Genomic DNA, 71,641 nt, shown 5'->3' on the forward strand with positions numbered 1-71,641 from the left:
CTCCTGCCTCAGCCTCCGGAGTAGCTAGGATTACAGGCGCCCACCACCATGCCCAGATGATTTTTATAATTTTAGTAGAGATGGAGTTTCATCATGTTGGCCAGGCTGGTCTCGAACTCCTGACTTCAGGTAACCCACCCGCCTCTGCCTCCTCCCAAAGTTCTCGGATTGCTAGCGTGAGCCGCTGCCTCCCGGCTACAGTTTGACTTCTCGCTTTGCCCAATTCTTCCTACCCCGGGCCTTAATGTACAGTGTTGATTCCTAAAAATCATCTTGCACCCCAATTTTGTTTCAGTGTCTGCTTTCAAGGAAACCAACCCACAGAGGCACCAAGCAAAAAAGACCTAAATATAGGTGTAAGTATAGGTCTGCCAGTATTAGCAGTTTCCCAACAAAATGCACAAAGCAGCACTTCCAACACTACTGAAGCCCACAGTCATGGGGCCCAATGTATGCACTCAGGGCTCTAATCATCTTTGGAGAACCACACACTTAATTATGAGACACCCAAGTATCGCCCAGCATCAGAAGTTAAGTCTTTTTTGTTTGTTTGTTTGTTTGTTTGAGACAGAGTCTTGCTCTGTCGCCCAGGCTGGAGTGTAGTGGCCGGATCTCAGCTCACTGCAAGCTCCGCCTCCCAGCTTCACGCCATTCTCCTGCCTCAGCCTCCCTAGTAGCTGGGACTACAGGCGCCCGCCACCTCGCCCGGCTAGTTTTTTGTATTTTTTAGTAGAGACGGGGTTTCACCGTGTTAGCCAGGATGGTCTCCATCTCCTGACCTCGTGATCCGCCTGTCTCGGCCTCCCAAAGTGCTGGGATTACAGGCTTGAGCCACCGCGCCCGGCCAGAAGTTAAGTCTTTAACATGAAAAATAAAAGGCAAAACAAAGAAGCTGCACAAAACATTGTATTTATCAAGATAAGATTTTTTTATTTATGTATCAAAAGAGGAAAAATATCAGAGAAACATAAAAACTTGGAAATCAAAATGATGAGACCAGTAATAGTTACTATCAAGAATCTTAACCAGAGAGTTTGAAGATGCAGTTGGGTCAATTTCCTAGTATGTGGAGCAAGAAAGGAAAAAAACAGATAAAATCAGAGAAAGACAAAACAAACAAACCAAAACATTTTGATTTCAGTCCTGAAGATCCAGCATGCTAATGATAGCACCTCCATAAAGAGAGAATTCAGAAAATGAGGGTAACAATATCAATTACATAATTCAAGAAACCTTCTCAGAATGGAAGGCATATGTTTCCAGAGTAAAAAGGCTGTCTAATTAATTAATCACTCATTAATATTTTGTAAATGGGGTTTTTTTTAAATGTGCAAACCACCCAAATAAAGAAAAAGAAAATAAAAGAAAAAAGATGCCACAAATTTCCTGAGAGGGTGAAAAGCAGTTTCTCCGTAAAAGATCAAGAGGCAAAATGGCTTTGGACAATTTAACAAGACAGACTAGAAGGAATGCCCTCAAAATTCTGAGAAAATGAAATTATTCCGGCCGGGCGCGGTGGCTCAAGCCTGTAATCCCAGCACTTTGGGAGGCCGAGACAGGCGGATCACGAGGTCAGGAGATGGAGACCATCCTGGCTAACATGGTGAAACCCCGTCTCTACCAAAAAATACAAAAAACTAGCCGGGCGAGGTGGCTGGCGCCTGTAGTCCCAGCTACTAGGGAGGCTGAGGCAGGAGAATGGCGTGAAGCTGGGAGGCGGAGCTTGCAGTGAGCTGAGATCCGGCCACTACACTCCAGCGGGCGACAGAGCGAGACTCTGCCTCAAAAAAAAAAAAAAAAAGAAAAGAAAATGATTCTTAGTGTTTTCTACACTGTTTAAGTCTAATTTAGAGTGGATGTATGCCTTAGTCTATTGGGGTTATAACAAAATACCATAAACTGGGTATCTTATTAACAACAGAAATTTATTTCTCACAGATCTGATGCTGGGAAGTCCAAGATCAAGGTACTAGCAAATTCAGTGTCTGGTGAGCACCCATTTTCCGGTCCAGAAATGGCACCTTCTAGCTGTGTTCTCCCAAGGCAGCTTTCTGGGGTCTCTTTTTTTTGAGACCCCATCTCACTCCATCACCCAGGCTGAAGTGTAGTGGCCTGATCTTGGCTCACTGCAGCCTCTGCCCTTGGGCTCAAGTGATCCTCCCACATCTGCCTCCTGTGTAGCTGGGACTATGGGCAAGCACCACCACTCCCAGCTATTTTTTTGTATTTTTAGTACAGACAGAGTCTCACCGTGTTGCCCAGCCTGGTCTCAAACTCCTGAGCTCAAGTGATCTGTCTGCCTCAGGCTCTCAAACTGCTGAGATTACAGGCTTGAGCCACTGTGCACAGCCCTGGGGTCTCTTTTCTAAGGGCACTAATCCCACTTATGAGGGCTGCATCCTCATGACCTAATCACCTCCCAAAGGTCCCACCTGCTAACCCCATCACATTAGGGATTCTATTATAACATACAAATTTTGGGGGAACACAAACACTTAGACCAAAACAATGCACAGCAAAGATGTTTTCAGACAAACAGTATCTCAAAAATGTTAACTCTCATGCACCCTTTTATTTGAAATTTAATTGAGGATGAGTTCTGTAAAAATAAAGGCAAAAAACAAGGAAGAGATTTAAGAGTTGCAACAGACTAAGGGATCTAATATCAGAGCATGTGAGGATCCAGGAAGAAGGTGAAAAGTAGGAAGAAGGATGACTGTATCCTGGAATAAAGAAGGCCCTGAGATGGTCTTCTTAAAGAAGATGAAATTAAGAGACCCCTTCATGTGTCAGAATAAGATGAGAAGCCACATGGACAAGCGGAGAGACTTTGGAGATTACTTAGTGAGATGTACAGCAAAGGAAATAAACAATGAAAGGCAATTATTAACTTCAGCAAAAATGAAAATCTGTGCAAGAAAGGAAACGCAATACTAATGAACTACATGATTTACCTGTAAATACGCATATTTAAAATGATCTATCTGTAAATATGTAAATATATGTATATCAATAAACATTTATATATTTTGAATAATGTAAACACTGAATATTTATCTCACCATAATTATATAAAACCTGTTGGGGACAGGAATGGAAAAACTGTACATGTGTAGTGTTGTTGGAAGAGAGTGAAAATAAATCATCATTTTCTATGGTGGATAGCAAAAGTAGTATTTAGGGACATGAAAGATATACATATATATGTATATCTTTTTATATATATGTGTATCTTTATATATATATATATGTCTACAAAGCTTTAAATGGTCTCCGGGGGCTTAGGGAATGAGACAATGGAAGACAGCCTTTTGACTTTGTTTTGATAAGCCTTATAGAACTACTTGACTACTTTAAAACATGTTCGTGGATTACTTTAATAAAAATTAAAACTACCAGGCTCAATGGCTCATGCCTGTAATCCCAACACTTTGAGAGGCCAAGGCAGGAGGATCATTTGAGGCCAGGAGTTCCAGACCAGCCTGGGCAACATAGCCAGATACCATCTCTACAAAAATAAGTAAAAATTAAAATGACCGGGTATGGTGGTGCATGCCTGTAAGGCTCAGCTACTCAGGAGGCTGCGGCAGGAGGATCGCTTGAGTCTGGGAGTTTGAAGCTGCAGTGTACTACGATGGTGCCACTGCACTCCAGCCTGGGTAACAGGGCAAGACCCTTGTCTCTAAAGAATAATAATAATAATAATAACTAAATTTTAGAGAGTGGAGCCAACCCGACTTTGCTTTCTGTGACCATCCCATTAAGGTGAATTAGGGTCGGCTTCCCACGTCCCCTCTCCCGAGTAGAGCACTTGACTGCTGGGCTCCTTAAAACCTGCTGAATCTGAAGGACGGTGATAGATGACTCAGGTCCTTCCAGTGAAATGATGGTCTCAAAAAATGGAGAGGATGCGCTGGGGATTTAGAAGGCAGGGTAGCCGGAAAGAAGTATAAATTACCCACACCATAAGCTTCACAGAAATGCTGACGCTAACGGCCATGGGTGAGATTTTTGCAGTAAGTGTCAGCCTGATGACAGATACCACAGACAGTTGCAAAAATGTCCGAGTTTCTCCTGAAGTTTTCTGGCAGGGCAGTGGGTTCCATCCTTAGGAGTGAATCAGCCTTCGTGAGTGTCATGATGGGACAGAGCCTTAACACCAGGGGCCCCTGACTCTGCACTCCTCGTATTTGCAGGGAGCTGGAGGAGGTAAGCAGGACACAGGGAGGCCGGCATTTACTGACCTCCAGCAATCCAGCACCATGCTCTTTATCCGAAATAGAAAAAAATAGAAACACTAAAAGGCCTTGGTCTCTAGAGTTTTCTCTGGACGGCAGAGAATAAATTCTTTTCATCATCTTCCTAACCCTTTTATTAGCAGATGCTGCAAATAGAGAGAATTCCATTTTGAACCTTTTTTAAGACTAGGAGAATTTAAAATTTTTTTTCAAGGTTTCTGCCTTTCTAAAAGTGAGTATATATGATGAATCGTTCATAAATTTAGGAAAACATTCCAATGCCCTTTTTGGTTAAGAAAGACAAACCTCAGTGGTGATCTGCGCAGGGAGGGGCGGCTGTGGGGGGTGGAAGTTGAAACACAGGGGAGAGAAAGTGCCCTGAAAAATAAAGGGGCTTTTTTTTCATGTTGACTTCTTAAAAATTTTTTATTTCCATAGGTTTTTGGGGAACAGATGATGTTTGGTTACATGAGTAAGTTCTTTAGTGGTGATTTGTGTGATTTTGGTGCACCCGTCACCCAAGCAGTGTACACTGTACTCAACGTAGAGTCTTTTATCTCTCGTCCGCATCCCACCCTTTTCCCCAAGTTCCCAAAGTCCATTGTGTCAGTGTTATGGCTTTGAATCCTCATAGCTTAGCTCCCAATTATGAATGAGAAAGTATGATGCTTGGTTTTCTATTCATGAGTTACTTCAAATCAAATAATAGTCTTCAATTCCATTCAGGTTGTTGCGAATGCCATTACTTAATTCCTTTTTATGGCCAAGTAGTATTCCATGGTGTGTGTGTATATTGTATGTGTGTGTATGTACATATATATATGTAACATTTTCTTTATCCACTCAATTGATGGGCATGTGGGCTGGTTTCATGTTTTTGCAATTGTAAATTGTGCTGCTATAAATATGCATGAGCAAGTATCGTTTTTGTATAATGACTTCTTTTCCTCTGGGTAGATACTTAGTAGTGGGATTGCTGGATCAAATGATAGATCTACTTTTAGTTTTTTAACGAGTTTTCACACTGTTTTCCATAGTGGTTATACTAGTTTACATTCATACCAACAGTGTAAAAGTGTTGCCTTTTCATGCCAACATCTATTTTTTTTTTTTTTTTTTTTTTCCCGAGACGGAGTCTCGCTCCGTCTCCCAGGCTGGAGTGCAGTGGCAAAATCTCGGCTCACTGCAAGCTCAGTTGCCTGTCGGGTTCACACCATTCTCCTGCCTCAGCCTCCCGAGAAGCTGGGACTACAGGCACCCGCCACCACGCCTGGCTAATTTTTTTTGTATTTTTGGTAGAGACGGGGTTTCACCGTGTTCGCCAGGATGGTCTCGATCTCCTGACCTCATGTTCCGCCCGCCTTGGCCTCCCAAAGTGCTGGGATTACAGGTGTGAGCCACCGCACCCAGCCCAACATCTATTATTTTTTGATGTTTTGATTATGGGCATTTTTGCAGAAGTGAGGAGGTGTGCATTGTGATTTTAATTTGCATTTCCCCAATAATTAGTGATGTTGAGCATTTTTTCATATGTTTGTTCACCATTTTGTATCTTCTTTGGAGAATTGTCTATTCATATCCTTAGCCTACTTTTTGATGGGATTTTTGTTGTTGTTTTGTTTTGTTTTCTTTCTTGCTGATTTGTTTGGGTTCTTTGTAGATTCTGGATATTAGTCCTTTATTGGATGTATATATTGTGACGATTTTCTCCCACTCTGTGAGTTGTCTACAATTTTTATGGTTTCAGGTCTTAGAATTAAGTCTTTGATCCATCTTGAGTTGATTTTTGTATAAGGAGAGAGATGAAGCTCCAGTTCCATTCTTCTACCTGTGGCTAGCCAATTATCCCCACACTATTTGTTGAATAGGGTGGCCTTTCTCCACTTTATGTTTTTATTTGCTTTGTTGAGGATTAGCTGGCTAAGTATTTGGGTTATTTCTGGGTTTTATGTTCTGTTCCATTGGTCTATGTGCCTATTTTATACCAGTACCATACTGTTTTGGTGACTATGGCCTTATAGTTTGAAGTCAGATGATGTGATGCCTCCAGATTTGTTCTTTTTGTTTAGTCTTGCTTTGACTATGCAGGCTCTTTTTTTGGTTCCATGTGAATTTTAGGATTTTCTTTATTTTTTTCCTAGTTCTGTTATGCAAAAATCCTCAACAAAATACTAGTTAACCAAATCCAACAGCGTATCCAAAAGATAATCCACCATGATCAAGTTGGTTTTATACCAGGGATGAAACCCTGTTCATCAGGGATATTGGTCTGTAGTTCTGTTTTTTTGATATGTCCTTCCCTGGTTTTGGTGTTAGGGTGATACTGGCTTCAGAGAATGATTTAGGGAGACTCCCTTTTTTCTATCCTGTGGAATAGTGTCAATAGGATTCATGCCAATTCTTCTTTGAATGTCTGATAGAATTCAGCTATGAATTGGTCTGGTCCTGCACTTTTTTTTGTTGGCAATTTTTTTTATTGCTATTTCAATCTCACTGCCTGTTATTGGTCTGTTCAGAGTTTCTGTATATTCCTGATTTAATCTAGGAGGGTTGTATATTTCCAGAAATTTATCCAACTCCTCTACGTTTCCTAGTTTATGTTCATAAAGGTGTTCACAATAGCCTTGAATAATCTTTCGTATTTGTGTGGTATCAGTAGTAATATTTCCCACTTTGTTACTAATTGAGCTTATTTGGGTCTTCTCTCTTCTTTTCTTGGTTAATCTCGCTAATGACCTATCAATTTTATTTATGTTTCAAAGCACCAACTTTTTGTTTCATTTATCTTTTGTAATTTTGTGTGTTTCAGTTTCATTTAGTTCTGCTCTGATCTTCAGTATTTCTTTTCTTCTGTTGGGTTTGGGCTTGGATTCTTTTTGTTTCTCCAGTTCTGTGAGGTGTGACCTTAGATTGTCTGTGCCCTTTCAGACTATTTGATGTAGGCATTTGAGGCTCTGAACTTTCCTCCTAGCACTGCCTTTTCTATATCCCAGAAGTTTTGATAGGTGGTGTCACTATTGTTGTTCAGTTAAAAGCTTTTTTTTTTTTTTTTTTTTGAGACGGAGTCTCGCACTGTTGCCCAAGTTGGAGTACAGTGATGCCATCTCAGCTCACTGCAACCTCTGCCTCCCAGGTTCAAGTAATTCTCCTGTCTTAGCTTCCTGAGAAGCTGGGATTACAGGCATGTGCCACCACGCCCAGCTAATTTTTTTGTATTTTTAGTAGAGACAGGGTTTCAGTATGTTGGCCACGCTGGTCTCGAACACCTGACCTTGTGATTCACCCGACTCAGCCTCCCAAAGTGCTGGGATTACAGGCATAAGCCACTGCGCTTAGCTGTATTTTTTAATTTCTATCTTGTTTACATTGTTGACCCAATGATCATTCAGGAGTAGGTTATTTAATTTCCATGTAATTTCATGGTTTTGAGGATTCCTTTTGGAGTTGATTTCCAATTTTATTCCACTGTGATCTGAGAGAGTACTCAATAAAATCCCCATCTTCTTAAATTTGCTGAGATTGGTTTTGTGGCCTATCATATGCGGCCTATCACATGTGGCCTATCATATGACCATATGAGAATGTTCCAGGTGCTGATGAATAGAATGTATATTCGGCAGTTGTTGGGTAGAATGTTCCCTTAATATCTGTTAAGTCCATTTGTTGTAGGGTATAGTTTAAGTCCATTGTTGTTTTGTTGACTTTCTGTCTTGATGACCTGTCTAGTGCTGTCAGTAGAGTATTAAAATCTCCCACTATTATAGTGTTGCCATCTATCTCATTTCTGAGGTCAGGTAGTAATTATTTTATAAATTTGGGCGCTCCAGTGTTAAGTGCACATATATTTAGGACTGTGATATTTTCCTGTTGGACTAATCCTTTTATTATTATATAATATCCCACTTTGTCTTTTTTAACTGTTTTTGCTTTAAAGTCTGTTTTATCTGATATAAGAATAGCTATTCCTGCTCACTTTTGGTATCCATTTACATGGAATATTTTTTTCCATCCCTTTACCTTCAGTTTATGTGAGTCTTTATGTATTAGATGGGTCTCCTGAAGACAGCTGAAACTTGGTTGGTGAATTCTTATCCATTCTGCCATTCTGTATCTTTTAAGTGGAGCATTTAGGCCATTCATCGTGCTATTTGTTGACTGAATACCTTTTTTTTTTTCATTGTGTTATTATTATATAGGTGTTGTGGGTTTTACACTTTAAGGAGGTTCTGTTTTGGTGTATTTCAAGGATTTGTTTCAAGATTTAGAGCTCCTTTAGCAGTTCTTGTAGTGCTGGCTCGGTAGTGGTGAATTCCCTCAGCATTTGTTTGTCTGGAAAAGACTGTATCTTTGTTTCATTTATGAAGTTTAGTTTCACCAGATACAAAATTCTCGGCTGATAATTGTTTTGTTTAAGGAGGCTAAAAATAAAACTCAATCCCTTCTAGCTTGTAGGGTTTCTGCTGAGAAATCTGCTGTGAATCTGATAGGTTTTCCTTTATAGGTTACCTGGTGCTTTTGCCTCACAGCTCTTAAGATTCTTTCCTTTGTCTTGACTTTAGATGACTATGGCCTAGGTGATGATCTTTCTGTGATGAATTTCCCAGGTGTTCTTTGAGCTTCTTATATTTGGACGTCTAGATCTCTAGCAAGGCTGGGGAAGTTTTCCTCAATTATTCCCTCAAATATGTTTTCTAAATTTTTAGATTTCTCTTCTTCCTCAGGAACACAGATTATTCTTAGGTTTGGACATTTAGCATAGTCCCAAACTTCTTGGAAGTTTTGTTCATCTTTTAAAATTCTTTTGTCTTTGATGGATTGGGTTAATTCAAAAGCCTTGTCTTTGAGCTCTGAAGTTCTTTCTTCTGCTTGTTTGGTGAGACTTTGCAGTGCATTTTGTGTTTCTCTAAGTGTGTCCTTGATTTCCAGAAGTTGTGACTGTTTTTTATGTATGCTATCTATTTCACTGAAGAATTTTTTTTTCATATCCTATATCATGTTTTTGGTTTCTTTAAGCTGAACTTCACTTTTCTCTGGTTCTTCCTTGATTAACTTAACAATTGGCTGAAGTTCTTTTTCTGGCAATTCAGAGATTTTGTCTTGGTTTGAATCCATTGCTGGAGAGCTGGTGTGATCTTTTAGGGTATTAAAATACATTGTTTTGTCATTGATATGGTTCAGCTGTGTCCCCTGCAAGTCTCATCTTGAATTGTACTCCCATAATTCCCAGGTGTTGTGGGAGGGACCCAGTGGGAGATAATTGAATCATGGAGTTGGTTTCCCCCATACTTTTCTTGTGGAGGTGAATAAGTCTCACAAGATCTGATGGTTTTATTAGAGGTTTCCGCTTTTGCATCTTCCTCATCCTCTCTTTGCCTGCTGCCATCTGTGTAAGACGGGACTTTCTCCTCCTTGCCTTCTGCCATGAATGTGAGGCTTCCCCAGCCACGTGGAGCAGCCAATTGGAACTGTAAGTCCAATTAAACCTCTTTCTTTTGTAAATTCCCCAGTCTCAGTTATGTCTTCTTCTTCTTTTTTTTTTTTTTTTTGAGACTGAGTTTTGTACTTGTTGCCCAGGCTGGAGTGCAACGGCGTGATCTCAGCTCACTGCAACCTCTGCCTCCCAGGTTCAAGTGATTCTCCTGCCTCAGCCTCCCGAGTAGCTGGGATTACAGGCATGTACCACCACATCTGACTAATTTTGTATTTTTAGTGGAGATGGGGTTTCTCCACGTTGGTCAGACTGGTCTCGAACTCCTGACCTCAGGTGATCCGCCCGCCTCGGCCTCCCAAAGTGCTGGGATTACAGGTGTAAGCCACTGTGCCTGACCTCAGTTATGTCTTTATCAACAGCATGAAAATGGACTAATACAATTGTATTACCAGGATTATTTTTCCGGTTCCTTCTCATTTGGGTAGACTATGTCAGATGAAGATCCAGGACTCAAGGTCCTGCTGTTCAGATTCTTTTGTCCCATGGAATGCTCCCTTGATATGGTGTTCTCCCCCTTCCCCTAGGGATGGTTGTATTTTTGTTTAGTGTGCTGGTGTTGTGTTGATTGGCCTCCAGCCAGAGGTGGTGCTTTCAAGAGCACCTTGGCTGTGGTTGCATAGGGAGGATCACACAGGGTGTGGGGCTATAGAACTTCCAAGAGATTATGTTCTTTGTCTGTAGCTACCAGGATGAGTCGAGAAAGACTACCAGGTGGGGGCATGTCTGAGCTCAGCCTCTCCTTGGGCGGGGCTTGCTGTGGCTGCTGTGGGGGTGAGGGTGGTATTCTCAGGTCAATGGAGTTACATTCTCAGGGTGATTGTGGCTACCTCTGCTGAGTCACACAGCATGCTAGGGAAGTGGGGGAAAGCCAGCAGTCACAGGCCTCACCCAGCTACCATGTAGCTCGCAGTCCTAAAGGCTGGTCTCACTCCCACCATGCCCTCCCAGCAGCACCAAGCCTATTTCCAGGTAGGTGGTGACCAGGGCTGAGAACTCACACCAGACCACCAGGCTCCCCACTGAGAAAGCAAGCGACTCAAAGGTTTTGGCATCTCATGGACCCTACAGCAGTGATCCGGTTCCTTCAGATGGTCTGTGGATTCTCTCAGCTTTCCTGGGATGTTGCTGTGGTAGTTCTTAGAGCAAAAGTTTATAATGTAAGTCTCTACATGCTGGTTGTCTGTCCAAGTGGGAGCTGCAAGCTAGTCCTGCCTCCTATCCACCATCTTCAAATAAAGGGACTTTTTATCCCACACCAACTCTTCCGTCACAGCCCAGGATCTGAGTCTCTTTGGTTGAGATTTTGGAATTGAGGAAGAAACAGGAGAGGATCACTGCAGGGAGGAACTACTTCCCAGGAACTGCTACCAGACTGGGACCTAAGGAGAACGAGGCTGTAAAACAGCTCATCCTTGGGAATGGCCAAGGAAATTTATGAAGAGGGGTATCTGATACAAACTTTAATGGATATGTCTTTTTTATTGTAATTGCCGGATCTTATTTTTTTAAAAAAATAAGTCAATTAAAGACAAGAACTTTAATGTGATGGGGGTATTTGAAGAATGGAAAAGGCCAAAAGTTAAGAGATGATGGAAAGCTAGGATTTAAAGTGAGGATGTCGACTAGGCACAGTGGCTCATGCCTGTAATCCCAGCACTTTGGGAGACCAAGGCACGTGGATCACCTGAGGTCAGGAGTTTGAGACCAGCCTGGCCAGCATGATGAAATCCCGTCTCTACTAAAAATACGAAAAAATTAGCCAGGCCTGGTGGCAGGCACCTGTAATCCCAACTACTCAAGAGGCTGAGGCAGGAGAATCGCTTGAACCCGGGAGGCAGAGGTTGCAGTGAGCTGAGATTGCACCACTGCACTCCAGCCTGGGCGACAAGAGCAAAACTCAAAAAAAGAGCAAAACTCAAAAAAAAAAAAAAAAAAAAAAGAAAAAAGAAAAAAAAAGCCATAAAATAAATAAATAAATAAATAAAGTCAGAATGCTGACAGGAGGCTTTATAAGTGCTTCCCTCATTAGAAATCTTGAGAGGAACATTGGACTTCTCTCAATTATGTAGAATGGGGAATTAAGATAGTTTATTTAGATATTAAAGCACAGGGTGATATGACAGAACTCAGGAACATTAAAAGCTCTGTCTGTTTAATCATTAGGAAAATAAGAGGTGATGATTATCTTTTTTAACTGGAGTGTCTCTCTTTGCTGTTTGAACTATAAATAACATCCCTAAGTCCCTTCTGAGTCTGCAGTGGAAGAGGAGGAATATCTGGTCTGTTCCTTCTAAGGCACTAACTCTTCCCCATTTCATGCTTGCAGGAGTCCCAGGTACTTAACATTGAGGGGAAACATGACTCAAAAGGGTCTATTTTATTGAAATAAGGAAGCTTTCAAGCTTAGATAACAGGAAAACTAAGTTTTTAGTAAGTTCCAGAAAAAGTTTGTGAGAAATAAACAAAACAGGAAGAAGAAAACTACAGAACATAAGTAAACATTCCGCTCGTGCAATCACAACGTCGAAGGGTGTAAGGCAAGAACACAGAATCTATTTCATCAGAGAAGCAGTCTCCGTGAAGACCTAGTATGCACCCGTTCTGGTTACCTTTGTCGCCCCTTCCTCAGAATCATGCTGTTATAACCAGAAAACTCATGTGCGCGTGTGACCTAGTAAGATCCCACTGGGAGAAGGTCTGGGAGAATTTCAGGTGAAGGATCAGGTTAGGTACAGAGGTCCCTGAAAGAAGAGGATCTTCTGTATTGCAGATGACTATATCCTTTGCTGACTTGGACACAGTCAGTGTACATAATAATCTAAATGTTTACATCTCCACAGTGCTTCTCCTGCCACACCACAGGCCACCCTGCCTGGAGGGGATTTTGCACTGAAGAGCAGTGGCCCCCAGCCTCCTGTGGGGCAGGGAATGGTGGGGACTGAAGCTTAGATGTTTGCATTGCCTTCCCTATCTGTGCTCCACAGAACCCAGCTCCACACCCTTTAATCACAGTTCTTTTAAGTGGAAAGTGGGGATTTCAATGGCACCTATCTCGAAGTGGTTTTAGGGGAATTAAATGAGTTAGTACATATAAAAAATTTGAACAATGTTTGGCCCACAGTAAAGTTTGTTAATGTGTTTGCTATCGAATTTTTTTTTTTTTTTTTTTTTTTTTTTTTTTTTGAGACTGAGTCTAGCTCTGTCACCCCCAGGCTGGAGTGCAGTGGTGCAATCTTGGCTCACTGCAACCTCCACCTCCAGGGTTCAGGCGATTCTCCTGTCTCAGCCTCCCAAGTAGCTGGGACTGCAGGCGCACACCACCACACCTGGCTAATTTTTGTATTTTTAGTAGAGGCAGGGTTTCACCATTTTGGCCAGGATGGTCTGGATCTCCTGACCTTATGATCCACCCGCCTCGGCCTCCCAAAGTGCTGGGATTACAGGTGTGAGCCACCATGCCCGGTCACTATTGTTTTTTACTATCATCTAGCAGAGAAAGTTGTAGTAGGACCTACAGTCACCACTTCCGTGTCTAGGCACAATATCTGTGATGGGAAATAGGGCGCAAGGGAGGAAAGAATGTTGGTAGCTAAATAGAAGGTTTGGAATGGGTCAAATTCAAAATGCAGTGTTGGGTTGGAGCTCTCGGCTTCCAGAGCATCCACAGTTCTTGCCCCAAGGACAATGGGCCACTTCCCAGGATTATATGAGAAGCCCACATCCAACAGGCCCAAACCCCAGGCATTATTGCTTGGTTACCAGTCCTTTCAGCAACCAAACAGAAGACATTCCCAGATACAAGGCAGATCCAGGAGGACTCTAAATCTGTGGGGTGGGATTCCAGCATCCAAGTAATGCCAAAGCCTGCCAGCATGTACCAAAAGCTAGAAAGAGGCAGGGAGGGATGCTCTCCTAGATCCCTGAGAGAAACTGTGGCCCTGTCAACACCATAATTTCATACTTCTAGCCTCTAGAACCATGAGAAATAAATGTCTGCTGTTTTAAGCCACCAAGTTTGTGGTGATTTCTTACAACAGCCCTAGAAAACCAATAGCGAAACTTATTGTTAGTTGCCCCATTGCCTTCACCTACCTCACAGAAGTCTGTGGCCTCCTTGCTCACCAACAAACTCTTTCTAACTTGGAATTTTTGGAGAAGGGATTGGGGAAGGCATTGGTCCTTCTTCCTCAGCATACCACCTGGGCCCTTTGAACAAATTGTTCTACCTCTTCCCCAGAACTCTGCCTGTCCCAAGGAACAGTTGGCCACAGTCCATGTGGAGTGACTTAAATGAAAATATAATTTCAGATTCGTCTTTTCTTCTGGGTGCAGCCATCTGACATACATCTGCATGCCTACCAAAGGCCCTGCAGATCAGCCAAAAGGTGACCTTTCACCTCCACGTTTTCTGAAAGTACTAGATAACTTTTTCCAATGGCTTCGTTTGCCCTTTTCATTTGGAAGAGGAAAAATAAATCAATATCCAGTGAGTCTTTCCAATTTATTTCAAATTTACTGATTAAAGAACTGAGGCTTAAAAGGTAAATCAATGTATAATGGTAGAAAATACGTCCCAATGCATGTGTATTCAATTCCCAGTTTGTCTCCTTTCTATTATAGTTACAACAAGCTCCCTCTGTAAAATGGAAAGAGGCATGGGGTGGATTCAAGAGACCAGATTTTAAAAATGCCTTTCTTTGCATTCACTTTTTGTTGTTTCTGTATGTTTATTACAGGGTATAATATAATCTTCCTGGAATAAGAATATGGATTAAACAAAGATTATACTCAATAAATACTTGAGAAGGGAAGAAAGGGATTAAGGGAGGAGAGGAGAGAAAGAGGAGGAAGAAAAAGAAAACAGGTTTAAAGCAAAGAAAGGAAGAGATAGAAAAAAAGTTTCTCATAAACGCAGAGGCTGCAGCTCTGAGTTGAGGCACCAGTTGAGAACAGTAGGAAAAAGCAAGTCCAAACTGGAAAAACCCACAGCAATATGTGGAACTAAACCAAGCCCAAATACCATGTCTTACATGTCTGACTGCAAGACATCACCACTGGTAAGATACACAATGATTTAATAAAAGACTTCCAGAAAGAGATGGAGGAGTGGGGAACTAACCCTTCATTAAGTGTGCACACAGATGTTGTAGTTTCTCAGGGTTATAATTACAACCTTCCTGCTTTCTTCTTCTTAGTAAACTCATTGAGAAAAGTTACCAGTGTCAGCTAGGAAATAAAAAATCAATCTCATGGATGAGGTTGGGCTAGAGAGCTACTGCTGGGATCTGCTGCCAGAAAGAAAGCTTTACATACTTCCTCTAGGTCTAGATCTCCCTACTACCTTAAGTGGAATCCACAGAGCAACAAGCTTACCACCAACCTATCTGTAACCTTTGGATGCAGTAGACAAGATGTCATTTCTGGGTGAAGGCAGCCACATAGGCTCATGGGTTGGCACACGAAGTAAGCACTGCTTTTCAGCCCCTGCTGGTCCTTATGAGTGACTGGGTGCTTTTGTCAGCATACAAACTGCTCAACTCTTTGCAGCCATCCTGCCAGGAACTCACTCCTCAGTCTGCAGCATAGAGAACTTCAGTGTGGTCCAACCCTAACAGAGGAGCTGAGAAACCAAAGGCCTCTGGATCTTCCTCTAGAAGAGGTCCGGGATCCAGGTGTTCTTACATTGTTTAAGATGAAGCAAATGAAAGAAACATCACACTAACTAAGCAGCCAAGTGGCCTGAAGAAATGAAGACAGGCAGACAGTGCAGGAGCAGTGGCCTGTGAAGGTCCAACCCAGTTAAGGTACACCAGCTAGTGCAGAGGTTCTTAATGTTTTGACCAAGACCCCTGCATTAGTCTATTTTCACACTGCTATGAAGATACTACCTAAGACTGAGTAATTTATAAAGGGAAGAGGTTTAATTGACTCACAGTTCTGCATGGCTGGGGAGGCCTCAGGAAACTTACAATCATGGCAGAAGGGGAAGCAGGCACATCTTACATGGTGACAGGAGAGAGTGAGTGTGTGTTTGGGGAAATTTCTAACACTTACAAAACCATCAGATCTCATGAGAACTAACTCACTACCATGAGAACAGCACAGGAGAAACCACCATCATGATCTAATTACCTCCCACCAGGCAGGTCCTTAACACATGGGGATTATGGGGATTGCAGTTTTTTTTTTTTTTTTTGAGATGGTGTCGCACTCTGTCACCCAGGCTGGAGTACAGTGGTGTGATCTTGGCTCACTGCAACCTTCATCTCCCGGGTTCAAGTGATTCTTGTGCCTGAGCCTGCTGAGTAGCTAGGATTACAGGCGTGTGCCACTATGCCCAGCTAATTTTTGTATTTTTAGTAGAGATGGGGTTTTGCCATGTTGCCCAGGCTGGTCTCAAACTCCTGACCTCAGGTGCTCCGCCTGCCTCACCCTCCCAAAGTGCTGAGATTACAGGTATGAGCCACCATGCCTAGCCAGTATTACAATTTGAGATGAGATTTGGGTGGGGACACAGAGCCAAACCATGTCAACCCACAAGAAGAGATATGTTTTTTGTTTGGTTTATTTCATTTTATTCTCTAGAGCAGCCAGAAAGGGAGGAGATGTGTTTTATATCCATGACCCAATACACAGACACACAAACACAAAGACACATACACACACATATGCACACATGATCAAATTAAAATTGTTTTAGAAACAATAGTTACAATAGTGTCTGTATGTTATTTTATGTAGATCTCAACCTTTATTGATTTCATGACCCCTGGTCAAAGTTTACAGTTGGTCAAGATTTGAAAAAAAAAACCCTGAACTCATAAAAGTTCCTTAAGAAGCAGTGAGAGGGAGAAAAATTAGACATCACCTTCCCAATACTTCCAAGGGGGAAGAAATTCACATTTGAGGGGTCCCAGAAATATGTGAAGAAAAAGATAGTGTGACCCTGCCCCTGAGACACAGATGAAATAGTTTAAATGATGGATGACAATTTCAGAAATACCAAAATGGTTTTAAATGCTTTTTTGAATTAAGGAACCATAGTCTTTTTCCTGAACTGTGACTTGAATCAAAAATATTTTGTTTTTCTTTTTTTCAAATATGCCATACTGGATGCCTTCAAAGTGTGACCAAATCAATGCATTATCTGAAGTGACTCAACTGGAACAAACCAAAACAACAAAACACTCTTAGAGCTGAACCAATATTTTGTTTCCTTCAAGCCTCAATGGAGCCTGAGACTAAAGGCTTCTGAAATGCTGATCCTAGAAGCTGAAGGGCCATCTGCTCAAGCTGCTCTGCTTCCCTGACTTGCACCCTGTGTCTTAGCCATTGCCAGAGGCTCTTAGCTCCCCCAACAATCTCTAAATGCTCCAGGCTGTAAATCTTTGCTCATGTAGCCCCTTCTATTTGGATGACTGTCCTTCCACCCCTTGGTTTTCTATCTGCTTGATGAGCACCTACACGTTTTTTAAAACTCAGCTCAAGGATCACTTCATTTATTCATTCATTTATTCATTCAATTTCCAACAAGTTTTAATTCACCATATGCCAAGACCCATGTTGGTTATTGGGGAAACCAAAGGTCAATACATAGTCTCTGTTTTAAAAGCTTACAGTCTAGTCAAGTGCAATAGGTTCTTGTATGATAACGTGGTGAGTACAATTCAAGAAGCCAGTAATTAATTCAAGAGGCCAGTGCTTCACTCCAGTAATCCCAGCATTCTAGGAGGCTGAGGTGGGAGGGTCACTTAGGCCCAGGAATTCGAGACCAGCCTGGACAACATAGCGAGTAGTGAGACCTCCTCATCTTTATTAAAATAATAATAATAATAAATACACAGGGCATTATCGGAGCACAGAGGGAGAGCCCTTGACTTAATGCAATAAGTCATGTAAGGCTCCTTGAAGGAGCTGATGCCTGCCACAACTGGAGAGGTGAGTAAAGAGGAAAGGCTCTAGGGTACAGCAACCATTTGAGTGAAATATCATTATTTCTAATTTGGAGATAAAGAAACAGAGGCACAGAATCGCTAAATGTATTTCCCAAGGCACAAAGTTTTCAAATAACAGAGTGGTATTTGATCCCAACACAAGTTAACTCTTAATCATTAACTCAAATGGTCTTTAATTTGCTGTAGAAATCCAAATGAGGAGGAGATACCAGTGGAGACTGGACAAACAAGAGGAAGAAACTGAACGGGTTAGGCATGGGCTATCAGATCCATGGTGGGGCCAAGTACTAAGCCTTGAGAAGACTTACGGAGGGAACAGAGTTTGGGGTAGGGATAGGGACAAACCCTATTGTGGTTTGGGACCTGTGGTAAAGCAGGTCTGTAGCATCAAGTCCATGCAGAGTATGCATATCAGTGCTACATAACAGGGTCACCTGCTGGATGAGCAGTCGTGATTTATTTTTATTTTTTTATTTTGTTTATTATTATTCTTTTTTTTTTTTTTTTTTTGAAATGGAGTCTTGCTTTGTCACCCAGACTGCAGTACAGTGGCGTGATCTCGGAGATCTCGGCTCACTGCAACCTCCGCCTCCTGTGTTCAAGCGATTCTCCTGCTTCAGTCTCTGGAGTAGCGGGGATTACAGGCACCTGCCACCACGCCCAACTAATTTTTCTATTTTTAGCAGAGATGAGGTTTTGCCATGTTGGTCACGCTGGTTTTGAACTCCTGACCTTGAGTGATCTGCCCGCCTTAGCCTCCCAAACTGATGGGATTACAGGCGTGAGTCACTGTGCCCGACCTTTTTTTTTTTTTTTTTTGTTACCCCAACCCATTATAGGGAATGAAGCAGTAATGATTTCAAAGTCAAACTAAGCTAGGCATAAATCTTGTCTCTGGCAGTTATTAGTAACGTGCCCTTGGACAACGCACTTATCCTTTATGAGTGTCCTTTTTTTTTTTTTGAGATGGAATCTCGCCCTGTTGACCAGGCTGGAGTGCAGTGGCATGATCTCGGCTCACTGCAACCTCTGCCTCCCGGTTCAAGCTATTCTCCTGCCTCAGCCTCCCAAGTAGCTGGGATTATAGACAGGAGCCACCATGCCGGGCTAATTTTTGTATTTTTAATAGAGATTAGGTTACACTATGTTTGCCAGGCTGGTCTTGAACTCCTGACCTCATGATCCTCCTGCCTCAGCTTCCCAAAGTGCTGGGGATTACAGGCGTGAGCCACCATGCCCAGCTGATTTATTTATCTATATACTAGGGAAGGCAATATCTACCTTATAGGGCTATGATGAGGATTAAATTAAGCGAGATTACGTGTAAAAGTGCCAAACATATTTCCTGGAACACAACACGTGTTTAATTCCCATTACTTTTACTTCCATATTGCATCCTTTAGGTGCTTTCTCTCACATTAAGGAGACATACCTAAGTCCTTCAACTTCCTCTGCCACAGACTGGGCAGGAGCTTGGAACCCAACCCCATTATGATACAAGTGAGTTCCTGGCAACAACCCTGACTGGAAGTGGCCCGGGACAGAGTGTCCCATGACGTGGAGCAGAGCTTGTTAGATTAAAGATGGAAAAAATTGGGTCCATCTTTAAGAGCTGCCAAGTGAGCCAGGAACCACCCATCCCCTGCAGGAAGGAACTGTTGTGTCATTAATAATACTTAGCATTGTCCTAGTGTTTTTCCAAGCTAATTAATTCTGTTCCAAATCCCAGAAAACAAACGACTGAGTGAGTTGGAGACAGACCTCTGTTTCTGAGACAGAAGGGTAGAGAAGCGTGTCCTCTGCAGTGACTGGGGGAAGAGAAAAGCCTCATCACTACTTCTTAGAGCCAAGTCACCCAGGGCAAGGAAAGGGCATTGAGTCCTGGAGATGGTGGGTACTTACCTCCCTATCTCCAAGATCTTCAAACAGGAACAGTCACCCGAAGTTGCAGATACAAGAAGGCTCACCCACCCCTAGGACACGTTGCCCAGAAGTAGCAGGTGTTGGCAAGCTGGCTCCATGGTCCAGATGGAAAAGTTTATCCTTCTCTCTCTTCCAAGAGCACAGGACCAAGCTTATGTGCCAGGACATGACATGTAGCTGACTGGTCAACTCTGCGCTATTTAACTCCATGAGTACTTACTTTACAGACCAGAATCTGGAAATACCAAGAATTCAACTCAGTCTGCTTCCTTTATGGGAGTGCAGAGTCAAGTGTGAGAGACCAAAGAGGCAGAAAGTTTCATTGTAAAGAGAAATACTCAGATGAGGGAGTACAAAGGATGTGTGGCAGTCCAAGAGTATGGAAAGGATTCCTGGAAAAGAATATTTTGAGCTGCTTGGAAAGATGATTAAAAACAACAAAACAAAGAAATGGACAGAGGACTTAAGGTTAAGATGCTTAAAGTTAAAAAAAAGCAAAGCACATTCAGAAACTTGAACATAATTCCTTGGAGAGTTGGGGAATTTCAATTTGACAATGACTTGCGTCATCGCAAAGGAAAGAAAGACTTGTGACAAGACAAACAAGTGTACAAATATGTACAGTACCCAATGAGGGTCCAGAGGAAGAAATAAAGATTAAAGGATAGGAGAGACTACTTTTGCCTTGAGGGGAAGGAAGAAGTCAGGGGCTGGCTAATGGGTAAGGGTCCTGGCTTGATGAGGCCAGATTTCTCAGGCAGAAAGCTGAGAAATTATTGTTACTGTTCTTGTTTCCTTTGTGGGGTCTGTGTGGTCACTGCAGAGTGCAATATAAGAAATCTCAGGTGTGTGACTTTGCTTTTATTAGGCAGAAGGCTGAAAAATACTTAATCTGGCTTCATCCTGTTAGCCAATCGCTGACATCCTCCTTGCCAAAGGCTCTTACTCCATGAGATTGTATTTCAGTAGGTCTGGGTGGGGACCCAAGAATCTCACCCTAGCAAGCATTCCAGATGACAGAGATGCAGGACACCCACACACCTCATTTTGTGAAGAGTGGTGGAAAGGTCCTGGTGCCCCGGCTGTACTCAAATGCACCCTGACTTTCATCTTTTCTATTAGCAAAATAATAATAATAATAATAATTCCCAAAAGCTACAGCACCCACTACGAGAGGAGCATGGCACTGCAACAGAGATTTTTTTTTTTTTGGTCTTCTTCTAAAGTTCTACCTTTTCAAATCCAGAATAGCTCCTGAAACATATTTTCAAAGATTGTGTTCCTTATAGGAAGTCCTTCAAGGGAAGGGACACATCTTACTTGAAGGCACATCCCAGCTCCTAGCATAGACTGGCCAGGTAGATTGCAAATGCTTGTTCAATTAACGAAGCTGACTTCCTTTTATTTTCTGAAAAGTATCCTGTGCAAATGTTAGCAAGCATTATGTTAATTTGTATGGATACTCAACGCCTAGGAGACTCCCTGCCCTAATTCTCTCTTCAAAAATGGGAATCTGGTCTCTAGCTATTCCAGGATTACAATTAGCACAGGGACTAATGATTTTGTGTGTTGGCAGTATTATGTTTCCTTTGTGGGGTCTGTGCGATCACTGCAAAGTGCAGCGAACATAAGAAGTCTCAGGCGTATGACTTTGCTAGTCATCAGTTCTAGAACTCTGGAAAAGTGAATGCTTATCTCCATGCTTCAATCTCCTCTTTAATAAAGTGAGAAAATTAGATTATTTCTTCATTGGTTCATTCAGTAACTATTTATCAAGCACATGCAGTATGCCAAGCACTATCCTAGTTGTGGGGGTCAATGGTCAATTAGACACATTCCATTCCCCCCCAATGACATAATGAAGAAAAATGACACCACCCACTATTCATACAATCACCCATATCCAAAATTTGGAAGCATCTTGGGACTGCCCTCCTTCTCTGATTCTATCAGTTACTATGTCTAGATCATTCTATAGCCTAAATAATCCTGTAATCAATTTCCTCCTCTCTATCCTTACTGCACTGAAATCCCAACCACCTCCTAAGTGGTCCCTGCCTCTCACATGACCTATTAAAGTTCGTACTGTTCTGTGGCCCTCCGTTGAGCTTTCTAAAACATAAATCTGATTCTGTTACTACTCTGTTTACATATCTTTCCCTGACTCCCTGGAGTCATTAGATAAGTAATAATAGCTAATAGCAGTTGTTAATTATGCACCAGGCATTTATCTAAATGCCTTTACATACTTCAACTTATTAGCTCACAGCAAGCACAGAAGGAAGGTGCCATCATTGTCCTCACGTATGCTGGTTATTTGTCTGTTAGCTGTCAGCTTCATTGCTGACTTCCTATGTTCATCTTTATAATGCAGGGGGTGTGGAAGCCTGCAAACTACATGTCATAGGCTGTGATCAGCTGCCTTCTGGTTGAGCTCTGCCAGTGAAAAGCCTTGGGACAGGACTCAAATGCTGGAGGGAAGGAGAAGTTAGATTTTGCATTGTTTTGGTTTTGTTTTATCCCTGCTTTCACGGATGCCTCCCCCAGTGGTGACACCTCAGTGGAAGTGCAACTTCTGGCCCCCTGCACAGCTTCAGGGACCATCTGATGGCAGTAACAGCAACTGCACCTCCAGAAGATCAGAAGCACGTGCAGGCTGGGCTTCTGCCAAAGGCTGGTAAGAGCTCCCTGGCCTCTGAGTTTCTCCCTTCTCCCTTTTACTCTTCTACCTCTTCCAAAAGACTGTAACCAACTCCCTGTATTAAATCCCTCTGCTGGAAATACCTCCAGTGCAATCTACTTTCTTAACTGGGCACTGATGGGTACACCATTTAATGCACAAGGAGACCCAGGTACAGAGAGGTTAAGTAACTCGTCCCAAGGCAAACAGCTAGCAAGTAACATAAAGCACAGATAAAGAAAAAGAAAAAAAACCAAGGTATTGAATTAAGTCAAGGTTTCTTAGGCATGTCACTCAAAGCCCTTCATAATTATCTTCCTCTCTCCATCCATGTACTATGGTCTAGCTGGAAAGTGACACTTAGCAGGAGAATGTGCTTGGTAGTTTTTGTTAATAAATGAAGGAATGAATGCCAGATGTACCATACTTGTATAAAACCCCAGCAGGATATGTGACTGCAGTGGACATTGGATGAATCAGTGAATAAATAAATAATAAACAAATGAATAAACTCCAAGCACACAACAAATAGACCTGGGTAGCAATTCCCTGCCTCTGTGTTCCTCCCACCCTCAGACTCAGAGCCCTAATGCACCCAAGAGACTGAATGTTCACATCACTTATACAGAGTAAGCATGCAATAAATGCATATTTATTAAACTAATGAAGAGAAGAATCCATCAAAAATGCAATCAATCAAGTCATTGCCCAACGATGTTTAAAATTCTAGTTTATTGAACCACAAAAATCTTCCAGAAAGAAGGCACAGAAGAAAACCTTTACGTTTTCCTAAAAACAAAAACCTCTAATATAACGACCAGCAAACAATTAGACGTTAATGTCTCTAACCAAAAAAAAAAAAAAAAAAAAAGTAACCACAGTTAATCTCAGGGGATATCCTGTACGAAAAGGGAAAAAACAATGAGTCATGGGTTCTAACCTCCTGTTTATAACCGGGGCCCACAAATGATCTGTTGCTGAAGGAGAAGAAAGCCATTAATCTCCCAACTCAGGGAGCAATTTTATATTTTGAATAAAAACAAAATAAACAGCATTAAGGAGGGAAATAAATCAGATATGCAGTAATTAGTTTGAAGGAGCCGGATTTTCCTGCCTAACACTCTCTTTGGAACTTCTGCCTTATCCATCAAAGCAAAAGTGTATCAGATGACATGGAGATTTTCCATTCCGTTTTCAGACAAAATTAGTCAGTTGATCTGAATAGTAATTTGACAGGACCCAGAAGGGAGAGCATGAGTGATGGGATTATAATAAATGCAGGAGAGGATGCTTAATAAACTTTGGTGAAGCCCTGGATCCTGCACTTTTCCTCTCCTACCCTCTGTGTAACGCCTGGTTTATGAAATTGTTCCTTTTTCCTCTGTGAAATCTTAGGAGGCTTGGACTTTTTTAAAATAAAGAGTCTAAAAAGGACCTTATTTGTTTTCTTACCCAGTATCCTTATTTTAAAGATTTAGAAAGTTCAGCCCAGAAACAATAATTAACTTGCTTAAGTTTCCACAACAAAATCAGCTGAAGCCCCAGGATCAAAATCCTGGCCATGTGCCTCCCAGCCCTTTGCCTCAAAGCTCAATAAAGACAAAAGCACAAATGAGATTGTGAAGTGGTTCCTTACTAAAGGGCAGTCTTGGGTCTCATGCATCACTTTCTGGGTAGGAGCTCCCTTGATATGGTTTGGCTTTGTATCCCCACCCAAATCTCATCTTGAATTGTAATCCCCATGTGTCAAGGGAGAGACCTGGATTGGATCATTGGGGTGGTTTCCCCTATGCTATTCTCATGGTAGTGAGTGAGTTCTCATGAGATCTGATGGGTTTATAAGGAGCTCTTCCCCCTTCACTCACCTCTCTCTCTCACCTGCTGCCATGTAAGTTGTGCGTCTTCCCCTTTGCCATAATTGTAAGTTTCCTGAGGCCTCCCCAGCCATGGGAAACTGTGAGTCAATTAAACTCCTTTCCTTTATAAAGTGCCCAGTCTCGGGTGGGTCTTTATGGCAGTGTGAAAACAGACTAATATACCCTTTGATGTGAAACCACAGAGGAAGGCTGCTCCTCCTTTTTCAGGCTTCCTCTGGCATTTTCCCTCCAATCAGTCACTCTCTCCAGAGTCCTCTATCACTCATTTGCACCTTATTCTGAATTCTAATGATTAAGTTTTTTTCTCCCCATTATTTGGGAATGTCCTGCTAACAGTTATTTTTTCAGGAACAGTTTGGTAACTGATTCATTTGAGGCATAGACATAATGAGTTTCTCCCGATACATCTATAAACCCTTGCATAGTTCCCTTTACTATTGTGAATGGAGCTCTGTGAGTAAGTTGTCCCTTTGCCTTTCATCTCCCACCATCCCATCTACCCCATGTGGGTCTATACATCTAAAGTTTAATAACCCTCCAGTGGAAAGAACAGGAAGACATCGAAAGATTAAAGATGCTCATCAATGCATTGGTTTCTAATAAAAATACAATAATTCAAAAGCAGAATATAAATATCCATCATTAATGAACAGCTAAGTAAATAATGATTCATTATTCATACAACAAAAACCTATGTAGCTGTTAAAAATAATATAGAGAAGAATATGTATTAACATAAGATATTCAGGGTACGTTGACAACATGGTTAATATGAAGATGTTATCAGATAGTAGTTATTATATGATGTAACTTATTACAGAAAAATGCAACAAGTTGTTACTGGAAAAAAGTATGACATGATAGTCCCAAATGTGTGATATAAATATGACTTTTTATTACATTTCATAATATAGTAAGCATATTCATTTTGTAAGAAAAACAACCCAACAATGTTGTTTTTATTATTTTTAACAAAATATCCAAGCAGTCACTCTGCTTAATTAGACAAACAATGAAAGTAATTATGGGCAAGTGTTCTCTGTGACTGTAAATATTCAGAGGGGGCCTGGGTGGCCCCAAACTTGAGTCACCACTTTACTTTCTTTATTTTACCTCTTGTTTGTTTTATTTATGAAGTTTCATTTGAACAGAAGTTTCTAAGGGCAGGTGTGTGTATGTGCTTTGTTCTGGTTTCTTTTTGAGTGAGTAGAATGGGTTCTTATCTGTGAATATTCGCTCTTTATGAACAACAGTAGGCATGTGAACAATTATTGAGAGTCTTTGATGTGTCAGATGTCATCCTAGGGCTGTATCCAAATGTTATCCTGTTTATTTGTCATCACAGCTCTAAGAAGCAGGTATGACTTCTGCTCATTTTGAAGCATAGGCATAGAGGCTTGCAAAGATGCAGGGACCTGCCCCAGCTCATGCAGGCAGGCAGTGGTGGGCTGAGAGTGGTGAGAACCAGTCCCATCTCCTCCTACCCACTGCAAGCAGGCTACCAGTTTGGCTGGGGGTTGTTGGTTGAAGTGTATCCCCCGACACCTGCAACCAAATTCATATATTGAAGCCCTAACTGTGCCCCACCTAGTATCTCAGAATGTAAATTTAATATAATATAACCTTATGTGGAGATAGGGTCTTTACAGAGACAATCAAGCAACAATGGTTAATGAGTGGGGCCTAATCTAATAGGTATATTTAAAAAGACTGGTAAATATAGATTCTTAGTAAATATATATACTTACAGGGACTAGTGTCCTTGTAAGTGGAGGAAATTTGGACACAGACGCATCCAGAGGGAAGATGAGGTGAAGACACAAGGAGGGGATAGCCATTGCAGACCAATGAGAGGAGCCTAGGAAAGATTTCTCCTTCTGTTGACTAAAGAAAGAATGAAGCTTTTAAAGAATTAAAGGTAGCTTCATTCAGAAGCCTTACTGAGCACCACAGACTGAGGCCAATAGCCCAAGAGCAGCCCTTTAGAGAGGTCTTATCAGACTGCCCTGAGACAGTATTTAACCCAATGCCCGTATACAGGTGGTACAGGTGGTGGAGGTTTAATATGGGCAAAATCACATCAAACTTGCCAAGAAGCTACATTAAAGCAGAGTTACATCAAGGTTAACCAGATGTACCTCAGAGTACATCTGGTTACAGACTACAGAGGCATAATCACTAATTCCATCAGACGTTGTTTTATAAAGTGTAGGAAAAGGCAAAGGCTAGGGCCATTTATCTTTTAAGGAATGTAGTGACTCAGGCAAGAGACGGGGGGCCGTGTGCTCTATCCTGTTTTGTCTTCAAAGAATCCTCCCAGAGAGCTGCACTTTGTCGCAGCATCAGGGGCTTTGTGAAATTATGCTAGCAAGCAGAAGTGAGCAAATACAGCTTTTTGCATCTGCTACTTTGTCTCATACTTCACAGCCCTCAAAGGAGCCAAGGCTGCAGATGCCTTGATTTTGGACCTCCAGCCTCCAGAACTGTGAGAAAATAAATTTTTGTTGTTTAAGCCATTCAGTTAATAGTCCACTGTTACGGCAGCCCTAACAAACCAATAAAGTGAGTTACCTGGTGATCACGTGAAACATCAGCTGTGATGACAGAAAGGTGCCCTTAAGAACACAAAACAACTGGGGTCTACTATGTGGAAGCCGAAGGTTGCAAGGAGTGAAATTGTAGGAAAGGAAGAAATGCCAGTAGAAGAGAGGACCCAGGTGCTCGCTCTGGCAGCACATATACTAAAATTGGAACGACACAGAGAATATTAGCATGGCCCCTGTGCAAGCATGATATACAAATTTGTGAAGCGTTCCCTATTTTTAAAAGTTAAACATTTTTTTTAAAAGACAGTAGGTCCCAGGAAGCCCTGCTGCCTCTCTGCCCACCCTACCCAGGCCAACTCTGCTACCAGGAAGAAATTCACAGGGCCAAATTATTCAGTCACGTGTATTGAGGCCAGAAATGCATTATTTAATTTTTTGCAGCAGATGTACCTTTTTAACACTGTTTTGTTTCAGGCTAAAATTACAACATTAAAATTTAATATTCAAACGTTAGCATGAGCTCACATTTCTTGAATGTCCACCCACCTTTTTCCTCCAGTATATGTGGAATGGCAACAGGGGAGGGGTGGGAAGAGGACAAGGCTGTGGCTGCTGGTCTTATCTCTGCATCTGAGTGGCTCTGTGGCCTTGACCACATTGCTCCACTCCTTTAGGGTTCGGTTCCCTCCTCTCTCAAATGATGGAAATAACCTGGGTGTTCTAGAAGTCTCCTGCAGCTCAAAGTATTCCCCAGTCTGTGTATTTCTGGAGACTGGAGGGAGCCAAGAAGTGATGGACAACAGATGCCTGAGCAGAACTGATATGTATCTGCACTTTTGCCATCATCAGAAGTTGGAGGGGTCTTGGAGAGAGCCATGAACATGAGCATCTCCAAGTGTTGATAGGTGTGTGGCCTCAGCAGGGTCCCTCCAGACTTTTAGGGAGACAAGCAAATATAAATTCGTAGTGGTTGTTCCTATCCTCTCTTGTAAAGGATAAAAGGTAAACATTACATTTATTATTATTACTATTATTATTTTGTGACTGATTCTCGCTCTGTCACCCAGGCTGGAGTGTAGTGGCAGGATCTTGGCTCACTGCAACCTCCGCCTCCCAGGTTCAAGCAATTCTCGTGCCTCAGTCTCCTGAATAGCTGGGATTACAGGTGTGTGCCACCACACCTAGCTAATTTTTATATTTTTAGTAGAGACAGGGTTTCACCATGTTGGCCAGGCTGGTGTCGAACTCCTGACCTCAAGTGATCCACCTGCCTCAGCCTCCCAAAGTGCTGGGATTAGAGGCATGAGCGACCATGCCCAGCCTCATTACATGTATTCTAAAAATTAAAGATTTTCTGACTGCAAAGTCCTGGATTATTTAATGAAGCTTCTGTGACTGTATATGTCTGGCAGTATGTGTGTGTGTGTGTGTGTGTGTGTATGCCTATGTCACACATGCATGTGCCTCGGTTTCCCTGGTATCCCAAGAAGATTTTTAGCTTTTCTTTGGGGAAATTACATCTTGAAAAGCAGGTACTTCAGAACGCCTTCCTTTTCTGAACTCTGAAGTCCAGCTCTTAATTTCTTTGTTTTTTTTTTTGTTTGTTTTCTTTGAGACGGAGTCTCGCTGTGTCTCCCAGGCTGGAGTGCAGTGGCGTGATCTCGGCTCACTGCAAGCTCCGCCTCCCGGGTTCACGCCATTCTCCTGCCTCAGCCTCCCAAGTAGCTGAGACTACAGGCGCCCGCCACCACGCCCGGCAGGTTTTTTGTATTTTTAGTAGAGACGGGGTTTCACCATGTTAGCCAGGATAGTCTCCATCTCCTGACCTCGTGATCCACCCGCCTCGGCCTCCCAAAGTGCTGGGATTACAGGCTTGAGCCACCGCGCCCGGCCTCTTAATTTCTACTGTTGGTGAGAGTGCAAGTCGACGTCACCTGACTTAGTACATGAGCGTTCTCTCTAGCCTCTCAGGTTGAAAGTCTCCCTGCTGTGACTCATATCCTCACTCTAATCTATGAAGGAGGATTTTTTCTTTTCTTTTCTTTTCTTTTTTTTTACTAGACATTTACATGAAATTAGATAGAGTTAACTTATCTCTCTCCCGGCACCTTCTTGTGCAGGTCCACCAGTCAAATCCAGCAGACTGCAAAAATACTAGACTTTCTCCATTGAAGAGTCAGGTAATGCCGGAAGAGTATCATGGCACAGCAATACTCCTCAGAGCAAACGTTGGCTTTTCAGCTAACTTAGAAGTTCCCTGGAAAATGCTTCTTAAGCCTTAGAGAAGAGAGACGGTCTTTTTCATATAACGTAGCCAAACCAAGGGCGTGACATTCCATCGCCGTCACCATACTCTATTGATTGGAAGTGATACACAGTTTCTGCCCACAATGAACAGAAGAGGTAACTCACTGCAGGTCACATTTAGGTGTGTCCGCCACACCATTCTTCCCAACATTTTGTAAGACTTCTTGTACATGCCAGGTGTGGTAGCTCACCCTTACAATCTCAGCACTTTGGGAGGCCAAGGCAGGCACATCACTTGAGGTCAGGAGTTTGAGACCAGCCTGGCCAACATGGTGAAACCTCATCTCTACTAAAAATACAAAAAGTAGCCAGGCGTAGTGGTACACACCTGTAATCCCAACTACTTGGGAGGCTGAGGCAGGAGAATCACTGGAACCCAGGAGGCAGAGGTTGCAGTGAACCAAGATTGCATTGACTGCACTCCAGCCTGGGCAACAGAGCAAGACCCTGTCTCAAAAAAATATATAAGGAAGCTTAGTTGGGCATGGTGGCGTGCACCTGCAGTCCAGCTACCCAGGAGGCTGAGGCAGGAGAATTGCTTGAGTCCGGGAGTTCAAGGCTGCAGTGGGCTATGACTGTCCAGTTGTACTCCAGCCTGGGTGACACAGCAAGATCCTGTCTCCAAAATAATAATAATAATAATAATAATAATAATAATAATAATAATAATAATTGAAAGAATAAAAAAAGATGGGGATAGAGATGAAACAAAATTGGCCATGAGCTGATAATTTTTGACGCTTTGTGTTTAGTTATGCAGTGGGTCACTGTGCTATTCAGCCTACTTTTAAATACATTTAATATTTGCATAATAAAAAATAACTGACAAGAAACAGTGATCAAGTTAGTAATAATCCTTAGCATATTTCAGCAATTCTACATGCCAGGCGCTATGCTAAGTGCCTCATTTACATCATCTCATTTGATTCTCACAACAGCCGTATCAGAAATCATTAATAATGCATTTATAAACAAAAAAACTTGCTTCTCTGATAGGTTAAATGACTTGCCCAAGTATATCAAGAACCAGATGCTGTGTTCTCACTTATGAGTGAGAGCTAAATGTCAAGTATATATGGATGCAAAGAAGGGAAGAACAGACACTAGGGCCTACTCGAGGGTAGGGGGTGCAAGGAGGGTGAGGACTGAAAAACTACCTATTGGTTACTCTACTTAGTACTCGGGAGATGAAATAATCTGTGCCTCAAACCCCTCTGACATGAAATTTATCTATATAATAAACCTGCACATGTACCCCTGAACCTAAAATAAAAGTTAAAAAAAAAAAGCCTACAAACTTAAAACAAACAAAGAACAGATGCTGAATCCAAGTCTCCTTTGATTTCAAAGCCCATATTCTTGTTTTTGTTATTGTTGTTGTTGTTGTTGTTGTTGCTTTGAGACAGAGTCTCACTCTATTGCCCAGGATGGAGTGCAGTGGCATGATCTCGGCTTACTGAAACCTCCGCCTCATGGGTTAAAGTGATTCTCCTGCCCCAGCCTGCCGAGTAGCTGGGATTACAGGCATGCACCACCACGCCTGGCTAATTTTTGTATTTTTAGTAGAGACGAGGTTTCACCATGTAGGCCAGGCTGGTCTTGAACTCCTGACCTCAGGTGATCCACCCACCTCAGCCTCCCAAAGTGCTGGGATTACAGGCGTGAGCCGCCACACCCGGCCTCAAAGCCCATATTCTTAGTTACTATTTCAAGTTAAGTCAGCAAGTATAGGTTAAGTGCCTATATGAAGCACTGGGAAGGTGACAATCAGAAGATGTGATGTTTGGTCTCAAGGAGATCAAGGCCGAGAAAATATTTATCATTGCAATTCTGGCCCTGGATCAACCACTTACAAATGAGGAGAGGCAAATTATCTCAACACACTAGACCTCAGGTCTTTACCTGTTTGATGAGATCATAGAATCCATCCTACAAGTCACAGAGGACAGTAGGGAAGATCAAATGAAGTCATGTAAATAAAAGTCACGAGGAACAGTAAAGGGCTGTTTAAGTAAAAAGGACAAATTGAAACAACAGTAATGGCAATATTGTGGTTGAAGATAAAAAGCCTTTAGCCTACCTAGAAGATTTTTAGTGTTCTAAACCCAGGTGTCCTAAGCCCCGTGGTTTTTCCTTCATGAAAGCTCCTCAACAAATTCAAGTATAGTGAGGCCGGCCCTAAGAGCACCCAGGGCAGTGACATTTCAGAGGCATTGTAGAGAAGCTCGGTCATCACATTGCAGTGTCTTCCTTTCCAGGACTGTGCTTAGCACACAGGAGAGCCACATATGGGGACTGGGAATTATTTCTGATGTAGCGATTGGGAAATTGTGACAATGTATACTAATGAGGTGACAAGAACAGATAGTGTCAGATGCACATTAATCTTTAGCCTGATGTCCTTCATGATATCCAACCTCCAGTTTCGTCTCCTGCCACAGTCATCCCCCACACGGACACTCTTCATACTGGTCTGACTCAAAATGCAGATTCCAGGACGCAGGCTATCTCACCACCTTCTTACTTACAATTCTCATACCGGAACACCCTTCCTCCTCCCCTCGTCTGAATCTTATTTGTTTTTTGAGATTTAAGTCAGGTCCTTCTTAGGAAGATCTCCCTGATTCAGATCCAAGTTGAATGATGATAACCCTCCGTTGGCTTCCATAAAATCTTATAACTTCCAAACTGTGTTTTATTAATAGGTGTCTAGTTTAGCATTATGTCAAGAGCTATTGAGGGCAGGGCTGGGCACGGTGGCTCACAGCTGTTATCCTAGCACTTTGAGAGGCCAAGGTGGGAGGATTGTTTGAGGACACCTCAAGACCACCCAGCCTAGACAAAAAAATGAGATCCTGTCTGTACAAAGAACAAAAGATTAGTTGGGCATGGTGACGTGCACCTGTAGTCCCAGCTACTTGAGAGGCTGAGGCAGGAGGATTGCTTGACCCCAGGAGATCAAGGCTGCAGTGATCCATGATGGTGTCACTACACTCCAGTCTGAGCAACAGAACAAGACCCCACCCCCCAAAAAAAGCTATTGAGGGTAGTAGCTTATTTTCATTGCTCTGTCTCTAGTGCCTACAGAAGAGCAGAGCACACAGTAGGTACTTGATGTGATTACTTATTGAATAAAAGGATGGTATGTCACAGAAAACAACCTATTTCCCCTTTTAAGGGTAATGGTTCTTTATCACTAAGGGTTCTTTGCTGAGTACTACATTGGTTGTGAGTGTGCAAACATGGAAACGGCCGCCTCAGATTTACACTGTTCATTGTCATTAAGAGGAAAGAGATTTGGAGGACCAAAAAATCAGAAATGGCGGAAAAGGAGTCCTCAAGGGCATAGCCATATTATTTTTTGTAAGGCACGGACACGGTAGCTCAGGCCTGTAATTCCAGCACTTTTGGAGGCTGAGGCAGGCGGATCACTTGAGGTCAAGAGTTTGAGACCAGCCTGACCAACATGAAGAAACCACGTCTCTACAAAAATACAAAACTTAGCCGTGCTTGGTGGCGGATGCCTGGAATCCCAGCTACTTGAGAGGCTGAGGCAGGAGAATCGCTAGAACCGGGGAGGCGGAGGTTGCAGTGAGCCGAGATCGCGCCACTGCGCTCCAGTCTGACGACAGAGTGAGACTCCGTCTCAAAATAAAATAAAATAAAAACATAGATCAACTTTGAAATATCATTGGCTTAATGAAATGAAAGTTTATTTCTCACTCATATGAACTTCACTTCTCATTTATTTCTCACCCGCCTAAGCGTCCAAAAGATGAGTCTGACAGCAAGGGGTAGAGAGGAGGATTGCTGTTTGGATTTGACTGACTCACACAGTCGTACTGGGAGCCAGGTTGGTAGAGGCTTCAGTACCAAGAGTGCCTGAGCTTCAATATCCAGCCAGCAGGGGGAGAAAGAGAGAAGATTGTCCATGGGAAGTTTTCATGGGTCAGGCCTTGTCACTTCTACCCATGTTCCATTGGGTAAACTCAGCCCTACGGTTACATCTAACAGCAAAGGGATCTGGGAAATGTAGTCTAGCTACGTGCCCAAGAGAAAGAGAAAACCACCTTTGTGGAACACATAGTAATTTCTTTTTTTTTTTTTTTTTTTTTTTTTTGAGACGGAGTCTCGCTCTGTCACCCAGGCTGGAGTGCAGTGGCCGGATCTCAGCTCACTGCAAGCTCCGCCTCCCAGGTACACGCCATTCTCCTGCCTCAGCCTCCCGAGTAGCTGGGACTACAGGCGCCCGCCACCTTGCCCGGCTAAGTTTTTGTATTTTTAGTAGAGACGGGGTTTCACTGTGTTAGCCAGGATGGTCTCGATCTCCTGACCTCGTGATCCGCCCGTCTCGGCCTCCCAAAGTGCTGGGATTACAGGCTTGAGCCACCGCGCCCGGCCCACATAGTAATTTCTACTGCAAAGGTTGAGAGGTGGGGAATGTCAAAAATGAAAAGAAGCAAAGGTAAGATAGGAGGGAAAGAGGGGAAGAAAGGCTAAGGGTGGGAGGGAGAAGATAGGAAGCAAAACAGCACGGAGGAATCTGAAGGAGTTTGTGGTGAGTAGTGTTACACAACCTCTACTCCAGTGTGCTGAAAACAACCTTCAGTGTACTACATTGTTTAGTAATGATTGTGAGTAGATATAGTTGGGAAGGAACTAGCACTGAAGAATAAGGACAACGCTAACGTGTGGGCGACAGAATGAGCTATCAACTCAATTGCTTGCTTCCTCCAATGATGATTTCATTTATTGAAACATGACTGACAACTCCTTTTGGATAACTGCCTCCAGAAGCAATTCTGAGCCTTCCAAGAAAATCTCCGACTTTTATAAAAGGAAAGGTCACTAAATTTAGTCCCTAGTAATGGCATGGCCAAGATTAAGGCCCAGTCTGTAAAGCCTGTTGTCTCTCTACTCTACTAGTGGAGTTAAATGTGAGAGAAGAAAATGTGAACCCTGAGCCACTCGGGAACTGAGAAGCTTTCATTTCTCTCATGTCTATTATGCACTTGCTTGCTTTCACTGAAACCTCCTAACCTCTCAGTAAGGTGTCATTATCTCCCTTTACAGATGAAAAGGCTAAAATTGCCCAAGCTCTGTCAATTACACCCCGCTGCTTCCTGAAAACATATTTACTGTATGCAAACCCCCCCCCCCCACCCACCACAAGAAAAGAATATATTTTGGAGTCTCTATGTCTCAGAAGATCACTTTAAAATCCCTTTCATATGAGTGACCAACTCTCCTGGTTTGACTAGAACTATTCCAATTTTGCTCTTAGAGTCTCTCATCCTGGGAAACTCTTCAGTCCTGAGCCCACTGAGACTGTTGGTCACCCTATTTCCCACTCTGAAATCTGTGAGTTTATACACTTTATGCAAGACCCTCTGTTCTACCCTGGAAAGAGAAGGATCAATTGGGCACCACCTCAGAATTTCACCTCTCCTCTCAATTAGTCAGACTTAAGTCATCTACCCTGTGTTTCTCCTTTTAACCTACTCCTATAGCTGCCTAAGAAACATATGTGAAAAATTTGACACCCTTGGCAGAAATGAGGGTCCATAATATATTTCATGAGTTATGCAGTTTTATCGTCCATGAAGACTTTAATGAGAGGTCATTCTTCATTTTCAGTAAGTCATCTAAGCAGCGCATTTGAGACTGGCTACCACTAGGAATCAGCAAGTCCCCCTGTGGCCTGTGCTGTTTCCGAACCAAGAGAACTAAGAGAAACCATGGCCAGAAGTTGAGGTAAGAAGCACGTAGTGAGAACCGGGACAACTTTTCCAAAGACTACATATCTTTAAACACTGAGGCATAATCCTAGATTCTTGATTAAATGTGGCACAGGAGTAAGTTAGCTTTAGAGATGTCATAGTCTGAAATAAGAGCATGTTAGCAGGGCATCTGTAGAGGGGAAGTTTGCCTGGGTGGAATCTGAAATAAGAACAAAAATTCACCATTACCATTAACCAGCTGCCTCACTTTCCTTTAATTTCATGTTAGGGTTTTGTTTCTTTAGCTTGCCACCCATAACAAAGTATGTCACCCCGGGATCTTTTTTTTTTTTTTGGATGTGGTATCTAGCTCTATCACCCAGTCTGGAGTGCAGTGGCACAATCTCAGCTCACTGCAACCTCCGTCTCCTGTGTTCAAGCGATTTTCCTGCCTCAGCCTCCTGAGTAGCTGGGATTACAGGCGCCTACCACCACATCCGGCTAATTTTTGTATTTTTTTGGTAGACACGGGGTTTCACTATGTTGGCAAGGGTGGTCTCAAACTCCTGATCTCATGATCCACCCGCCTCGGCCTCCCAAAGAGCTGGGATTACAAGTGTGAGCCACCACGCCCAGTCCATCCCGGGGTCTCAAGGTCTCAATCAGCAATAACGAAGTACCACAAATAGGGTGTTTAATCAATGCATTTTTTTCTCACAGTTCTGGATACTGTGATCAGGGTACCAGTACGGTTGGGTTCTGGTGAGAACGTTCTTACTGGCTTGCCGATGGTGGCCTTCTTGCTGTGTGCTCACATAATGGCGAGAGAAAAAGAGCTCTGGTAACTCTTTAAGGTCCTTAATCGTATCATGGGGCCCCACTCTCATGACATCATCTAAATCTAATTATTTAGATAGGTCCCACCTCCAAACACCATCACACTGGGGGCCTAAAATTCAACATATGAGTTGGGGTAGGGATTAGCACAGATATTCAACCCATGACACCCTGTGTCAGGAGCCCCAGAGTCTTCTTTGCTCCCGTCAGTAGCAAGCCCCTACCTGTGCAGACTCATCCCAGACCCAGTGACAGATAATGCTCTTATTCAAGGGGGAAAGCAGTTTTGATAAGCTTTACATCTTGAGATAATTTTAAATTAAATATTAAATTTACAGAACAATTTTAAAGATTAACTTAACAAAACAATTGTAAAGATAATGGAGCACTCTTATACTCCTCACCCAATATCCTTTATTGTTGATATCTTCCGTTACCGTGGCACGTTTGTCAAATCTAAGAAGCCAACAGTGGTACACTGTTTTTAATGGAACTTTAGATTTTCTTTGAATTTTACCATTTTTCCCCCCCACAAGTGTCCTTTTTCTGTTCCAAGAAGCAATCCAGGATAGCACATTGTACCTAGTTGTCACATCTCTTGAGTCTCCTCTGGTCTACATTGAAATGGACTTTACCATCTCAGTCTTTACTTGTTTCTGATGACCTTTACAGTTTTGAAGAATATGAGTTAAGTGTTTTGTTGAATGTCCCTCACTTTGGGTTTGTCTGGTGAAAAACACAGCTTTTATTTAGCAATAGATCAGCCTAGATTTTGGTTCTAATCTGACCAGATGATCTATAGCATAAATAGGATCCTGCCTCATTTCTGTGAAGAAGTATCTGCTTTATATATAAATGTCTATAATTGACTATTGTCTCTCTATCCTTAGTCTCTCAGTAATGGAGAGTAGCGTTAGAGCCATAAAAATCTAGATTCAAATCTTAACTTCATATATATAACTTTGATCTAGGGCAAATCATTTAACTTCTATGAGCCTTGGTTTATTTTTTAACATAAGAATAATACGATGTTGAGTTTATGGTACTGTTGTGAAGATTAAATCAGCTATGTATGTAGCACTTAGGATATTATATAGTACATGTGAATGTTTCATGAGTATCAGTTTCCTTCCTCTAAATTTGTTCTTTTTAGTCACCCTACAGTCTGCCTCTGAATATCATCTGTTGCCATTTGTTCATAACAAGAACATATGAAAAACACAGACTGGAGTTACTGCCCAGCTCACAATATCCTCAGTATCCTAGTCTGTGCAATTCATTCCTGTCTTACAGTAACTGTATTAGTCCATTTTGTGTTGCTATAAAGAAATACCGGAGACTTGGTAGTTTATAAAGAAAAGAGGTTTAATTGGTTCATGGTTCTGCAGGCTTTACAGAAAGCATGGCTCTATCTGCTGGGCTTCTGGGGAGGCCTCAGGAAGCTTTCAGTTAAGGCAAAAGGTGAAGGGGGAGCAGGCCTGTCACATAGAGGGAGCAAGGGAGGAGGTGCCAGGCTCCTTTAAACAATCAGATCTCATGTAAACTAACAGAGTGAGAATTCACTCTTCACCAAGGGGATGGCACTAAGCCATTCATGAGGGGTCCACCCTCCATGATCCAAATCCCTCCCACCAGGTCCCACCTCCAATACTGGGCATCACTTTTCAGCATGAGATTTGGAGGGGGACAGATATCCAAACATATCACTAACAAACCCTGTCTCCCTGGTCATAGGAGGAACATATGACCTAAGTGGGCCAATTATAGGGCCTCACTTCTTCGGTTATATGGATTCATCCAAACCCAGCCAATTAGAATCCTTCCCTATAATTTTTTTCCTCACTAGAGTTGACAAAAGAAAGTTATCAGCTGGGTGCAGTGGCTCACGCCTATAATTCCAGCACTTTGGGAGGCTGAGGCAGGCGGATCACCTGATGTCAGGAGTTCAAGGCCAGCCTGGCCAACATGGTGAAACCCTGTCTCTACTAAATATGCAAAAATTAGCTGGGCATGGTTGTGGGCACCTATAATTCCAACTACTCGGGAGGCTGAGGCAGGAGAATTGCTTGAACCCAAGAGACAGAGGTTACAGTGAGCCGCGATCACCCCACTGCACTCCAGCCTGGGAGACAGAGCAAGACTCTGTCTCAAAAAAAAAAAAAAAGACAGAAAGAAAGAAAATTCTCTTTCCTCTTTGGTCATGCAGTTGTAAGGGTGGGGGGCTTGTAGCAGTGCTTCCTGCCATGTGGAGACAGCCAGCCTTAGAGCAGGACACCAGCAAGCATGAAGAAGGAGAGCTGAGAGATGGAGACAGTATTCAATGGAATTCTGCCTAGTTCTTAGGTCCAGTGATTCCTGAGGTCAGTCCACCTCTGGCCTTTCCATAGATTGATGAGTTGAGCAAATCAATTGGCCTTTTGTCTTAAGCTATTTGGGGTTGTGTTTTTTATAAAGTACAATTAAAAGGATCTCAATAGATCACTTTTCTCGATTTTGCTGCTTGCCGCCACCTACCACCTATTCTAGGTGCCTCACTCCTCAACCTATTATCTTTTACTTGCTTCTTCAGTGGCATGGTTGGCACCAAAGGGGCCTCTTTCTCTGACCCTTTTTCCAACACTGGCTATAAGTTAACTGTATAAATTACTCCGACAGACAGATTATTAAAAGTGCAAGAGTCAAAAGGTGTAGGAGTTAGTCTGTGAAAACATGCTGAAAAGAAATGAAGCTACACATAGTATCAATCATGTAGTTGTTCAGAACACAGACTCCGGAGTTCATTAGATCTGCATTTATATCCTGCCTCTGTCACTCATGAGTTATATGACTCCAGGCACCTACCACTCTGAACCTCAGTGCTCTCATTTGATAAATGAGGATAGGAATCCCTTTTTCATATAGTTTTTGTGTAGATTCAACAAGATAACATGTTTGATGCCAAGCAGAGCCCCCACTATATTGCTGATCCTTAACTTCGTAATAGCAGTTTATTTATTTATTTTTATGTATTTATTTATTTTTGAGACAGAGTCTCACTCTGTCACCCAGGCTGGAGTGCAGTGGTACAATCTCAGCTCACTGCAAGCTCTGCTTCCCGGGTTCACGACATTTTCCTGGCTCAGCCTCCGGAGTAGCTGGGACTACAGGTGCCTGCCACCATGCCCGGCTAATTTTTTTTTTTTTTTTTTTTTTGTATTTTTAGTAGAGATGGGGTTTCACTGTGTTAGCCAGGATGGTCTCGATCTCCTGACCTCGTGATCCACCCACCTCAGCCTCCCAAAGTGCTGGGATTACAGGCGTGAGCCACCGTGCCCGGCCCATAATAGCAGTTATTAATAATGATGATTAAAATTTTCTTAAGACACCTGAACCCACCAATCATTCTTAGCCTCTTGAAAGGTGGGATAGTCATGCTAATTTTGTGTGTATCCCAATATGCCTTAGTGTGAAACACACAGCACCACTTGTGAAGCATCTTCTTGCCAAAACATTTTGAAACAAGCTGAATCTTTATCAAATCCAGCCACGAGAGCTCACTTACAAGAAATACAGCATGTGATAAACAAGTTTAATGAAACTACAATAAAGCAAAGAGATATATCCAGAATGTGAGACATATGAAGGACAAATGATTTGATTTCAACAATAAATCAATAGCAGGGAGAAAACCAAAAGAGAGGTAGAGAGAGATGGAGAGGAAGGGAGAAATAGAGAGAAAGAGAGAGACTGTGAGAGAGACAGAGAAAGAGAGAATAAATTGTGGTTATCCTATTATCTCACCATGTTGCATTCAAATGAGGGGTGCTTGAAAGAGATTAGAGCCAGATGATCTGGATTTATATTTTGCTTCAGCTACTGTCACTAAACAAATAAATTTGGTGAACTCATCAGGGAATGATAATTGAGGAACTGATTTGAGGTTTAAATGAGACCTTGTATACACAAATGTGTAAACGAAATGTTGTATGAATTGTCTCATTTAAATACCTATGCAGGGAGCTATTGTAGGGCACACCATTTCTCTGCCTTTGCTCATACTGTCCCCATGCATATCAAACCTGTCCTCCCCATCCATTAATTCATTCAGCCAATGTGCTTTCACTGAAAAGCACATGTGACTATCCCACATGCGTGCTCGGGATGGAATCATTTCTAAGGACAGTAAGAAAAGTCCCTGCTGAAGAGTGTTTACAATGCAGAGAAAGTGTCCCAGCCACATAACAAAATAAGGGCAGAGCCAAAAAATGCAGCATAGGGTTTGGGGCAGGCAGGCACAGATTGAAAACCCAGCTCTTCTACTCCTGGCTAAGTAGGTCAAATCCACTCTCTACCCTTCATTCTCTTGCTCTCTTCTCTGGGAGACTGACCTGTAGAAAGAACTTCAGGCTCTGGTACCCTCTGATGCCACACTGGTTTTGGCTCCCAGAGGACAGCAAGGTAGAGAGGAGAAGTGGGAAGTACAGCCTCCTCCTTGAGTTCTGATTTAGGACTGGCTTCATCCTACAACCTGACTTCTCTCAAGGTGGCTTCTGAACACAATTCTCTCCTTCCCTTCTCTCTTTAGTTCTTCGTTTCTAACCAGTCCTGGACTATGGCACCATCCCCTGTAGCTTCCTAAGGCTGCCCACACATTTTTAATAATCCTTTGTTAAGTTGATTGTGAAGTAGCCTCCTCTGTGTGAGCCATTCAATTCCTATAATCCACAGGTTAATCTTGGGCAAGTCTCTTAAACTTTTTGAGCCTATGTTTACTGTCTGTCAAATGGAATTAAGTGTAATTCCTCTCTCATGGTCCTAGGAAACTTCAGTTAAGAAGGGTCATCTGGAATATGAAAAAGACTACATGGGAGAAGGACCAGGTCAGGGTTTAAATCTGATTTTTGCTCTTATAAACTCACTAACCTTGAGCATTTTGCAACAAATCTCTTTGCAATTCAATTCCTTGTGGGTAAATGGATTATAACAAATGTTTAATGGGATTTAGAGTTTTGGTTTAGACCCTAAAGATTGGAACATAACTAAGTAGCCATGCATTCTAAAGAGAGGAGGTAGACCACTCTGGATGAGAACTGCCAGTCCATGACCAAATCTAATACTTTCAACAGCTTGTTTATGGGAAGATTAGCAGCTTCCTTAGAGGGAAACAAAAATTATTTCAAAGAGGCTTGTAATATTGCAGATGGCTTGCTTTCATTCACTCACAAGCAAAGTGAGGTAGTATGAGGAAGTATGAGATAATCCTGGAGAGAGGATTCATGGCAAGAGGGTAGACTGGCATCGCACTCCCAGGCTGGATGCTTGCTGGGACACAGAGATGCAGAAGCTAGTCCCAAGCTACTCCAGAGGGTGGAACATCATGGAGTTCTTAGGAGATCTTAAAATATGTTCTCTTGACATTGAAAACATAGTTTTTCTTCCTAGTGTTTGCCTGGAGAAGACTGAGGTTGGAGCTTGGCAAAGCTACCCGCAATGGCCGAGGAAGCATGTGTGCATTTTGCCAGAGCAGGCAAATGCCACAAAAGGAAGCCAGCTTAATTTCTCTCTGCTCAAGGGGACTTGTGGTACCACCAGGGACAGGAGCTGAGAGACATCACAGGTTTCACCTAGCCCATGGCCAATCAGGGTCTCTGAAGAACCCCCATGAAAAGTGTCAACTGGAAGAGCCAACATTTGGATCCTACCATTTGGAAGGTTTTCAACAGTCAAGAGAGCATCACAGCTAGCATCTGCCTCCATCTCTCATCCCTCCACTGCTATTATATTGGAAAATCCATCAGCAGTTAGGTGAGTAGGGTAGGAAGTACTGCAAAGAGCAGAAGAGCAGAACCAGCGTCTTTATGCCTTTCCTGGCACCTAAGCCTCCAGACAAGCCCGAGGTGAGCAGAGGGGAGAAGCCTTAACCTGAAAGTGAGATTAAATTTGATTTAGATTGAACTTGACTTTTAAAATACTTGCAAATGGGCTGGGTGCAATGGCTCATGCCTGTAATCCCAGCACTTTATGAGGCTGAGGTGGGTGGATTACCTGAGGTCAAGAGTTCGAGACCAGTCTGGCCAATATGGTGAAACCCCATCTCTACTAAAAATACAAAAATGAGCCGGGAGTGGTGGTGCACAACTGTAGTCCCAGCTACTTAGGAGGCTGAGGCAGGAGAGTCGCTTGAGCCCAGGAGACAGAGGCTGCAGTGAGTCGAGATCGTGCCACTGCACTCCAGCCTGGCTGACAGACCGAGACTCTGTCTCAAACAAACAAAAAAAACCTTGCAAGTGACTAGGAAGCTACAGAATCTTCTCAACATGTCATCAGGAAAGGTGAAGGCAAATACAACTATATACATTTTGAAGGCAATAGGCAGAAAAGCAAAGCTATTTCCCGATGGTATCACCCAGGTGCAACCTATTTTCAAGAAATTTACTTTGCAGAGTATTTGTGAAGAATAACTAAAATAACATAACGCAATACCTAGTATAGTATATCTTAGGAGAGTAATATGTCCTCCTCCTCATCATTATTAAAGATTACACTCTACACATTGAACGTGCAAGTTAAGAACACATGAAGTGTTCACATTCCTACAGAGTCAGTGTAGAAGGGTGGTTGCCCTAGTGGGCTTCAAGGCCAGTAATCTATTTTTAGGAGACCTCAGGCCCCAGTGTGACCAAAAGGCCAAGAACAAAATACAAAAAGCCCATAGAATCATTCATGATGATTACTGAACCAAAATCTGATTGAAACCCACATCATCAGTTGGTTGCTGGACTATCAGGGTCACACAATATTTTTCAAATCCTTAAAGCAGGCCAGATGCAGTGGCTCATGCCTGTAATCCCAGCATGTTGGGAGGCCAAGACGGGTAGATCACCTGAGGTCAGTCATTGCAGACCAGCCTGGCCAACATGCGGAAACACTGTCTCTACTAAAAATACAAAAATTAGCTGGGCGTGGTGGTACACACCTGTAATCCCAGCTGCTCAAGAAGCTGAGGCACAAGAATCACTTGAACCTGGGAGGCAGAGGTTGCAGTGAACAGAAATCATACTACTGTACTCCCACCTGGGCGACAGAGTGAAACTCAGTCTCGAAAAAAAAAAAAAAAAGAAAAGAGAAAGAAAGAAAGGAAAGGAGAGGAGGGGAGGGGAGGGGAGAGGAGGGAAGGGGAGGGGAGGGGGAAGGGGGGAAGGGAGGGGAAGGGAAGGGAAGGGAAGGGAAGGGAAGGGAAGGGAAGGGAAGGGAAGGGAAGGGAAGGGAAGGGAAGGGAAGGGAAGGGAAGGGAAGGGAGAAAAGATGCTGGACATAAAATTTTCAATATACTCGCTGTGCATTTTCCTGCAGCATAAAGCAATGTTTACTAATGCTGAGCATTTCAGGTAAGTTTGCTTTGATCCCATCTTGGATTCGTGACTGTGATTCACATTGATAAGCCTCATTATAATGTACACTATAGACCAGATACCTTTGTCATCTGATGTATTTTATAGAAACAATTTTTATTTTATTTTATTTTATTTTTATTTATTTCTTTCAGACAGACTCTCACTCTGTTGCCCAGGCTGGAGTGCAGTGGCGCGATCTTGACTCACTGTAACCTCCATCTCCTGGGTTCTTGTGCCTGAGCCTCCTGAGTAGCTGGGATTACAGGCGCCCCCTACCATGCCCGGCTTATTTTTTGTATTTTCAGTAGAGACGGGGTTTCACCATGTTGGTCAGCCTGGTCTTGAACTCCTGACCTTGAGTGATCCATCCACCTCGGCCTCCCAAAGTGCTGGGATTACAGGAGTGAGCTACTGCGACCAACCTAAACATTAAAATATATATATATTTAGCCAACTTCTTAAAGGAAAGTCGCTATATGCCTTGTATTCTATGACTCCTCGTTCCAGTATCCTTTCTCCTCCTCCATCATCCAGGTCACATAGGAGAGTGATCAGCACGTCTTGGGAGCACAGTAGACACAGGTTAAGGAGAGCCCCTGCCTGTAGTCTCCCAATCAAATCATAGGTAGGTATCAAGCAGACAGCTAGTTATTTTTTATTTATTTATTTATTTTTGTAGAGATGGAGTCTCCCTATGTTGCCCAACCTGGTCTCAATCTCCTGGCCTCAAGCGATACTCCCACCTCAGCCTCCCAAGCACTGGGATTACAGGCATGAGCCACCACGTCCAGTAAGAGCTAGTTCTCAGAGTGAGAGGGAGTCAGACAATTGTTCTTTCCATTAAATGTTATCTTAACTGATCTTATCACTAAACATATCAATTTTGGAGAAATAAGTGGCAGGAGGTATGGAGACAAGAGTGAAGTTATGGGCCTCTAATGGTGAGAAGAAGGGAAGCAAAAAATTCTACCTTTTTGTTTGTTTGTTTGAGAGAGACTCACTCTGCCATTCAGGCTGGATCGCAGCGGCGTGATCTCGACTCACTGCAACCTCCACCTCCTGGGCTTGAGCGATTCTACTGCCTCAGCCTCCCGAGTAGCTGAGATTACAGGCGTGCACCACCACGCCCAGCTGATTTTTGTATTTTTAGTACAGTCGGGGTTTCACCATGTTGGCCAGGCTGGTCTTGAACTCCTGGCCTCAAGTGATCCACCCGCCTTGACCTCCCAAAGTGCTGGGATTACAGACATAAGCCACTGCACCTGGCCAAAAAAAATCTAACATTTATAGACTGAGAAAAGTTAACTGGCAAAAGGAAAATAAATAAAGAAGAAAAAATAAGTTGCAACTAACCTGGAGTTGAACTGTTTAAGCACGCAGCTCATGGCCCAGTGACACCTCAGCCTAGGAAGACTCTGCAAACCCCTGCAGAGAGAGCTTTTACCTCTGAGAGAACGTGGTGGGGTGGCTTTTAAACCTTCCTTTGTAACAATGATAAGTAGGGGAGACTGAGTCTGCCCTGTGGTGTTGATTTAATGACAGAGGTCACCTTGCTCCCTGAAGAACTTTCTCATCTGCTCTTTTCTCAAATGGGAAGCTCGGGGCCCGGCATGGTGGCTCACACCTGTAATCCCAGCACTTTGGGAGGCCGAGGCAGGTGGATCCCTTGAGGTCAGAAGTTTGAGATCAGACTGGCCATCATGGCAAAACCCCGCCTCTACTAAAAATGCGAAAATTAGCTGGATGTGGCGATGCATGCCTATAATTCCAGCTGCTCTGGAGGCTGAAGCAAGAAAATCACTTGAATCTGGGAAGCAGAGGTTGCAGTGAGCAGAGGTGATGCCACTGCACTCCAGCCTGGGCGACAGAGCGAAAAGAAACTCTTTCAAATAATGGAGGCAACAACAACAAAAAAATGTAAGATCCCCCAAGGGAAGGTATTCTTTAATCTCCACAGTCACCATCATCATGTCATCATGGTTATCTCGCTAGATGTGAAAGTGGTGTTGAGAGTGAGATTGTGTATTTGTGTGTGTGTGTTACCAACAATCGTGCAACCACAGGAATTTTTCTTTTTCCCCGATTTCATACATGAGAAGACTAAGGCTCTGAAAGACTAGATGGCTTCCCTCAAAGACTCTCACTCAATAAGCAACAGAACCAGAATTATGTGTCTGGTGTTACTCGATCCCCAATCCCTTCATGGCTCTATTACTCTATTTTTAATTCATTCATTTAACAAATGTAGGCCAGGCATGGTGGCTCGTGCCTAAAATCTGAGCACTTTAGGAGGCCAAGGAGGGATGATCACTTGAGTCCAGGAGTTCAAGACCAGCCTGGGCAGCATAGTAGAATGCTTTCTCTACAAAAAATACAAAAATTAGCTGGCCATGGTGGCTCATACTGTGGTCCCAGCTACTTGGGAGGCTGAGGTGGGAGGATTGCTTGTGCCTGGGAGGTCGAAGCTGGTAACACCCCCGCATTCCAACCTGGCAACAAAGCTAAACTCTGTCTCAAAAACAATACCAAAAACAGACAGTCCCCGACTTACAGTGGTTTGCTTTAGGATTTTTCAACTTATGGTGAGTTTATTGGGACTTAACCTCATTGTTAGTTGAGGTACATGTATGTTTGCTCATAATGGCTACTAAGTGCCAGACACCACATTAGATAGCAGGGGTACCAAAATAAAATAACGTTACCTTCAGGAAGCCCACAGTTTAGTAAAATATTCCACCTTCCTGCCTGGCACAAACCTATTTTTGGTCATTGAGAAAAAATAGGTGAAAAATGTAATGGTGAAAAATGTCAGTAAGGAAGACTTGTTGCTCTCTGTTTTGTTGTTGTTGTTGTTGTTTTGTTTGTTTGTTTTTGAGACAGAGTCTCACTCTGTCACCAGGCTGGAGTGCAGTGACATGATCTCAGCACACTGCAACCTCCGCCTCCCTGGTTCAAGTGATTTTCCTGCCTCAGTCTCCCAAGTAGCTGGGATTACAGGCGCCCACCACCACACTCAGATAATTTTTGTATTTTCAGTAGAGATAGGGTTTCACCATGTTGACCAGAATGGTCTCAATCTCTTGACCTCATGATCTGCCTGTCTTGGCCTCCCAAAGTACTGGGATTACAGGCATGAGCCAATGCCACCGGCCTGCTCTCTGTTTTTGTAGGAAACCAATGGGAAAATACCTGGGAATGTGTATTAGTATTGCTTTAAATCTAAAGTGCTGTATAAATATTAGCTGCTTTTCCTGGATGAAAGCAATGTCACCTTCACACACTTCAGGGAGTGAACATTCACACACTTGTTTGGGAGCTGTTCCAGCCTAGACTTATCATCGTTGTATCCCTTTTTTCCCCTGGGTTGACAGCCACGCTACAGGCGAAAACAGGAGACCACACACCCGGTCTCCACGTGCCTTTCTTCTGGGTCACTCTGTGGCTCCCTGGCTCTGTCCACCTTGTACCCTGCTTACTTGCCAGCATTCCAAATCCTGGCCTTCCCTGTCTAGTCTGGTCTTATAGTGCATGGGTCAAATTTCTTAACACTGTGACTCAGTCCACAGTAGGAGAGGAAAGAAAGGTAAGGAACCAGGCCGGGCGCAGCAGCTCACACCTGTAATCCTAGCCCTTTGGGAGGCTGAGGTGGGTGGATCACTTGAGGTCAGGAGTTTGAGACCAGCCTGGCCAACATGGTGAAACCCTGTCTCTACTAAAAATACAAAAATTAGCTAGGTGAGGTGGCATGCGCCTGCAATCCCAGCTACTCGGGAAGCTGAGACATGAGAATTGCTTAAGTCTGGGAGGTGGAGGTTGCAGTGAACTGAGACTCTGCTACTGCACTCCAGCCTGGGAGACAGACCAGCAAGACAGACAGACAGACAGACAGACGGGGGGGGGAGGGAGGGGGGGAGGGAGGAAGGAAGGAAGAAAGAAGAGAGAGAGAGAGAGAGAAAGAAAGAAAGAGAAGGAAGGAAGGAAGGAAGGAAGGAAGGAAGGAAGGAAGGAAGGAAGGAAGGAAGGAAGGAAGGAGGGAGGGAAGGAAGGAAGGAAGGAAGGAGAGGAGGGAGAGGAGAGGAGAGGGGAGGGGAGGGGAGGGGAGGGGAGGGGAGGGGAGGGGAGGGGAGGGGAGGGGAGGGGAGGGGAGGGAGAAAGGTAAGGAACCAGGTCCAAAAGCCTCGTAAGAATGCTGAGGGAAAAGAGTCTGGTTTTCAGGACTACACCAAGAGAAGCTAGAATAAGTTTGCAAAGTGCAGTGGCTATTAGCAAGGACTTTGGAGTCTTATAAACCTCCACTGAAATCTGGTATCACTACTTTATAGCTGTGTGACTTTGAGCAAATATCTAATCACTCTGACTTGCTTTTCAGGGAGGTAATAATAGCAAATCCCTTACAGGGTGATTCAAATAGCGATTGAATTATCAGAGTAAAATAATTATCATTATACAGTACTTTGGTATTTAACTCAATAAATCTTTGAGTAGCTGTGAGTACCTGATGAGATACAGTCCCCATCACCATAGTGCTGGACGTATCCCATTCCCCAGTTCATGTCCCTTCTCCATCCTTCTCCTCTGTGCCTGGCTGGTTGGCCTATCTGCATATATCAATGGATTTGTTGCCATTTGGCTCACAATTGTCTTTGGTCAATTATAAATGCCAGCAGAAGAAAGAGGAAGAGATGGGGAGGAGGTGGCGTATTTATTTTCAGATTTATACCTGGAGATGCCATCTCCTTCCCCTTCGAGTTTCACTAGGGTCAGGAAGCTTCTCCACAGAGCCCTCTCTGTCTCCAGGTTTATAGAGCACTCTCTCCTTCTTTTTCTGGGACCTAGGAGTGATCAAAGAAATTTGCTCTTCCTGTCCCTGGTGCTGCCTCTTCCCTTGGGTTCCTTATATGCTACTCACATCATAGACAAGGTTAAACTCTCTTCGAATGATACAAATCTGAAGGTGGGGTCTCCTCCCAGTACTCTGACAGATACCACTTCCTCCACTTTGCCTTAGATAATACTTCCCCCAAGAGAGGGCCAGAGTCCAGTTCTGAGTCCTTTGTCTTCTGGCTGGAGTCTCTGTTGGTAGGATGACTGAGAATGAAATTCTAGTTAAAATGAACTATCCTGGGGAGGGGAGGTCAGATCCTGGAGGAATGAAGAGGAATGTGTGGCAGAGTGATTTTAACCCCCAAGATGAGCATGCCCTAAGGAGAAAGCTGAGAACGACAACTAGGGACCACTTCCATCAATTCTTCTGCCTCCCGAAATCAACCTTCCATATCTTCCTCCCTGACTAGATCCCCAGATCCTCCCACCCAGGACTCCTGAGGGCAGATCTGGGACTACACTGGCTCTGGGGGGCTACAGATGACTAATGAAGAGCAGAACAGATGTTCAACTTCACTAGGAATCTGAGAAAAAGAAATTAACTACAATAATTGTTTTAAACAAGAGAAGAGGCCAGGTGCAGTGGCTCACGCCTGTAATCCCAGCACTTTGGGAGGCCGAGACGGGCGAATCATGAGGTCAGGAGATTGAGACCATCCTGGCTAACACGGTGAAACCCCGTCTCTACTAAAAAAAAAATGAAAATTTAGCCGGGCGTGGTGGCGGGCGCCTGTAGTCCCAGCTACTTGGGAAGCTGAGGCAGGAGAATGGCGTGAACCCGGGAGGCGGAGCTTGCAGTGAGCCGAGATCGCGCCACTGCACTCCAGCCTGGGTGGACAGAGCGAGACTCCGTCAAAAGAAACAAACAAAACAAAACAAAACAAAACAAAAGACAAGAGAAGAATGCTTTCTAAGCCAGGGCACATGGTTAGATTCAAAATTTTAATGCAGAGACTTCTGGTTTCGCCTCAGAATATAGAGGGCTAGAAAGAACATTGCTCCCACCCTTCCAACAAGAGACAAGCTGGACAAGTTGCACATTAAAAACTCTTCTTGAACCCATTAAAGAACTGAGGGCAAGAGGCTAACCTGAAATCTGAGGAGAAATGAGCAATAACAGAATAAAAACAGGACCCAAACATTTGCTCATTTGTTAACTCAGGGCAGATGCCATGTAAGCTGGTAAGAAGATTCAGTTAAAGTCACGTGTGTAAAATATATGCATATATTATGTGAATATGATCATATAGTATGTAACTGGCTCTATAGAGAGACAGATACATACATGCATACACATGGTGCATAAATATTAATTTGACTTAAGAATAATGTAAATTATACCATGCTTAGTTCATTTCACAATGTGGGTTTAATAATTCTCCTTTAGTCCTTTAATGCATTTGTTCTTTTTAAAAAATTTTTTAAATACTTCAAACTTATATAAAATTACAGACAGTAAGACAAACATCCACAGGGTACCCACTCCCCAGATTAAATAAATGCTAACAAATGCAACCTCACACATATGCTTCCCTTTCTCTGGTTGAGGCAGATCCAGAGACTTGAGGCCCACCAGACTTCCAGGGCCCCAGGACGATGTCCATTTGTCTTTGCTGTCTATGTCCACCTCTCTATACCTGGAACATCATTACCCACATTCTCCGCCTGTTCAGCAGTCCATGCCCTTCCTCTCCAAAGGGAACCCAGCATGGGGAAAGACAACATCAAAGTTCATTTTTGCTTCACTCAGAGCTGTTGAGGTTTTGTTTTTGTTTGTGCGTAAGAAAAATTCTGCTTTGAGCCTCAGAATTGAAATAGAAATTGGCCTGTAACCAGACTAAAAGTGTGTGCACCCTGTCACACAAAGGCCTTAATAATAAAAGCTCTGTTCTTTGAAGCCCTGATATGTACTAATTCATTTATTGTATTATTATGTATTTGTCTTCCCAGGAACACTGTGAAACTCTGGGGTGGGCTTGCATTTGCAGACAGGAACTGAAGGGCTGGAGAGGTTACACTCACCCAGGTGCAGTTGCCCAGCATGTGAAAGAGGAGACATTCTAAACCCTGCACTTAAAATAAATAAAGAAATAAATAAAGTTATAGACTGTTTTTTATTTTGTAATATCTAGGTTAGTTCCCTATAGGCCTTTTCTGTGTTCCAGATAGCTGAGGTTGAGAGGTACATGACTTCCAAATTAGTGGGGAAAAGTGGGACTACTTTACTTAAATGGATGTTTTTTACAGCAAGGTCTTTAATTCCTAGATGTAATTTTTATTTTTTCATTTAGATATAGGAAGGGTACAGGAGACCTTCTTTACTATTAATACCTCTCTTAAGTCAGTGACTTCAAAGCAGCACCTGACACTGTGATTTTGAATGCATGTGATTCCCTGGGGAGGGCTCTCAGGAGGGAGGATACGCAGGAGGTAGAATGGGAAGGTGGCTAAACTGGATGTGATCTCAGCTGGAGTCTAGCCCAAACCTGATTGCACAGGGAGCTCTGGAGCATGAAATATACCTACCAAGTTTGTTTCCACTTTTAAACAAGGGGGCTACCCTCTGTAGATGATGAGACCACCTTCCCACAGCAGCTGGGGAGTTTGTGCAGGAGCCAGCTAAAGAAAGTCTAGAGAGGGAACCCACATCCCAGCTCCACTGTCCTCAAATGTTTGAAGGATTGACTGACGAGGGCTATCAGCAGCTATTTGCATTATTATAGAAAGACACAGATGAATAATTAAAAGGTTTGGATTGGCACCATAGAAAACTCATTATCATTTAGATAATTAGACACATAGAACCAGGAGACTGGGCATAGGGAGGTAGGAAGGCTGGTCTTAAATGGTTAATTTCTTCTAGCACATGCAAAACCATTAAAGTGAGTGAGTTTGGTTGATGGCTGACTACCTTCAGAACCTTCTGCTGTTCTTTCTGATGATGTCTTCGTTGAGGCCCCACTGCTAGCCTTGAGATTGCTGATTTCAAGGCACTTTCAAGACAAAAATAAAAATTCCATTTTCTTTCTGCAGGAGATGACTGTGTGCTCCCTTTGAGCTGGCCCAGGGGGAGCATTCAAAATACATTGCTGAAAGTAAATGGAATTTTTTAGTTATTTAAATTGCAGTTCACCCCTGAAAACTCCATTTTGTCAAAAGCTCCTGGTTAATACTGTTTTTCATGCTCAGGTATTCTCCCCAAACACACAGGCAGGGAATGCAGGAGCCCAGGAGGAGACCATTTCAGAGCAAAGTCCCTTAAAGAGGCCTCGGGTACTAATGTCCTCAATGTCTGCCTTGTAACAAACAAAACACAGATCTTTAACCTGGCAGACAGGTGTGGAGGCAGAACAGAGGCCACCCTACTTAGATTCAGAAGAATCACCTTGCCTCTTACTAGCTATGTGCCCATGAGCAAGCCATTGCCCCCCCACTCCCCAGAGTGTGAGCAGATCCTGTGAATATGATAAGATAGTCATTCCCATGATTAGTTTATATTATATAAGACTTGATTTAGGAATGAATTAATGGCATTCATAGTGACCTGGATGAGACTGGAGACTATTTCTAAGTGAAGTAACTCAGGAATGGAAAACCAAACATCATATGTTCTCACTCATAAGTGGGAGGTAAGCTATGAGGATCCAAAGGCATAAGAATGACAAAATGGACTTTGAGGACTCAGGGGGAAAGGGTGGGAAGGGGGTGAGGGATGAAAGACTACAAATTGGGTGCAGTGTATAATGCTCAGGTAATGGGTGCACCAAAATCTCACAAATCACCACGAAAGAACATACTCATGTAACAAAACACCACCTGTTTCCCAATAACCTATGGAAATAAAAAATTTAAAAAAAGAATTGGCTGGGCAGGGTGGTCATGCCTGTAATCCCAGGCGTGATCTGGGAGGCTGATGTGGGTGGATCACCTGAGGGTCAGGAGCTCAAGACCAGCCTAGCCAAGATGGTGAAACCCTGTCTCTACTAAAAATACAAAAATTGGCTGGGCGTGGTGGCTCACACCTATAATCTCAGCTACTCAGGAGGTTGGGGCAGGAGAATCACTTGAACCCGGGAGGCGGAGGTTGCAGTGAGCCTAGATAGCACCCTCACTCCAGTTTGGGCAACAAGAGCAAAACTCCATCTCACAAAAAAAAAAAAAAAAAAAAGTATTGATTTTATCAGACTACAGAGAGATTCTTCCTGCTCACTTTGAATAAATAATCTGCCAGGTCATATTAGATACTAACGAAGGCCTCCAGGAGCTTAGATTAGATTAACTGCCAGCCATCAGCAGCAGAAAAATAAGGGCCCCAGTGTTACAACAGCAAGGAAGTGAATTCTGCCAACAACCTGACTGAACATGAAAGGAGATTCCTGGGCTCTAGAAGAGAACATAATTTAACATAAATACTGGTTTAAATCTTGTAAGACCATGAGCAGAAAATCCAGTTACTCTGCATCCAGATTTTTGACCTACATAAAATGAGATAATAAATGGGTGATGTTTCAATGGTTCAGGTTGTGATAATTTGTTATGTAGCTTTAGAAAGCTACTATACAATTGGTTGTTCTGAAGACGCATGTAAAGGACCTCCAAAATTCACTCTCCAGGAAAACAATGAGAACACTGTCAAAATCAGCTTTTCAATGGATTAAATCAATTCCCATAAATGTTCAAAGAACTGGAAGAAACTATATGTAAAGAATTGAAGTATGAAAACATGTCACCAAATAGATTATCAATAAAAAAAAACAGAAAATACTTTTAAAAGAACCAACTAAAAATTCTGGGAGTTGGAAAGTACAATAACTGGAATAAAAAATTAACTGGAAAGGCTCAACTGCAGAGCTGAGCAGACAGAAGAATCAGTGAACTTGAAGACAAGTCAATTGAGATTACTCATTGTATTATAAAAAACAAGAAGAATAAAGAATAAGTGAAAATAAACAGAGCTCAGAGACATCATTCTATGAGGCCTTCATTATCCTGATATCAAAAGACAAAGCTGTCATAACAAAATAAAAAAAAAAGATCACTATCCCATATTAATATAGATGAAAACTTTTCAGAAGAGTACTAATAAAATGAATCCACTAACATATCAAAAGGATCATACACTATGAGCAAGTGTATATGCCAGGAATGCAAGGTTGGTTTAACATACAAAAATCAATTGATGTAAAGGAGCATATTAATAAACTGTAAAGTTTGAAAACCACATAATCATGTCAAAAGCAAAAAATATTTTATAAAATCCAACATCCTTTGATAATAAAAACACTCAAAAAATTAAGAATATAAAGGAATTTCCTCAACTGATAAAGTGCATCTATGAAAAACTCACAATTCGTATCTTAATAATGAAAAGCTGAAAGTTCTTTCCCTAAGTTCAGAAACAAGACAAGACATCCACTCTTTTTTTTTTTTTTTTTTTTTTTTTGAGACAGTGTCTTGCTCTGTCACCCAGACTGGAGTGTAGTGGCACATTCATGACTCACTGTGCAACATTAACCTCAAGTGGTCATCCTGCATCAGCCTCCCAAGTAGCTGAAACCATAGGCCCATGCCACCACACCTGGTGAACTGTTTTTTGTTTTGCTTTCTTTTGTTTTTTGAGACAGTTTTGCTCTGTTGCCCAGGCTGGAGTACAGTGGCGCAATTACGGCAACCTCCACCTCCCAGGTTCAAGTAATTCTTATGCCTCAGCCATTGGAGTAGTAGGGATTACAGGCATGGACCACCATGCCTGGCTAATTTTTGTATTTTTAGTAGAGACAGGTTTTCACCATGTTGGCCAGACTGGTCTCGAACTCCTGGCCTCAAGCAATCCACCTGCCTTGGACTCTCAAACTGCTGGGATTATGGGCACGAGCCACTGTGCCAAGCCTTGTTTGTTTGGTTTTTTTTGTTTGTTTTTGTTTTTTTTGTGTGTGGTGTTGTTGTTGTTTTGTTTTGTTTTGTAGAGATGAAGTCTCCCTATGTTGCTCAGGCTGGTCTCAAACTCCTGGGCTCAAGTGACCCTCTGGCCTTGGCTTCCAAAAAAGTTGGGATTATAGGTGTGAGTCACCAAGCCTGATCAATCCACTCTTGCAACTTTAATATTGTGCTGAAAGTTCTTGCCAGTGGCCAGGTGCGGTGGCTCATGCCTTAATCCCAGCACTTTGGGAGACCGAGGTGGGTGGATCACCTGAGGTCAGAAGTTCGAGACCAGACTGGTCAACATGGTGAAACCCCATCTCTACTAAAAATACAAAAATTAGCCAGGCATGGTTTTGCACATCTGTAGTCCCAGGTACTTGGGAGGCTGAGGTGTGAGAGTCACTTGAACCTGGGAGGTGGCAGGTGCAGTGAGCTGTGATCATGCCACTGCACTCCAGCCTGGGCAACAGAGTGATACTCCATCTAAACAAAATTAAAAAAGTTCTTGTCAGAGCAATTAAACAAAAGAAAGAAAGAGAGAGGGAAGAAAGAGAGAGAGAGAGGAAAGAAGGAAGGGAAATAATCCAGACTAAAAAGAAAAAAGTAAAACTATCTCTATTTACAGGATAAATAATCTTGTTTGCAGAAAGTCCTAAAAGGTCAACTTAAAAATATATTAGAATCAGTAAATAAGTTCAGCAAGATTGCAAGATATAAAGTCAGCAAACAAAAATCAAATGTATTTCTATACACAAGATGAACTCTCTGAAGATGAAATTAAGAAAACAATTCCATTTATAATAGCATCAAAAAGTATAAAACACTTATGAATACACTTAACAAAATAAATACAAGACTTCTACAGTGAAAATTAAAAAACACCACTGAAAGAAAATAATCAGTAAATGGAAAGACACCCCATGTTTATGGATTATAAGACTTAATACTGTTAAGATGGCAATATTTTCCAATTTAATTTGCAAATTCAATGCAATCTCTGTCAAAACCCCAGCTGGTATTTTTTGCAGATATCGACAAACCAATTCCAAAATTAATATGGAAATGCAAGAGCCACAGAATAGCCAATACAATTTAAAAAACAAGAACACACTCCCTGATATCAAAACTTAACAAAACTACATAAATCAAGACAGTAAGAAACTGGCATGAGGACAGACATAAAGATAAATGTAATAAAATTAAGATTCCAGAAATAAACCCAAATATTTAAAGTCAGTTGAACTTTGACAAGAGTACCAAGACCTTTCAATGAGGAAAGAGTAGTGTTTTCAACAAGTAGTACTGGGACAACTGGATATTCACATACAAAAGAATAAAATTGGACCCCTACTTAATACCATATACAAAAGTTAACTCAAAAGTGTACAAAAATCTAAATGTAAGGTCCAAAATTATACAACTCTTAGAAGAAAACTTAGGAGTAAGTCTTCACAGCCTTAGATTAGGCAATCAATTCTTAGATATAATACTGAAAACATAAAAGATAAAATAAAAAATTAACTAGACTGCATCAAACTTTTAAAATATTGTGCATCAAAGGATACCATCAAATAGTAGCATTATTTATAATTGCCAAAATGTAGATGGAACTAAAATATCCATCAACTGATAAATATATAAACAATACGTGGTATATATATGCAATGGAATTCTTATTAAGCCATGAATTATACTCTTAGAAAAGATGAACTTTATGATATATTGGTTATATCTCAATAAAGCTGTTACTTAGGAAAGAAAAAGAAAACAATATAAAGCCCATAAATGTAAAAGGCTTATCCTATTCCTACCAAAGTTTACCTTCTGTCATTATCAGTCATTTGTAGTTAGCGGGAATTTGCATAAAGAGCCAATTGAGTACAGGTGCAAGAGAAGAGAGAGAGAGCCCTGAAGAAAAAAAATGCTAGATCGCTAACTTCAGGGTTTGCTCTAGGAAGTTAAAACCTGCTTCTGACACTAGAAAACTAAGCTTTCTTATAACGACAAGAAAAAAACCAGAACTACCTACTTTAAGAGACCTGAACAACACTAAGCAAACATTTATTGAAAGTCTATGGCCAGGTGCGGTGGCTCATGCCTGTAATCCCAACATTTTGGGAGGCCGGGGTGGGCAGATTACCTGAGGTCAGGAGTTTGAGACCAGCCTGGCCAACATGGTGAAACCCTGTCTCTACTAAAAATACAAAAATTAGCCGGATGTGATGGTACATGCCTGTAATCCCAGCTACTCAGGAGGCTGAGGCAGGAGAATTGCTTGAGCCCAGGAGATGGAGGTTGCCATGAGCCGAGATCATGCCACTGTACTCCAGCCTGGCCCACAGAGTAAGACTCTGTCTCAAAAAAGAAAAAAAAAAGTCTACTATGTGATGGTCATATTACTAATCATTTGACTTCAGGAGAGTTCTTGAACACCCTACCTAAGACTTACATGGATTACTAAGGATATAAAATGCCACTTCTGGCTTTACTGATTTTCCTTAACTTTACGTGGTTTATAACTTGTCTACTTTGTGCCAGATATGTGCCTTGCCATTCCATTTCTTCCCAAATCTAGAGAAAGTAGTATTCCTGGACCTGCTTAACAGATGGAGAAACAGATCAATCTCCTGCCCAAGGTCATAGAGTCAATGTCTAGACTTGAACCTCAATCTTATAACGAAGATAGATGCTTTTCCCCACTGCTGCCTCTGCTTCTTGTCATTATTTTGGGGTTTCTGTTGCTACTAGAGAGAGATGCATGATAATAAGCATAGCCCTCTAGTGAGATGTTCCCTGATATTTTGGTACAATTTCTGAAACAAAAGTTGGGTGGCCCAGTCAACTTATGAGCATCTCCCAAGAAAAGGGATGAATCTGAGGATGGGTCTATTTCCTTTGATCTTGATCAGCTAATGCTGGGCAACAAATCACACCATAATCCAGTAACTTGAAACAATAAACATTTATTTCTCACCTGTGGATCTGAGGGTCAGCTCCAATTTGCTGGGCTTGAGTAGACTTCAGACTCTGGTCTGTATATTGGGCTTAGGTCTGTGCTATTTGCCTCCATATTCTCCTTGGACCAGCAGCTGCCCAGTGTATGCACTTCTTATGTAGGATTGTGAAAGAGAAAGATGCCAGCCAAAGAGTGAGAGCACATGTAGGTCTCACATCACATTTATTAACATTCTACTGGCCAAATTATGTACTTTAAATAAGCCAGTGATAATGGGTAAGGAAATATGCTCAGCCCACTATAGTGCACTGCAAGATCACAGGATGGCAGAGGGAAGAGAATAGAGAACAATAATCAAATCTACCACAGTCACTTAGGACAACATGAAGCTACTTATGACTGGGGCAAAGACAGGCAAGCTAAGGCTCCACTGGTCACATTCAGCCACTGTTTATTTTTGCAAATAATGCTTTGTTGGAAAACAGTCACGATCACTTGTGTATGTATTATCTTCAGCTGTTTTTATGCTTTAATGGCAGCGTTCAATTGTTGCAAAAGAAAATGATCATATAACTACAAACCCTAAAATATCAATTGTCTTTACCTTTTCAGAAAAGGTTTGCTAACCCTTGTGCTAGGATATACAGTCATTTGTGACTGTAAATTAAGTAAAACAAAAAATAACAAACTCATTTTTTTTTTCTGAGTGCCTATGTTTTAGTTCAGGCTGCTATAACAAAACACCATTAACTAGATAATTTATAAACAACATAAATTTGTTGCTGATAGTTCTAGATGCTGGGAAGCCTAAGATCAAGAGATTTGGTGTCTGGTGAGGGCACATAGATGTTCTTCATAGATAGTCCTCCATGTGATCTCACATGGTGAAAAAGGAGACAAGCTCCCACAAGCCTCTTTTATAAGGGAACAAATCCCATTCATGAAGGCCCCATTCTCATGACCTTCTAAATGCCCATCTACTTAATACTATTGCATTTGGGGTTAGGTTTCAACATATGAATTTGAGGGAGATGCCAACATTTAGACCATAGCAGTCCCTATGCCCCTAAACTCTTATAAGCCAAGAAGCAGTAAAACACATACTTAGTCACTATGTGACCTTAGATGAGTTATGTGTATTCTCTGAGCCTCATTGTCTATATTAGATCATTCTCACACTGCTATAAAAAACTACCTGAGACTGAGTAATTTATGAAGAAAAGAGGTTTCACTGACTCACAGTTCCAAAGGCTGTACAGAAAGCATAGCTGGGAGGCCTCAGGAAACTTACAATCATAGGAGAATGCGAAGGGGAAGCAAGCACATCTTAACTATGGCAGAGCAGGAGAGAGAGAGAGTGCAGGGGAAAGTACTACACACTTTTAGACAACCAGATCTCATGAGAACTCACTAGCACACAGGAACAGCAAGGGGGAAGTTTGCCCTCATTATTCAATCACCTCCTACCAGCTCCCTCCCCTAACATTGGGAATTATAAGTCAACATGAGATTTGGGTGGGGACACACAGTCAAACCATACCAGTGTTCTCGTCTCCAGAACGGGAAGAATTACAATATTATCTGCTTCACTGGGTTGCTGTGAAGATTGGATGAAGTAATATATTATACATGGTTATGTGTTAAATTGCTTCCTCCAGAAAAGATATATTGAAGTCCTAATCCTCACTATCCCAGGATGTGACCTTAATTTGGAAATAGGACCATTGAAGATGTTATTAGTTAAGATGAGATCATACTAGAGTATGGTAAGCTCTTATTCCAATGTGACTGGTGTCCTTACAGAAGCCAGCCGTATGAAGACAGGCAAGCAGGGGGAATGCTATGTGATGATGGAGGCAGCGATTGGAGTTATGCTGCCACAAGACAAGGAACACTTGGGGCTACCAGAGGCTAGGAAAAGACAGAGGAGGATTCTGTCCTAGAGGCTTTGAAGACAGTATAGCCCTGACAACACTTTGTTTTTGGATTTACAGCCTCCAAAATTATGAGAGAAGGCCAGGTGCAGTGGCTCAATGCCTGTAATCCCAGCACTTTGGGAGGCCGAGGCAGGAGGATCATCTGAGGTCAGGAGTTCGAGACCAACCTGACCAACTTGGTGAAACCCCAACTCTACTAAAAAAAAAAAAAAATTGTGAGAGAATACATTTCTGTTGTTGAGCCACCCATTTTGTGGTGTTTTGTCATGACAGCCCTAGGAAATTAATATACATTTGAAGCTCTAAGAATAATACCTGCAATAACTCCACAACTCATGTTAGAAATTATTCTAGGCTGGGTGTGGTGGCTCACGCCTGTAATCTCAGCACTTTGGGAGGCTGACGTGGGTGGATCACCTGAGTTCAGGAGTTCCAGACCAGTCTGACCAACATGATGAAATCCCGTCTCTACTAAAAATACAAAAATTAGCCTGGCATGGTGGCGCATGCCTATAATCCCAGTTACTACGGAGGCTGAGGCAGGAGGATTGCTTGAACCTGGGAAACAGAGGTTGCAGTGAGTTGAGATCGTGCCACTGCACACTCCAGCTGGGCAGCAGAGTGAGACTCTGTCTTCAAAAAAAAAAAAAAGAAGAAATTATTCTAGATATTTTGGCCATGCACAGTGGCTCACACCTGTAGTCCCAGCACTTTGGGAAGGTGAGGTGTGTGGATCACTTGAGCTCAGGAGCTTGAGAACAACCTAGGCAATAAGGTGAGACCCTGTCTCTACAAAAAAAAATACAAAAAGTTAGCTAGGCATGGTGGCATGTGCTTGTGGTCCTGGCTATTCAGGAGGCTGAGGTGGGAAGATCATTTGAACCCAGGCAGTAAAAGCTGCAATGAGCTGAGACTGTGCCACTGAACTCCAGCCTGAGTGACAGAGTGAGACCCTGTCTCAAAAAAGAGAAAAGAAACAAGAAAGTTTTATGGATAGTTTTATCTTGTTTCTGTTACTCTTTATAATAATTTTATTAGGTATGTATATTAGTCTACTTTAGCTATCATTGACAAAATACCACAGACTGGGCAGCTTAAATAATAGATGTTTATTTTTTCACAGTTTTGGAGGCTGGAAGTCCAAGTTCAGTGTGCCAGCATGATCAGCTACTGGTGAGGGTTTTCTTGATTTGCAGATGGCCACCTTCTTGCAGTGTCTCTACATGGTCAGGAGAGAGAGCAAGAGCAAGCTGTTTGGTGTCTCTTCTCACAAGGGCACCAATCTTATCCTAAGCGCCCCACCCTCATGACCTTACCCAACCCTAATTATCTCCCAAAGCCCCGCCTCCAAATACCATCACATTGGAAATTCAGGCTTCAGTACATGAATTTTCAGGGGACACAACTCTATTCCTAGTAGTAAGTATTATTATCCCTATTTTATCAGGAAGAAGACCGAGTCTCAGTGAGATCAATACTCAAGAAAAACAATAAAGGAGTGTTAGTATTAGAAAAATAAGATTTCTATAGATGTGAGAATTTCTTTGGAGAGTTTTCACGCACTACCATGTATACTCCATAAAGACGGTGGTGTTGTGGGCGCTGGAATCAGGTAACCTAAGTTCAATTTTAGCCTTTGCCATTAATCAACTCTGGGACATTGGGCAAGTTACTTAACTACTTGGAGTTTCAATATCCTTATCTGTAAAATGGATGATTCCTAAATGATTGGAGTAGTTGTCACTTTTAAAATGACAAAATATATGTAAAGAGGATCCTAGAATGTCTGGAACAAAGGAGACATGAAATAAAAGTTAAAACTTCAAAGATAAATATACAAATATATTCAATGCAGCCATAATTGTTAAAATAGATTTGGACAATTTCAATATCCAACAATACTTTAAACTAGGATTCATTCATATTAAGAAATGCTATGCAAGCATAAAACTAAGATAGAAGTATATTACCTTCCTGGGTTCTTTGCCTACTGTGTGCCTTTAAGCAAATGATGTAATATTTTTGGGCCTCAATTTCCGCATGTGAAAAATGTAAATAAAGGCAATACCTACTTCAAGGGGTCATCATAACGATTAAACAATATATAGTCCACACAAGATGCTTAAAATATTCCCAGGCACATAGCAGGCACATGATAAACACTAGCAATTATTACATTATGATTCCATTTGTATGGAAGGAAAGAAGGCTAATTGGCTAATTTCTGGAAAGAGATATAAGAATCTGCTCACTAATTGTCGTCTCTGGGGAGTGGGGATGAGAGGCAGGAGGGAGGAGGGCTTCTCCTTTCATTTTACCCCTCCTGTGCCATTGGGAACAAACCAACCCCCAAGTTATTAGCTGTCTCTTGTTATACCCTTTCTCACATAATGAAGAGTAGCCAGGCACTTTCTTCTACTGCCAGGCAGGGTTGCTTCTCAGACATGTGGGTACTAGAAGCCTCTGAGATGCTGATTCATAGTGAGTGACCCTGTTTGGTTTGTTCCCTGTGTCTGTAGTCCAGGTCAGTAAATATTTTGACTTTCAATCCTGGTGCCAGGCACTGACCTCGGAGCTGTACCCTCATTATATCTTACTGTAAACGATTCTTCAAGGTACTCATTCTTCTTTTCCAAATGGTGAAGCAGAGGTTACTTATTACTTCTTATGCCCAATAACACAGAGCTCATGCAAGAATTCTGTCTGGCCCTTAAGGCTATGTTCCCTTCTCTGTGTATCTTTGCTTTCATTAACTCACATTCCCTTTCTAAAAATATTTGTATGCTCTGCTTCAAAAAGTTAGTTTCGAAAAGTTTTTTTTTTTTTTTTTTTTTTTTTTTTTTTTACCACGTTTGTAGTTCTAACTTGTATCAACTGGTTTAACAGTTTCAAGAGAAGAGCAGAGTTATCAACTGTGTAAATAATTAACAAGTTGAGTTTGATCTCTGAGCTAAAATTGACCATTGAACTTGATTATTTGCCCTTAACAAAAAGGCAAGGAAAATTTCTCTATATAGACAGTGTTCAATGCCTGTATAGGCAAAGAAGCCAAGAAGACTTATTCTAAACTTGCTTTGTTCCTCCTACCACAGATCAAGTCTCCCCTGCCCAAGGGTACGAGGCCTGAACCAGCCCTGGAAATAAGGACTCTGACTCCAGGGAGACTGGAAGTGGTTCTGGAAACTGTACAGCCTCAGGTTTAAGTCATTATTAGATGTATGACCTTGGGCAAGGTTACCTAATTCCCTCCTTCATTTCCTTTGTCATTTGTAAATGGAGGTGATGGTGTTTATAGGCACTAAGCTAATATCCATCAGGGATATTAACATTTTCCAGTAGTCATCAACCAATCAAAAGGCTGTATGTAGAACTTCAGCAGGGTGCTGAGGCCGCAGCTCTGCAGGCATGTAGCAGTTGGTTGTATTGTGGAGATATCCACAGGCATCCCAGGGGAGAGGCCAAGTGGCCAGAAAGATGGGGGTGCTATGGTAATGAGAGGTGAGTTTCAGAGAAGCCACTATTCACCAACTGGTGTGGAAGTGTTCCATAGTCTAACAACTAGTACAGCTGTGCAAGTGATTGTAGGCTAGATATGGTTCCTTTGCAAGCGAGATTGCATTTCTAAGGGAATTTACTCTGGGCTGGGTACTGTAGCTGTCTTAGACAGTTTGAACCACTATAAAAAATTGCCGCAGATTGGGTGGCTTATAAACAGAAGTTTACTTCTCACAGTTCTGGAGGCTAGAAGTCTGAGATCAGTTTCTGGTGAGGACCCTTTTCTGGGTTCCAGACTGCTGATTTCTAGTTGTATCTTCATGGGGTGCAAAGAGAGCAAGAAAGTTCGCTGGGTTCCTTTCAAAAGACACTAATCTCATTCATGAGAGCTCCACTCTAATGACCTAATTACCTCTTAGAGGTACCACCTCCAAATATGATCATATCTTAGAGGTTATAATTTCAACATAGGAATTTTGGAGAAACAAAGCATTCAGTCCATCGCAGTGGTTAATTCTCTCACATGATTCCATGTAATCGTCACAAACACTCAATTAAGAAGATGTTACTTCAGGTCCACTTTTCAGATGAAGAAACTGCATCTTCAAAAGTCACAATGGCTAGTAAGCGGGGAAACCCAAATCCAAGCTGAGTCATGGGAAGGCCAAACTCTTACCTGCCATGTGAGAGAGAAGGAAATCCTGAGCAACGATGAAAGACTGAAGTTGAGAACTTGGGTGGGAAAGGGTAAACATGTGTTCTGGGCTGTAGGACAATTACATGAGGAATTGAAAGGCTGCTAAGCAGAAAGTCCTTGGACAAGGATAATATTAAAAACATTTCTTCCATTTGCACTTTACAAAATGCTCACAAAAGATCAACTGGTGTAAAGGGTAGGCAGAAGTTCTTTGCATAATGCTTATTCATACAAGTTTGAAATCATGCCCAAATAAAAAGTTCAAAAAAACCCAAAGCCTTTTACAAACAGGCGCCCAAGCTCTCCATCATCCCTCTGTTGGGTTTGTTCAATCTCTTACCTTCATCAACTCATTTTTCAGAGTAACAGAGGCCACCAAAGAAGATCTAAGTCTGGAAGTATAATGTTCCTCCACTCCAACTTTCAGCAGCACTGTGGCAATCTGAAGAGAAGCCTTTGGGGTTATGTGATTTGGGAAATGCTTGCAAATGAAATGGGTGTAACTGCTAGAAATAACCATAATGGCATAGGAGAAGATTTGGTCCAGGAGTCAGGTAACTGGGGATTGCATCCTAGTGGTGAACCTGCCCCTATAAAACTTCATACAATTATTCAGGGAAAAAGAGAGGGAGAGAAATAAACATAAACCAAGTTTGCAGCATGGTCAGCATTAATCATGAGGTCAGCTCATTCTCTGACCTACTTCCTTATAGTTGTTCGGTGCCTACTTTCTTAGAATCACTAGACCCTGTTAGGAGATCATAGTTCCCTTAACTGATCTATACTTAGCAACTTGACTATGAAATGTTAAGTCTTCCCTTTGAGATACTCCTTCAGGTCCTGCAGACAGATGAATTTACTGACTCAGCTAGTCTGAAGAACCCCACTAATGCCAGCTGATCTGAAGGACTCCATGAGGAGCTGACTCACCAAAAAATGCAGTTCCCACATCCCGATGACGTCATCCCCTTGCCTTGATTAATGAACAACTCCAATTTTCCAGCCCTTCAACCTCCACAATCCCCGTAAAAACCTTAACCCAGAACTCCTCGGGGTGATAGAGACTTGAGGGTCTCTTCTCATCAGTTTGCTCACCACCCATAGTTACTAAACTTTCTCTGCTACAAACCCTGCTGTCTCAGTGTAATGGCTCTGTTACTGCCCAGTGGGCATATAAGCCTGTTCGTCCTATAACAGTGGGTCCGTTTCACAGCTCAATGATCATATGCAAGCCATACTTCCTCTGTAAAATGGGAATCACAGTGGCAACCTCCAGAGTTATGCTGATGATTAAATGAAACAGCATTTGTAAAGTTCTAAGCGTGGGGCCTGGCATATAAGATATGCTCAATAAACATTTTATTTCCCCTTCCCTGAGGCTCAATTTCCACACTTATTCAAGGGGGAGAGTAATAATACCTTAAAGAGAGGGTACAAAGATCAAATGCCATAACCTGTGATTAGGAAATGCATCATTTTAAAAACGAGTGTTGCCTTTACTGCTGGACATGACCAAGAAGGCCCAAACCTACTCTCACCCCAACCACATCCCGCAATTGAATGTATCATACTGCCTTTATTACTGTCAAGTAACTCTTGGCTCTATAATCCAATCTTTGCAACAAGCACACAACTAGTGAAGCAGTGCTTATACTTCTGAACTGAGCTGATATTTCCCAATGTGTCTAACCCAGAGCTGTGGACACATCAAATGTTTGGTGAACATTTGTGGTTGAGATCACCCCTTCCATTCATTCTTGAACTTCCTCAACTTTCCCTTCTCCACAACATCAACTTACCCTCCACCAAGTGAACTTCTTCACTATCATTTACTTTCTGAAGTCAAACATCATTCTTGACTCTTTAATTTCCTTCACTCTGGGCCCCTTCCCCTGAATCATAATCCATGTGGAAGTCTACCTAGAGAACATATCTCATATCTACTTTATTTACCTATTACCCTAGTCCTAGATATCATGTTCTATCCTAGAGCTATTTGAAAAGTCCTTCATTTCCACTCTTTTACCTCTTATTCCCCTGCAAATCCATTCTACACACAAAAGCTAAGGTGACCTCTGAAAATCACAAATCAGGTCAAGTTGCACCCCTGCTTAAAACCGTTCAATGATTTCTCATTTCATTCAAAATAAAATTCAAACTTTACCATAGAACCCAATGACTTCTATGATATGGCCCCCAACTACATTCATTCACCAACAAATGTGTATTGAGTATGTCACAAGTGTTGGAGACTTAGAAAAAAAATTTGAAAACAGGTGGAAATCCCTGTTTTCATGAAGGTAACATTTCAGAGCAGTATTTTCTTACCTTTTTTTTTTTTTTTTTTTTGACAGAGTCTCTCTTTGTCACCCAGGCTGGAGTGCAGTGGCTTGATCTTGGCTCACTGCAACCTCCACCTCCCTGGTTCAAGTGATCCTCCTGCCTCGGCCTCCTGAGTAGCTGGGATTACAGGCATGTGCCACCATGCCTGGCTAATTTTTGTATTTTTAGTAGAAATGGGGTTTCACCACGTTGGCCAGGCTGGTCTCGAACTCCTGACCTCAAGTGATCCACCCACCTCAGTCTCAGTCTCCCAAAGTGCTGGGATTATAGGCATAAGCCACTGTGCCTGACCTTCTCCTACCTTTTTAACCTCAACCCACAGAAATACATTTTACATCGTTTCCCTATACATACTAGAAGTATGTGTAAAGGAAACAACAACAAAAATCATTAAAAAGAAACTTACCCTTACTGTTAACACATATAACAAAGTAAAAACATAAGAAAAGTTTAACCCAGTAGAATCCTTGCTAAAGATATGTGTACTTCACTCTAGTATTTTCTTATCCAATTTCACACACACACACACAGACACACACACACACAGCTTACAACAATCTAAATTGATTTCTTGACTCCATAAAGTAATCTCCACTATGAAAAACACTGTTCTATCCAGGCCTCCTGCTACAGATTTTGTGACCACAAGAGAGTCATCTAAGTTTTGTCATCTATTATATAGTGAGAAGCCTTCACAATTAGGTGAGTTAATTCATTGGAATGCACATTGACACTTGGCATGCAGAAGAATCTCACCACATGTCCATCTTTTCTTGTGCCATTCTTTATTTCGTTTCGTTTTTGAGACAGAATCTCGCTCTGTCACCCAGGCTGGAGTGCAGTGGCATGATCTTGGCTCACTGGAACCTCTGCTTCCCGGGTTCAAGTGATTCTCCTGCCTCAGCCTCCTGAGTAGCTGGGATTACAGGCACTCACCACGATGTCTGGCTAATTTTTGTATTTTTATTAGAGAAAGGGTTTTGCTATGTTGGCCAGGCTGGTCTCGAACTCCTGACCTCAGGTGATCCACCCACCTCACTCTCAGTCTCCTAAAGTGCTCAGATTACAGGTGTGAGTCACCGCGCCTGGCCTTGCCATTCTTTCTAGTACCCGCTACTAGTGGTCATTTCTGGTCCTAGAACACACCACCTTCATCTTCTTGGTGCTCTTTCTCCCAGAACTTCACCTTCTTGCCCCTTCTCGTCATGTAAATCTTAGCTCAAATGTCATTTCCATGAAGAAGGCTACCACCTGGAGTAACTACCTAGTGACTACATTTTAAATCCCTGCTTTAATTATCTTTAATTATCTGTTTAACAAGTGTCTAGTATCTTCTTATTGATTCATTTTCTGCTGCCTCACTCACTACAATACGTAGATAGCTCTTATAAAAATGGGGCCTTTGCTTGTCCTTTTCACAACACTAACACCAGCGCTTAAAATAGTGCCTGACGAAAGGTAGTTGTTTGACAAATACTTGTTGATGTATTTCCTTTTCCTTGCCTGAAAATAGTAATAATAATAAAGATGAACAGACACAGTGGCTCAGGCCTGTAATCCGAGCACTTTGGACGGCTGAGACAGGAAGATCACTTGAGCCCAGGAGTACGAGACCAGCCTGGGAGACATAGCAAGACTTTGTCTATACAAAAAAATATATATATTTTTTGAGACAAAGTTTCACTCCTGTTGCCCAAACTGGAGTGCGATGGCGCGATCTCAGCTCACCGCAACCTCTACTTCCTGGGTTCAAGCGATTCTTCTGCCTCAGCCTCTCTAGTAGCTGGGATTACAGGTGGCTGCCACTACACCCAGCTGATTTTTTGTATTTTTAGTAGATATGGAATTTCACTACGTTGGCCAGGCTGGTCTTGGATTCCTGGCCTCCGGTAATCCACCTGCCTCAGCCTCCCAAAGTGCTGGGATAACAGGCAACAGCCACCACGCCCAGCACAAAAATAATTTTAAAAATTAACCAGGCATAATGACATATGACTGTAGTCCCAGCTACTCGAGAGGCTGAAATGGGAGAGGCACTTGAGCCCAGTTGGTTGAGACTATAGTGAGTTGTGATCACCCCACTGCATTCCAGCCTGGGTGACAGAGTGAGACCCTGTCTCAAAAAAAAAAAAAAAAGTGTTGAAATAAATGAATGGTCTAGAGACTACGCCACCAGCAGAGTCAACTAGCAGGCAGATGTAATCATGTTGAATTATTTTTCCCTAAAGAAAACAGGGGATTTGGAGTTAGAATTTCTGAGCTTCAAGACTAGCTCCTCCTTTATTAGTTCCCTAACTGTGATGGACTCAGTCATGGTCCCCAAAATTTATAACTCTTAACCCCTAGTATTTCAGAATGTGACTGTATTTGGAGATAAGATCTTTAAAGAAGTAATTAAGGTTAAATAAGGTCATTAGGATGGGCACTAATCCAATATAACTGGTGTCCTTAGGAAAAGACAGAATTTGGGCAAAGATATACAGAAGGAAGGCCATGTGAAGGCACAGAGAGAAGGTGAACATTTACAAGCCAAGGAGACAGACCTCAGAAGAACCCAACCCTGCCAATACCTTGATCTTGGACTTCCCAGCCTCCAGAACTGTGAGAAAATAAATTTCTGTTGTTTAAGCCCTGTAGTCTGTTGTACTTTATTATGTAGTCCTAGCACACTAATGGACTAGGCTTGGGTGAATCATGAAGCATCTCTCTCTGTTTTTCACTTGCAACATGAGGATAGTGCTTTGCTCAGGAGCTAATTTATATAAAAGCACCAGCACAAATCCAGGCATACAATAGAATCTTTACATATGTCTATTTTCCCCACAAAATTTTTCTTTAATACTCATTTATTTATTATTTTTTATTTATTCATTTTTGAGACAGTCTCACTCTGTCGCCCAGGCTGGAGTGCAGTGGCGTGATCTCAGTTCACTGCAAACTCCGCCTCGCAGGTTCAAGCGATTCTCTTGCCTCAGCCTCCTGAGTAGCTTGGATTACAGGAACCCGCCACCATGCCTGGCCAATTTGTGTATTTTTAGTACAGACAGGGTTTCGCCATGTTGTCCAGGCTGGTCTCAAACTCCTGACGTGATCCACCCGCCTCGGCCTCCCAAAGTGCTGGAATTACTGGCATGAGCCACTGCGCCTGGCATACTAATTTAAAAATAGATGCAAGCTGGGCACAATGGCTCACACCTGTAATCCCAGCACTTTGGGAGACCGACGCAGGAGGGTTGCTTGAGACCCAGAGTTTGAGACCAACCTGGGCAATACAGAGAAACCCCATCTCTACAAAAAAATTAAAAAATTAGCCTTGCATGGTGGCATGTGCCTGTGGTCCCAGCTACTGGGGAGGCTGAGGTGGGAAGATTGCTTGAGCCCAGGAGGTAGAGGTTGCAGTGAGCTGTGATTGCTCCACTGCATTGCAGCCTGGGTGACAGAGCAAGACCCTGTCTGAAAAAAAAAAAAATAGATGTAGATTTTCATGAGTTCATTGAAATCTGCAAAATCAGATTGAGCAATACCTGAGGTCAATAGTATCTTATTTGTCTTCATAGTCCCAGGACACAGGACAGTAGCAGGTTGAATAGAGGCAGAGCAGGTATGAACCTCGGTTCATAAATTCACAAGGGCAAGAATTATCACCGACATTATTTTCCTGAAGTAACTAAATTCACAGTCCAAATCCCCAGGCTTCCAAGATGGAAGAAAGTTCAGCCTTAATATTTCTTGCCTTTCTATCCTCTATTCTGAACTATGGTTTTGGGGAGGTCTGTGTATCAGTCACCTTCAGGTCTTGCAGCCCTGCAATTTCTCATCTACTTCTTAGGGGACTTAGGGATCTTTGGCAAGGTAGGGTGCCATATACCTAGGCTCTGATCTCCTGGGGCCTGCCAAGAAGCTCTAGTGTAGGTCATACTACATCTATATTTTTTGGTTCTGTCTGTCCCCAGCCACAGAGAACCTCGTCTCTTCTCCCAGCTTGAGCTTCTCGGGGCTACTCCTTACCCTGGATAGCTCCAGAGCCCTCTGGTGGGTTTAGGCTCCTTCAGAAAACAGAAAGAACACTTGACAACAGATTTTCACCAACTGACAGCATCACTTTGGAAAAAACATTTACTTTTAAAGCCCATAACATCCTTACCCTTTTCTCCTACCTCTGTATGCCATCCCCCACCCCTGCTGATATGGTTTAGCTTTGTGACCCTACACAAACCTCGTCTTGAATTATAACTGCCAGGTGTTAAGAGGAGGGACCCGGTGGGAGGTAATTGAATCATGGGGGCAGTTTCCCCCGTGCTATTCTCGTGATAGTGAGCGAGTTCTCACGAGATCTGATGGTTTTATAAGTGTCTGGCATTTCCCCGGCTGGTTCTCATTCTCTCTCCTGCTGCCCTGTGAAGAGGTGCCTTCTGCCATGATTGTAAGTTTCCTGAGGCCTCCCCAGTCATGTGGAACTGTGAGTCAATTAAATTTATTTTCATTATAAAATACCTAGTCTCAGGTATTTCTTCATAGCAGCATGAGAACAGACTAGTACACCTGCCATGCGTTTTTAAATTTTTATTTACTTATTTATTTATGTTGAGACAGGGTCTCACTCTGTTGCACAGGCTGGAGTGCTGTGGCATGATCACAGCTCACTGCAGCCTCAACCTCCCAGACTCAGGTGATTCTTCCCCCTCAGCCTCCTGAGTAGCTGGGACTATAGGTGTATGCCACTATGCTCAGCTAATTTTTATAATTTTTTTTTTTTTTTTTTTTTGGTAGAGATGTGGTTTCATCATGTTGCCCAGGCTGGTCTTGAACTCCTAAATTCAAGCAATTCACCCACCTTGTTTTCCTAACGTACCTGGGACTACAGGCATTGGGCTACCACACCTGGCTAGGATTTTGTAATTTCTTAAGCGCACTGAGAACCCTGATGCAATCATTGTCTCTTAGTTGACTATTTCAGCTATTTGCAAGTAAATTGGAAATGATGGAACATCTAAAACTGTTGCCAAATTCTTACAATGAAACTCTGAACATTAGAGTTAGCAGATTTAGCAAGTGAAAATACAAGATGCAATATTTGAGACATACTTGTACTAAAAAAATGTATTCATTGCTTATCTGAAATTCAAATTTTACTGGGTGTCCTGTATTTTATCTGGCAACTCTAACTTAACGCATAAGGAAATCTCTTGGGGCAGTGCTTCTCAAACTCCAGCTGCATTGGGATCACCTGGAGGGCTTCTTAAATCAGATAGCTGGGCACTGCCCCTAGAATTTGTGATTCAGTAGGGCTGAAGTGGACCTGAGAATTTGCTTTCCTAACAAGTTCTCAGATGATGTTGCTATTGCTGGCACAGGAGCCACACTTTGAGAACAATTGTCTTAGGAAACAGGCAAGGAATCAATTTCATATGCGCTTAGCAAATTTCATGACCTCTCTGTGCTTCCATTACCTTAACTGTAAGATGGAGAGACTAATAATAAATACCTCAACCTACTTCTTAGGATTCTCTGCAGGAATAAATGAGTTTACATATAGAAACTGCTTACAATAAGGCCTAGCACTTTCATGTGCTATATAAATTGTAAACTTGTTATCATTAATAACATTATTCCCTCCTGTGTTCAAATTAAAAAACTGAAAAAATTCTGCTTTTCATTGATCTTAATAATGACCATCCAGAGTTGTCAAAACCATGTTAAAATGATGCAAAGAAGTTTAAGAGGCAACATTACATATTAAGAAATACTTAATGACAAATGGTAAAAGATAAGGGTGTAGCTGCTGTGAAGAACAGTTTGGCAGTTCTCCACGTAGAATTAACGTGTGATCCAGCAATTTCACTTTTAAATATATTTCCAAAATAGTTGAAAACAGGAACTTAAATACTTGCATGCCAATGTTCATAGCATTCCCAATAGCGAAAAGGTGTAAACAACCCAAATGTCCATGAACAAATGAATGTTTAAGCAAAATATGGTATATACAAATGATGGAATATTATTCACCCATAGAAAGGAATGAAACACTGGCAGGGCATGGTGGCTCACACCTGTAATCCCAGCACTTTAGGAGGCCGAGACGGGCAGATCACTTGAGGTCAGGATCCAGCCTGGGCAACATGGTGAAACCTTGCCTCTAATAAAATACAAAAAAATTAACCAGGCGTGGTGGTGGGTGCCTGTAATCCCAGTTACTTGGGAGGCTGAGGCAGGAGAATTGCTTGAACCGGGAGGCAGAGGCTGCAGTGAGCCAAGATTGCACAACTAATGCACTCCAGTCTGGGTGACAGAGTGAGACTCTGTCTCAAAAAAAAAAAAAAAAAAAAGGAAGGAAATACTTATACATGCTATGATTTGGATAAACCTTGAAAACATTATGTTAGGTAAAAGCAGTCAGTACTCTCATCCTCTTTCCTCCCTCTGGTAAAGAGACTTGAGATTATACTAGGCGCTCCCAAAT

General features: G+C 42.3%; 1 long non-coding RNA gene and 1 other non-coding gene across 2 annotated transcripts; both read left to right on the forward strand.

Moving 5' to 3' along the window:
- The first annotated feature begins 26,881 nt into the window (after positions 1 to 26,881).
- LOC123575456 (U6 spliceosomal RNA) lies at positions 26,882 to 26,988 on the forward strand. Its single transcript, XR_006700730.1, has one exon. It is a non-coding gene; the product is annotated as a U6 spliceosomal RNA (small nuclear RNA).
- A 1,928-nt stretch (positions 26,989 to 28,916) lies between these two features.
- LOC135964565 (uncharacterized) lies at positions 28,917 to 49,942 on the forward strand. Its single transcript, XR_010577052.1, has 3 exons — positions 28,917 to 29,113; positions 43,482 to 43,572; positions 49,782 to 49,942. It is a non-coding gene; the product is annotated as an uncharacterized lncRNA (long non-coding RNA).
- The last annotated feature ends 21,699 nt before the right edge of the window (positions 49,943 to 71,641 follow it).

The sequence above is a fragment of the Macaca fascicularis genome, chromosome 8 (assembly GCF_037993035.2).
Source record: "Macaca fascicularis isolate 582-1 chromosome 8, T2T-MFA8v1.1".
Taxonomy (NCBI): domain Eukaryota; kingdom Metazoa; phylum Chordata; class Mammalia; order Primates; family Cercopithecidae; genus Macaca; species Macaca fascicularis.